The following is a 72,089-nucleotide window of genomic DNA, read 5'->3' on the forward strand; positions in this document are numbered from 1 at the left end:
GGTGTCAATTGTCATTGGAACTCAATCTTAGTTTTTAAAACATTGAAGTTAAAATCAGTTAGAAATATGTAATATTTCATTAATTAACAAACTATTTACTATTTCTTGTTGACCAGCGGTGACAAAATTCACTTATCTCAATAAAAGTGACAAAAATGAATCCGTATCCGGTATGAATCATACTATGTCATATTCACTATCACTATCAAATGGTGATGAAACCAGGTGTGCGCGTAAATTTTAGCATACCCTGCCACACCAGTGGTAACTGTCACAGGCAAGTCATTTGTTTGGACATTTTGTCACTGAAGCGTCAAATGTGGAAATGCTGTTCACATGATAAACCTACGATAGGCTTTTTCGAGGCATTGAATCTTGCTCCCCTGGTGGCAGACTTCCTAAACCGGGTAATTGAAGGTGGGCTTACAGTCATGACATCACCTGGTTTTTCAGTTTAGAACTGCACCAAAACATGACAATTTAGTCTCTCACATTTTTTTTTTTTCATTTGATACTTGACGATGTTGTCGCAGATTGTGGATGTTTCTTAGATGGAACAGAATGCTCGGTGTATTGGCGTGTATCATCGCAAAATCAGATGTAAGTTCCTGAAAAATATCAGAAAATATCTAAAAAATTAATAAATCCTTTCCCAATTTCAGAAGCAAACGGTGACATGCATAAAGTTTGCCAAAAGTTGTAATATAAATATAGGCAACAGGTACTTGTACCTGCCCTGTAAGTAACATGTACATATCCTGAAAATGGATGTCTGTACACGTATTTTGTTTGCGGAACTTTCGGAAGGACAATTATGATTTGTTAAGGATTGCTTACCATGATTTTTTATTCAGAACATACGGTCTTTTTTGTTGTGGACATGGTGGAAATCTTACTTTATTTAATTTATTAATTTTCTTTTTTTCAACAGTGTGAAGTTTAACTATATTTTTCAAGCTTTTCCTGGGTCAAAGGGGCCGAAGCGACCAGTCCTTGGTTTCTTCCCTTCATGCCAAGTGCCAGACATATACCTCTTTTGTCGTCTTTTTGGTTTGCCGCGACAGATGTCCAGGCAGACACTTCATCGACTAGACGACGGAAGATCAGTATCCATACATTTTCAGGTAATTAGAATGCTCTTGTAACTGTCACTATGGATAAGTGAACTGGTTAATGCGACAGTCAGCCACATGATTAAAATGGATAAGAAAAACATAGCAAAATATCTTTATTCATATATTAGACATCAGTGTTTAATTAGCTCATTTGAAATGCCGTTATAAGAACGTAAACACGTTCACAGACATAGATGGGTTATGAATGTATTAATATGCGTAGTTGTTTCCGAGGCCAAACTTAGAGATCCAGCAGTGTTGCGGGTCTGCTCCACAAAGCTACAACTTCCTTATCCGTAACCAGAATACCCGTTTTTCAGATCACCAGGAGACCCTCGTAAATCTGCAAATAATCAATAGCTACTGGATGTATTTTGATACGAGGATTCTAAAAATCGTCTTTTTAGCGTCGTAGCTTCTGACAACTATTACTTCCTTCTCCCTAATATTTTTGCTTCTGAAGGACTTATCCATAATCAGAATCCAGAATATTCATTATAAAGTCCCTAAGAATGCGATCACTGAATTTTAAACAGTCATATTTGCACTTACGCCAAAGTTGTTATCATTACATGAGAGAAGCCTAGTGAATTTTGCTAAGTTAATTTGTAACAGCGGCCAGAGAGTTAGTGAAAAGCGAATTTACTATCCTGTCTGGTATATAGCACGAATATGCGGAAGATGATTAAATATCACTTATCAAATTAGTATAATTGAGTACTTAAATCACAATTTAAAAATGTTTATGCAAACACATACAAGACATGTTTTGGAATGTATTTCAGTACCAAAAGGGTGTGAACAATTATATCTGTCAATCTTATTTTCGTTCTGCTTGTCATATGGTTGATTCATTCATTGTTTATAAACTAGGGATGCGGCTTCTGCAGCGGAGCGCCCACGGCATGCTGGAAACTTACATAAGTCAACGTGCAGTGTTTCACAGTCTATGATTAGCAGACTATGGAACAGCTTCCAACAACCCACAATGTTCACAGTCGACCCCGTTCAGGTCAAACAACAAGAGTACAGAATCGATTGATTGGAAAACAGGCACAAGAAATCGAGCGCAATATGGCGGTGCTACTGGAGTACGAGTTAGGCTTCAGGTGATTTCTAATCGTCTTACCCCTATCTCCATTTTTCACGACCACATGTTCTTCATGGACGTCCTTGATATTAATCTTATGCAACTTCATTTGATAAATTCTCAGTTAAATGTCACACTATTTTATTGCAAAGCAAAATTTTCCTAATGTGAAGTCTTGACGTTAAATCATACATCAACGCCTGCTACATGAAACCTTCAGCAAAGCTCTTACGTAATGTTATCAATGCTTGGACACCCTTTCTGTCATGAGGTGTGACTGTCGTCAATCTTGGCATCCTTGTTATGAACATTACGAAATTCAAACTGTATGTTCTATTTACAGATTTTGCCATCTGTTAATTTATTATAAATGTACTTAATATACTGCATAGCAGTGATTACCATCTGAATTCACTTCAAGCTCTTCACATCTTCCTGGTGATCTAGGAATATTTGAACCCTGCCTGCGGCCCTGTGGGCCATCTCCTGCTCCACAAGTTCATCTGATTCTTCTCGGAGCTGAACATCAACACCTCAATACAACCTGAAGGCTCTATGTGATAACTTAACCTCATCAACGGCACTGTAACGAAGCGCGATTACAAGTTAAGTTATGTGTTTACACTGTCCCATGCAATAACAGATGGAAAACTAGCTGCTCAGTCGGGAGTACAATACAAAGCGCGAAGCAGAATATAGATAGTTCATCCAGTTTGCAAATACGAGAGATTTTGTGAATTTTGTGAATCAGTATTGCATCCCATCTCAATGTACTTACTCATTACACAGAAGATGTTCTAGTAGTGTGTATAATTCAGTCTACTGTGTTGAACCTCTCATGTGTCACAAATTTTCGTTCGTGAGTTCGAATCCCAGATGTTCCATGATTTTGATGTTTCCGCCAGGGAGCCTCTCACCTGTGTTCGTGGGTTTTATCAAAATTGTAAATATGTAAGACCTTCATTGATTTGGGATTTACTTCCACTGTGAGCTGACACACTGTGATGTGACTGAGAGAAGTTACATATACATTTACCATCAAACAAGAACACCTTTTGATAAGACCCGTGAAGAATCCGGGTAGAATAGGTCTTCAGCAACCCATGCTTGCCGTAAAAGCCGACCATGCTTGTCGTAAAAGGCGACTAACGGGATCGGGTGGTCAGGCTCGTTGACTCGGTTGATGCATGTCATCGATCCCAATTGCGTGGATCGATGCTCATGATATCAATTACTGGATTGTCTGGTCCAGACTCGATTATTTACAGACCGCCGTCATATAGCTGGAATATTGCTGAGTACGGCGTTAAACAACAAACCTACCAACCAACCAACCTTTTGATTAAACTGGAAGGTAAGGTATTGTTTCGCACCACCTAGATGACGCATTTCGCAGTTCCCTGTGTCAAAAGGGTGAATAACATGACTACCAAAGAAAACAATGGTTGGAAAATGTTAGTCATGCAAACATTAAATATTATCATTATAGTGTTCAAAAACACAGGTTCACATTCGGACCTATATTTGATATAAAATTGTAACCTGGTGTTATTACAGGATCATTATTTGGACGCATGCATATATAGAGGTTATCACGCGAGTGTGTTTGGGGATGGTAAATATCCTGCATTAGGAATAAACATTGTATTTAGTGAGCCTTGTCATTCATTAATTATGTGCTTCAAAATCCCTTTCTCACAAACATTACCGAAACACAGCGACTTTTCCTGTAATGCGCGCATTAATATTTATTACGTCACAGGGTAAGCGATGTGTCAGTCGGACAGTGACAGTAGCCAATATAGATCCCACTGAAATTTGTTTCGTATACAGTGGCTAAGCAACATATACGCAAAACAACAATTGTTTTTAATTGCCTTTCGCGGCAATCCATCGGCCCGTCCGCTAGAGTAACTGCCCTTTGTCAAAGGAAAGCTACTCTAACCCTAGTCTACGAGACGTCATGGCCACGGTCAGATGTTGTTGACAGTCGGTCTGTCCTGTGATAACGTCAGAAGTGTAGTCAAATGTACACACAGCAAAAAAACGAAACAAGGTAACAATTCAAACATATTTCGGCCAAATCAGCTGATAGTGACGTGCGCCGTACACATGACCATTGCCAAGACTAAGAAATATACTGATCGGTAGGTAGTTTCTAATCTTCAAAAGCAAATACATATAACACGTCCCATTTTAATTCTGGAAACCCATATCTCCAGAAACTCTCCACTTTATGGAAATTCTTGGTCAAAGATAATTAAAAATTGCAACATACTGTTTTCATGTGTCCATACTAAGGAAGAAAACTCAAAAGTTAAACTAACTATAATCTCCTTTGCTCAAAATGTGTGATGTGTCTACAAGTATGATGACAACTAATTCAACTTCATTTTAACTTCATTCAGGTACTTTATGGTTTAAAGCCACTCGACTTATCATAACAGGTGTCACCAAACATAAACGTCCTGTTAAAGTACAATCTGAGTATAGATTGCGAGGGCACGTACATAACCTCTATCCTTTTTGTCAGATCATAAAGATTAATTTCATATTATTTAACTTCATATCCTCATGTGAATTTGTTTAAATCACCTACAACACGATATTCAATAATCACATGCAAAATGCCTTTATTACTGAGACATGGGAGTATTGCATACAATGAACGCAGTCTCGTACCTTAGTGCATAAGGTATTCTATACATACCTCTAAATTAATAATCCTCAAACGGATTTGCAATGTCAAATTCTATCTTAAAATTATCTGTCTCTCCCGGAGAATGCCCTCGTTATAAATCATAACAAGCTCACACAAAGAAGTAACGTGTCAGGAGGCCATCTCACGTTTAAGAGTAGATGATTTGATAAAATTACAAGTAACATATTTGCACACTTCAGACAGGACCGTGATTTTAAAATGAATCAATATCATTATCTGCGCAAGAGTCTTAAACCCCGGTTACCCCTCAATCTGTAAACATTTCATATCGCATTGTTATCTTTTAGCAGGACGTCAACGTTCGTCGGGTTGAGATAAGGGTCCGGTGTCACAAGCTCACATCTGAGCTATTGCCAGCATATGTTGATGTGTAAGTGTTACAAGTATCATAACACTTAGATCATATGGAATTTTATACAAACTAAATTCAGTAGGAGCAAATTGATCAGCTGTAGCACAATACCACCAATATTTACTGTTTGCAATGTCAGGCTGCTTTCTCTTCAAGAAGAGAGGCAACCTTACAAACCTCAAATCACTGTCTCGACGTTTATGAGATACGGGTTGATTGTTTTACTCTTGATTTTCTGCTGCCAAATGCCATTTGGAGAAGGCAAAGACAACACACCAATTGCTCAGTAATATTTTATGTTGTCAATCCTGATAAAATGCATACACTCTTGTCCATTTCAGCATGTCAACACACTTCATGCGAGAGGGAAAAATGAAATGAAAAATCAATTCATTTTGCGGTACAAGTGGTTTGAACGTGTGAGGCCCTTTTGTATGTACCCAGCTGATATAGTTTTGAATCACTAATCACCAAAGTACAGTGTAAATATATAAGACTTTTCGGCAAATTGTCCTGTGTTAGGGCTATCATAGTACTTTTAATCTTTTAAATCTACTTCAAACTCCGAGTGTCTGCGAGTAACCCACATCCAGAAAAGTGTCACTTGTGTACCTCTTTGTCACTTGCTTTGCACCTCGTGAAAATCCAGGTTAGAACTAGTCTTCAGCAACCCATGCTTGACGTAAAAGGCGACTATGCTTGTCGTAAGTGGCGACTAAAGGGATCAGATGGTCAGGTTCACTGACTTGTTTGATGCATGTCATCGTATCCCAATTTCATAGATCGATTGCTCATCACTGGGTTATCTGGTCTCGTCTGGGCTTGCCTACAAGTCGGACCGAGCCGGGCCAAGACGAGCCAAAGTTGTATTGGCTAATTACTCCATTATCGGCGACCATACCTACATATTACTGATGCAACATACACACATGACATTAATGAACAATCACCAACCAAACACGTGCACGCTAATTAGGTGATTCGGAGTAAATTGCTTGAAAAAACAGAAAGTGAAGTCGTGTGTAAGCTGATCTAGCTAAGATGTAAAAGAACAATCGTTAAACGAAATAGGATTTGAAACAACTACTCATCTATCGTTAGTCCAGCCAAAATGTAACTCCATAATACCAGCCTAGTTCGGCAAGGGTGGAAACTGGACTTTTATAGTCAGTAACTCCCTTGCCTTGGGAAGATGACATATTCTATATGTTTGCGCCAAGTGAGATGTTGATCATGGATCACCCCAAGAAATATTGCAGAATTTTCGAATTTGATTGGTTTGCCTTTTATGGAGACACGGGGAGCATCTTTCCCCCGGCGTTTGAATAGAACTCCAACAGTTTTTTCACTTGAAAGGGAGAATCACCATTTATTGTACCATTGATCTCCGCCGTCCTGGGCTGACTGGAGTTTTTGCTGATTTGTGAAATATATCTGTGCTTTACCCATATTGCTCCGTCATCAGCGAATTTAGAAGTTTGGGTAAGGGAGTTGATCATGATGTTAAACAGGGTTTGGCTTATAATGCTGCCTTGTTTCGTGCCATTTTCCACTGCCATAGGATCAGATCGATTGTTCCCTATTCTAACTGATAGCGACCTGTCTTGCAGGAAGCTGTCTGTGAAGTTTGCCATGTTCCCTTATACTCAATTTTGTGCTAGTTTTGTGAGGAGTCTGTCGTGCCATACCATGTGGAAGGCTTTGCTGAAGTCCAGAAATACTGCGGCTAGGTATTGTCTGTTTAATTGAGCTTTTGTCATTCCATTTTCCAGTTTTAGAATATGATCAAGACACGAGTGTCCCTTTCCTGAAACCACTGTGGTCAGGTTTCATGTGGTTGCCAGTTTCAAGGTGATGCATGAGCCTTTTCGTAACCATGGCTTCCATAGCTTTGCACTTGTTTGAGGTGAGTGACATCGGTCGATATGAGTTTGGTAGGGTTTCGTCTTTCACTTACTTCAAAGGATAACTGCAACATGTTTCCATCATTTGTTTGATAGGCATTACTTAGAAGTTGACGGATGACAAAGTAGACACAATTTTATGGATGACAACTTCTTTAATACTGTGAAAAGCGACGTTTCGGTATAGATCATTATACCGTTGTCAAGCAAGACTGAATGAGGGACATAGTACAGAATATATATAGTAGGTGGAGGATTAACAGTAACAACAATTGCAAACTGGGGTGATACTGTCACTACACGATGGACAGAGAACACATAGGTGGAAGCCAATAGGGACATGAAGCCAATAAACAGGATACGTGATTATTGCTTGATGAGTTCATAGTGGGCGGATGGGATGAAACAGCCTTGATCTCTGTTGATAGATGGCTTGTGGCGGCGAATATGGACTGCTTCTGTTAGTTTTCTTTTAGTGAAATCATGGAGGTTGTTGGCGAGAATTTGGACGTTGTCCAAGTTATGATTGGGACAGTTGCTGATATGGTCCGAGCTGGCTGATTTGCTGTCGGATTTAATGGTGGAGGTTTTGTGCTCTTTAATTCTGGTTTTGATTGGGCAGGATGTTTCACCTAAGTAAGATTGTCCACAGTTGCAGTCATAAACTACACCTTTAGGCTCTTGGGGTTTGGTTGTGTTCCTGCCGTTGGCTCTTAGCAGGGTGTTGAGGGAGTTGGAGCACTTGAAGTCGGTGTCGATGTTGGCTTGCTGTTTGAGGAGGCGGCTGATGATGTGGTAGGCTTTTCTTATGAACGGGAGGGCGATGCGGAAGGATGATACATCTGTGTGTTTGAAGTTGATTTTGACAGCCCGGGCCAAGTCGGACACTTTTGAAAGAGACTATATTGAGAATGTAGAGGGAAAAGGGCTTCACTTTGGGACACCATGTTAATACAAATCTATACATGTAAACACATTTGAAGATACATCTGTGAGGTTTAAGATGATCTTGACAGCCCGGGCCATGTCAGACCGAACACTTTTGACGGAGATATTGTTGAGAAAATACAGTAAAAGTGCTTGACTTTAACGGACCAGTTTTCTTTAAATGCGGTGTACTGTGACATTAAAAAGTGATATGTAGGTAAACATAAAACTAGTCTATAGATTAAATACATTTGATGATACATCTGTGAGTTTAAAGTTGATGTTGACAGCCCGGGCCAAGTTGGACCAAGCACAGACCAATCACTTCTAATATAGAGCGTTGAGAATGTAGAGGGGAAAGGGCTTCAGTTTGAGCACCGTGTTTTCTTCAACTACCGCAATATGAGACACTAAAGTGGTATATAGGTAGACATAATACTAGTCCATATGTTCATTGCAAATTTATATTTGTCTTCTTAACGATTACATCGATCAAATACTTGTTTGTACGTGTGATATGCTGGTATGCTGTTTATTTATGTATCGATATATGTTTGTGTGTATTTGTGTGTGACTTATATATCATCATAATATTTGCAACAGTAGGTACAATTAATTGTAATAAAGAAGTTGTTCATCTACAATTAGTGCGACGTTTCGGTGTAGATTCTAACACCTTTATCGAGGCTTGATAAAGGTGTTAGAATCTACACCAAAACGTCGCACTAATTGTAATAAAGAAGTTGTTCATCCATAGAACTCGTCTTACTACTTATTAAGAAGTTAGATTCAGCAGGAAGGAAGACATGGGCACCCTGTGTAAGATTGTTGTTATACACATATGGTTTTGGATATGCATGGGTTAGTCAAGATATTGGAGATATTCCATATTTTCTGTCGATGTTCAGACAGAGATTAGATGATTGTGGAAAACAAAACATTTTTAGTATTATCAATGATTCAAAACGACTTGCACATTATAAGAATATTAAGTCATCGCTGACTGTTGAATATCATGTTACAAACATAAATGTCAGGGAATTAAGAAGATATATGTGTTTGTTGAGATTGCATGAACCGCCGTTGCGTTGTAATATTCGATGTAAAGAAGCTATAACTGTTAACCGAATTTGTAGGATGTGTAATACTAATAGCATTGAAGATGAACTCCATTTCATATTTGATTGCGAGGCATATGTATTGTTGAGAAATCCGTACATACCGAAATGGCATATTTCATCAAACATTTGTAAATTTCATAAATTACTCACTTCTAATGATGTGTCAATCCTGAACAAATGTGCTAAGTTCGTTAAAGAAGATCTGAAATGTAAATATGCTCTTGATAATAAGTATATTGTGTCATCTACCACCTAATTGCCATATCTGTATGATATTGTTGTGTCATTTGTGTACATGGGCCGAAGGCATATAAAACAGAAAATAAACTTCCAGTAGTCTAAACACTGTCATTTCCTGCCCAGGACATCACACCTCTACACGCTTAGGTCGGAGAGAAACATTCACATCAAAGATAACTCATAGTCAAGACACTGACTTTTCTACGAGGACTCACGTATGTAGTCATAATTATCAGTTTATTACATTGTTGAAGATGCATTTTGATTCAAACTCAATTAAATGAGCACAACTTGACGTTTGTCGACATTTGAGGTCTGCCGAGCACGTTTCGCTTTATTATTCTGCAATCCATTTTCAGTATTACCCGCTGGCCAGGCCGGGCGCGACTTTTCTTGGCCCGACTTTTATCCAATCCCGTCTAGTCTCTATTATTTACAGACCGCCCTCATACAGCCAGAATACTGCTTAGTGCAGCTTTAAACAACGAACAGACAAACACTTGCTTTGCACCTAACTTTTAACTTCCAATCTAACGTAATGCTCATTTCTAGATTGAACTGGATTCCAAAGCTCCATAAACATCCACACGAAGAGATTATTGCTGGGCCCAGCAAATGTACCACAAAATCCAGATCTCACAGTTTAATCATTATCCTAAATACAATAATATCCTAGATCGCCTGGTATGAATGCTGTACATGTACAGACTTCTGATAGTTACACAACAGTCAATGGTCATTAATATTTAGCATTCATGAATACGAGGATCACGAAAAATGCATAATTTGATTAATTGTTTTCTCATATCAACGTCAACAGACAAACTTCGATGTTACCCAATCTACAGAATTTGCAAATCCTGTATTCTCTTCACATTCGTGCATGTCTCTCATTTCAGTGAAGAGATTGTGGGAGATGCATCTAAGCCGATCGGGGTCTTTCCGAAATCTATTTAAACTAAATGTATTGCATTTCAAAGCATTTCTTGGAAATGTCATAAACATGTAAACATCAGGTTCGTTTCTCTGCGTCTCCAGCAGAACATACTGAGTAACAATGAAGAAACGGGAGAGGATATACCTGCCAGCTAAAAACTTTATATCTAATGTAATTAAAAAGAGGAATAAACCAGCTGCTGCACAATTTAGTGTTTAATCATAATGAAATTATGTAAAACATAATTCAAAGATTTGAAATACGCACACATATTTGATAAACGCACATACATAAAAAGTAATACAGATTCTTATACTGTTGAAAGAATCAATCAACTAAATATTACCTTCTTGAAAATCACATGCACTTTCTATATTTATCAGATGAGACACTCTTCTGAGCCGATTCACACACACTAACATCAATAACAATAAGCGTTTCTTCACTGATCAACAGGATATTTTTACAACATATGTTAACTAAATACAATCGTTAAAACAGTGCATCGTAGTGTGGCGCAATATACTATGAACAGCAACCATATTAAAATAAAACAACAACTACAGGATAATATAATCTATGTAATATTACTGGTGCTGGCACGCGTCGTTAGAATATATGTTAAATATAAATCAACTATTCACTGAAATAACTCGGTTAGTACTTCCTTGTGAAAGTACCAATATAGGTTTCGTATGTGCCAACAGGTGCTTGGGCTGTTATTGTGGCATGAATCTCTGATGTGGTGCCCGGCACGTTGACTGTGACGTCAGTGTGACGTGTAGTGTACAGATGCATGTAGTCGCTGTAGCCCATGCTGGAGCCCACACTGATGGTGTAGGTGACGTGTTTTTTCCTGGGATAAAACACATCTCCAAAGGATACCGTCACACTGTCCGAGCTCCAATGAACTAATGCGTTCCTTCCTGTGTGTATAAACATGAATGAAACTGATAGAGATGAATGTTATCATGTCTTCATCGTGTATAATGTGTAAATTCAAAATATTGTAAATTCATTCCATATTTTATTGTAATATTCTATTGTAAATGTATGTATGGTAATTTTCTTCAGTCAGAATACTTGTAAATTCTAAAAATGGAACCTGACAAGCTACTATCCCACGATTAGTGTTGGCACTCTGTGTAGTGACAGTTCAACAGTACCTGTCAGTTTTGGTGCTGAACTGTCTGTAGCCACTGAAGCTGATATTTCTTCACTGATTTGCTGGCGCATGTTTACAGCTCGAACCATAGCCGTATAGTTCTCCCCATCCTTCAGCTGCATGCTTGACATCTCACAGTGCCTCAAGGTGGTGTTCGTCCATACCTCAATGCCTGTTACCCGACACTGGTAGTGACTGACGGACTCCCGGTCTGGCCATGTCCACTGAAAAGCAAGAGAGGACATAATAGATTGTGGCACATCTTTCCCATGCTCGCTGTAGCTGTTCTGCACCACAAAGCCAACACTGCTACCAGCAGCCGATGGTGGTCTGAGGAGAATTTGTAGTTCGTCTGATGCGTCAAGCGAGCCCAATTCCACGTTGTTGGTGCACTGAATGTTCATGTACAGTCTGAGCCCATGGGATGGATGTGGAACAGGTATCTGGCATGATGTACCACTCTTGGAAGTAACCCAGCTATGGAGATCAGATGCCAGTCTCGTGTGACCTAAAAACACATATCACGTTTTCAGAACAATATGTTGTCATGACACATCTAGATAACATGGAATACTATGCACAGTGTTGGCATACACAAGTATATACATGGAATATATTACAACAAAAACTTTACCTAGAGCACACCAGCATGTATCAATTCCTGATTCATTGTCTTCAGCTGACCAGGATCCAGATGCGTGTGTTGTTTCAGAAGGTTTGCTACCAGAATAAACAAGTTGGACTTTTACATCTGATATTTTGGGTGGAGTATGGTCGAGCACAATAGGGTCAGAAAGATACTGCGTCCTCAGTCCTGCACCATTCTCAGCTATGACTGTTGTGTAAACTGGCGTCCCATGGGGTGCGGTGACCTCCACCAACTGGTGGAATCCAGCTTCTGCATGGCGAAGGGTCTGTAGCTGAAACCCTCCTGGTGTTGTACCAACTCCAATCTGTATGTTCTTTAAGCCGCTTTCAGGGTCCATCAACCTTGTGCAGATGCCTAGTAGTGAGGGCGTAAGTTGTCGTGTTGTTATTGCATCTGACCCTTGTGTTCTCTCTTTGTCTGTGCATAGCTCCATTTCTATATTTGCATCCTGGAAGGTTTCTACACTCTGAATAGTAACTTCTAAAACAGCTGAGACGGGCATAGTTTCTGCATCAAGTAGAAACTGGTATTCAGCACAGTGCAATGTGTGATTATATCTCAGAACAAATGGGATCTGGATGTGGATGCCACCCACTGAAAACAGAGCCTCTTCATGATTAAGATGATCACGCTGAATGGAAACCCTCACCCGATAATGTGAACCAGAGTCTCGAGGTAGAGCAACTTTAAATACATTCAGGAAACCAGATGGAAGATCATTGTTCTCATAGGTCAAGTTGGTGATTGTGATATTTGTGAAGTTATTACACACAAATCCATATGGAGGAGTCGCATCAGTTAACACTGGAAGGGATGTTACTTCGTTACTGAGATGTCCTGCAAAATCCTCTGCTACTACAGACGCTGTGTAATATTGTCCATGTTCGAGATTCAAGGCATCAAAGACAATGGAGTTCCTGAGTGTCACTGTGGTGTTAGTTACAGGTTTTGATGACTTGTCCTCCTTCAGGTGAACATGATACTGCTTCACACTTGAGTGATGGTCATGAAATCCATGCCATGAAACACCGAAGGATGAGTTCTCAGACTGTGTCAGTCTACTTCGATGATTTTCAGTGTTGAAGACGTGGCCACCAACTGGAATGTCTGCATCCACCACAAAACCATCTGAGATGACAGTGGCAGACATGTTTAGAGAGTTGATGGCGCGAATGCCCACGTAGTACTTGGTACCATGAGTCATATTTACCACCGGTAAGGAGATAACTGTGGTCAGGCCTACACTCTGATATGGCAACAGGTCTGTACCTGGATAAAATAAAAGCTGTTATAGAGATTACGAAAATAAACACGCATTTGATAATAAGAACGAAACTGCTATATTTCTCCAAAACGACCAGTATTTATTATTTACCAATCACATATTGAACTTACCATATTTAGTAACACCAGCCCAGACGCTGTATTCCTCGATGTTTGTTTGCGTTTCCTGGAACAATCCTTGCCAACAGGCAGTTATGTCACTTTGATTGCTGTGGAAGATGTCAAAGTCTCTGTTGCACGATGAATCTGAATCCTTTAGCGCTCTGCCTCTTTTCACAGAAGGAGGAGTGTGGTCGACTCTTATACTTGGGGATGTGAAGACTCTGTATTCCGAATCTGAGTACCAGGCCCTAATGTAGATTACATAGTCTTCTCCATGTTCAAGAGCTCGACCATATGGCAGACAGTGAACAGTTTCAGTCCTCTTTCCAACATCATACCAGGTACTTTCACCAGCTGTAAATATTCCAGCCCCAAATGGTTCGTTGAGCAGCCCCATACTCAATTCATATCGTTGTATGTCAAATGTTGTCTCCCAATGTCCAGCAATACAAGACAGAGAAGGTATAGCATAGAAGCCAGATTGGTTATGGGCTCCAGGATATATTCGGACATCCGGATGCTTGTGTGATGTACTATTAGACATATCGTGACAGTCTAGGGGTGTAGAAGGTGGATTACATTTCCGCCCAACCACAGCACATGTACAGTCGTCAGTGCAGTAGTGTGTGTCACATGAGTGGCGCTGTAGTTCAAGTATTCCTTCACGTCTAGTCTTGGTATTTGTTGCTACGACTGATACTGTAACTTTACCAACTGGACTCAGTAGAAGAGCAGAATTCTCAGCCCAAATAGATAAAACGATTTTCCCGCCATGAAGTGTCTGTGTTAGCTGGATTGTGCTTGACTGCTCTTTCACTGATGGGTCATGGTTGACTGTGATTGTATCATGTGTTAGTTCGGCGCCTTCATACGATGTTCCCACATTTATATGGTAGCATGAAATGTCTGATTCTGCATCTGAAAAGCCATACCAGGTCAGATTAACAAACGTTACTTCGGATCCATTGATGCTCATGGTTTGCCACGTTAGTGGTGGCTTAAAGCCTCCCAGTATAGGAGAAGTAGAATCAATCAGAATGTCTTTGCTGTGTGACGTTGTACACAACCCTGCCCCGTTACAGGAAGTCACCGACAGTTGATATTTATCTCCATTTCTAAGTCTCTTATCTTTCTGTAGAATAAGTAGGTGATTTGTCTGTGGTCCTAACGTAATCTGTTCTACTGCTACTGCTGACTCGTGGTATGTTTTAAAGGTAAGTATATGCTTATGTATCGGACTGCCATCGTCAATGAACTTCCACTTCGAATACAGGAGACTGTTGTCCCATTGTATAGTGATATTGTCGGGTCCATCTGGTGCTGTTGACATGAACACTGGTCTGTCGATGGCTTTTGGTGCAGTGTCATCAACTTCAAAACTGGGTGAGACAGCCTCGACAAACAGACCCACGGGATTGTATGCTCTTACTGTGACAAACAGAGGGACAGAAACCGGCAGGTGCAGCCCACTTGCCAAGTAGGAATCGGAGAGGGCTGTGTTGGTGAAATTCATAATGTCACAAGAATGTAATGTCTGTCCAATACAACACTCAAAGTGATGGATTCCTGTCTCTGCATCTTCAAAACCAACCCATTTACTGTGGACATATGATCTGCAATTAAATGATGTCATTTAAATATATAAATATATAATTTTAGTGTTGTGTCGGTCATAAGAATTCCAATAACGCTTGCCCCTGTGCATAAACGTGACTAATATGGGAAGACAACCAAACTGTCTTCTTTTATTCTAAAACATTCAAAGAATTTGCTTAAGTTTTTGCAATGTCAGAGAAGAACCAAGTTCAACTCGGTCAAAACATGTCATTTTTCAACTTTGTTCACCACAATCCAACCTCAACGAAAAACACAATTCCTTGATATATGGAACCATAGCTATATTTACATGTCTATCTTCAGAGATATCAATATCTATTTTTAGGACAATTTGTCAAAAATAAGAAAGCAAATGCCCTCTGAATTTCCGTGAAAAAACAATATGTGAAATCTATGTAACATTTGGGTGTAAGCCGCAAAGTCAAAAAGTAGACTTTGCCATGGGCACCAGTAGTGTCCTCATCCTTGCTGATCTGTTTTTTTATGCATAGGAATCGGAATTTTTACTCAGATCGTCAAAACAAGGTAATTTGGCCAAGAAGTATTACTGAATCCGGTTTCTGTTTACCAATGATCTGAAATCCTTAAATAACCATCAACCTCCCTGGACTAGAAATAAAGTAGTCAAGTGAGGCCTCCTCGTCCAGTTCATATTTACATCTATGTGTAGAGATTCAGAGTGACAAACACTCCCCAAGACTTTATGAGAGGAAGGATGATTTAAGCTTTCCATCATTCAACTTTTACTTTATGTGGAGCAATTTCGCAGCAGCTCCTCCAGCCTTTTACTTTTCATGTTCAATCGGGCATGCTCTTCCTACATTTAATCCAAATAGTGCCATACGTCCCTTTCTCAGAAGTTGTTTGATCAAGGTTACAACATTCAAGGACTCGGTAAAGCTTTTAAAAGGTGAACAATTAACTTGCCTTTGCATGTGTTTATGACAGTGCCATTCGTTTGGCTGGATACGTTCACCTTTTCGCAAATACCCGATACCATCACTTTTTGATAGTGATTTATGAACACATGCTCATGATATAGTCGGAAACGTACAATGGACTCTGCTTTTATAAGAACCTTCATAAATATATGCAAAGGGTTTTGTCACTTTTATTAACATTTGCAAATTGCGTTTGTAAAAAGATGTTTAGATAAGGAGGCTGATGCATCAGCCTTTGATGATATCCATGAGTGAATATATAGTTGACACAATACTTATTTTACTTGATACACTATAAATGTTTTCGAATCAATTCACCTGTGACCGTGATATTTGTTATTGGTGTCAGTGTGACCGACAATAACAACACCAGCTGCAGGAGAGGATCCATCCATAACAACGCCATCAGAAGATACAGTAACACAGATCCCTGCATTGTTACACGCCTCTACTGTGCTGTAATACTTCACTCCAGGGATGAAGGCATGTGTCCAGTTATAATCTGAAACACATTTCTATACATTTTACTTTCAACCTTTGATATGTCATGTGTTTTTACATGTAAACAGAAGCTATGTAATACAATAACAGTTAATTAGAACAACGTTGATGCTCTGTACTTACTTGTCCGAAGCCCAACAGACAGAAGAGGCTGGATATCCAAAACCCCAGGTGAAGTTCCTAGTCCTATTCTGTAGCCCTGGATCCCTGAGTGAGGGTCGTCAAATCCAGTCCAGTGGCAGCCTAATTCTGTTGTGCTTGTTTGATAGTCTACTTCGTCCTAAGAGAAATGACACATGACGAATTTTATTGACATGGTAAGAAACTGCATAAACAAACCAAGTGATGTTCCAGTCTCTGTCAAACGGAAAGGACAAAAGTAGAAACAAAAGGGAAGTGGCAATAAATCTACGTATCTGAATGTAATGCAGAATGTACCTCAATAGCATGTGGTGAAGTGAATGAAGTAAACGCCTATTCAATTTATCATTGGAGATGGGCTATAGTTTTCTTATTGACATGTGACACACTTAAACAGACAATCACCTCAATGCCATCATAGCCATCTCGAAGAACACCAGCATGTGGTTGGGAGTTGTCAATGATGAATGCCTTGGATGTGCAGAGAGATTGAAGCTGGGCATTGTTGGTGGCCTATAATTTATAGAAAGACAAAGAGAAATGTGCAGCAACAACGACCATGTTCAAGCTTCAACAATATGCTTTATAAAACTATTCTTACTGTTACCTTGATTCTAATTTCATAAAGAGTTCCCTCAATAAAGGTATCATCAATATGAATAATTGTAGATTTTGTTCCAGTGCCAAAATGTAGATGTAGCGTCTCTGTGTTGACTGGGGTGAACATATTTAGATGGAAGGACTCGATGCCACTTTCAGGGTCGTGGATATTTCTCCAGTGGATGTGAAGTGTCTTGGTCCCCAAAAACGTCTTGTGCGGGAACAGTCCTTCAACATGGATCTCACCACATACAGGAGGAGTAAGGTCGGCTATTATTTCAGGAGAAATACTCTCTGTCATATGACCGACATGATCTTCAGCTGAAAAAATCAGTTTGATGGATTAGTAGTTCTGCGTATACATGCACAAATGGTATAATGTTCCTGACTAAAGCTTATTCTAAAGTGACCTCTTATACAGTTTTATGAATTTCTGCATGATTGTCGAACTGTCAAATTTATTTTATTGTCGTATTGTTTCGCGAACATCTTTTATCATTACTATTAGATTGTGATTCATAAACACATACTTATGATAAAGGCATTATCATACAATGGGACCCGTAAAGATCCGGGGTAGAATGGGTCTTCAGCAACCCATGCATGCTGTGAAAGGTGACTATGCTTGTCGTACGAGGTGACGAACGGGATCGGGTTGTCAGGCTCGCTGACTTGGTTGATGCATGTCATCGATCCCAATCACTGGATATTTTGGTCGAGACTCGATAATTTACAGACCGCCGTAATATAGCTGGAATGTTGCTGAGTGCGGCGTTAAACAACAAACAAACAAACAAATCAAGGTATATGGCTATTATTTCCTTCAGTATAATCACCTTTGATGGTCACATAGTACACTTCCCCAGTTTTGATGGAAAGCCCCTCTGCTTGAAATGATGTGCGTTCACCAATCTTTGTCCATGGCTTGACATTTTGACCATGAGGATGGTTCCCTTCAAAGATAAGTTCAATTTTAAACTTTATTCAAATGCAAACAGACAACATAGAATAGAACTTTATTACACCACTATCATTCCCATTCATTGCATTCTCCCTTAGATGAAATATAAAACTGAGTATGTTTAAAATATTGCAACAGCTTCATACCTATTGCAATTGAATATGATTTTATGGCGTGGGCGTAGAAAACTCCATCTGGCTGCATGTCAGAGAATCCGGACCATGTGATGGACATATGTGAAGAATCTGTGACAAAGCCTGATACTGTGTTGGTTACACTGACAGAACCTGCTACAGGAGGAGTCCTGTCCATCACAAATCCATTTCCACAAATGGTAAAAGCCAATCTTGATTCCTTTTCCTTATTTCCACTGACATTGGCACAGATGTAATAGAATTCAGCATCGTCAAAGTCTATCCAGCCGAACCTGACAAATCCAGTTTGTGTAAATTTCCATGCCAGGCATGATTCATCCGAGTCACAGTCATACACTGGAACATGTTGAATTCCTCTCATGATGAACCATGTGATATTACGCCTAGCTGTATTGGTGATGACAGAACTCACTCTGTTGCTGCTGTTTATGAAGTCAACATCCAGCTCATGCAGCAGTTTTAACCTTGTGCCAAGACGTTCACTGTGGAGAATATCCTCGACATTAGCCAGACGTTGATCATCGGCTGGTAGTTCAAACAGTGCATGCTCACTGTAAGACTGAGCGTATGGGTTCAGTGTCAGCTCCACACATTTAGAACCAAACTGCCCAGATGGGCAGAACACTCGTACACAAGTAAACAGCTTTTGATATGAGTGGATTGGTAGCTTCAGGCATCTTGATGTCTGAAATCAGAAGAAATACTAAGTCAACAATTCAATATTAGCTTTTTCATAATGAGATATGACTTATGATTTATTGAATAGTCACAGATTGTTAAGATATGTCACGTGCATATGCATTGTGCACTGTTTGTTTGTAACTGAAATATCAATTATATATAATCAGACTTAATGCATATCTACCTTGACATTGAAAGAGGCAGGGTCGACTTGCATCCACGTTGTAACTGGACTGGAATCAGATTCTGACTTGACGATTGCCCACTGCAAGACGCAGCTCCGTGATATCTTTCGAGACTCTCTACACTCAAAACTTGCTACCTCAACAGATATGTTTGTACAATCTCCAGTTTCATCCTGTATTACAGATACAATATTCCCAATCTCTGGAATTCCAGATATCATCAAGCCATCAGACAACTCACCTGAGAGACAGATGAGTCCATAGCAAGGTGATATAGAAGCTAAATAATGCTGTCCAGTTTTCAGATTCAGATGAGTGAAATGTGCCGTACCCCTTCCTGCTTTAACCGTTGTTTCTCTGATGATGTTGACACAGGTTTCTGAAGTTTCATTGTTACATGTCCTTTGCAGTAGATGGAGATGGTAATGGGTGGCAAAATTCATGTATTCACCATTGACCCCCCAATGCAGTGTGTAGGATGCAGTTGAGACCTGGTAGTCAACATCTTGAACACATCTGTACACACGAATGTTTAAACTGCTTTCATTTGATAAACTCAGTTTGAAATTTGGATTTGTTGTAAGAGGAAAAAACTGTACTTGATAAGTTGAATTATCTATCACGTTGCTTCCAGTGGTGAATACATCGTCGGACAGAAATGTGAATCCTTTTAAGGTAGTGATATTTTTAACTACAGTGCTATAGTGAAGTCCAAGATGCAGTGGCTTGTCGAATGTAACGTTAACGATCATATGGTGAGGAAGGTTATGTAAATCAAGATCGTTAACCAACATCTCTTCATTCAGTTCACATGTCGGACCATCAAAAACAGAGATGGAATTTGGGGCATCTGCCACAATCATAAATCCATCTGACGATGAAACAGTCTCTCCACCTGAACATTTAGCTCTTATTGATGTGAAGTACCTTGCAAACAACTTGAGAGAGGATGAGTTAATGCAAGCAGTGAGGGTATCCATCCCAGTGACACCTGTAAACGATACCACATCATCCATACCAGCTGCTGACCCGATGCCGATCTCAAAGGTAACGTTCCTGTGATGCTTGAATCCAGACCAGTGAGCACAAGGAGAATACTGCTGGTGGAAGTCCACGTCTATCGAGGAGTCTACATCCGAAGGATCTACATCAACGACCACAGCTGGACCAGGAGGGAACAGCGATGGAAGACGGATTGAGTCAGTTCTTACAGTTGTGAAGTGGCCTGCTGAGTTGTAAACATACAACTCAAAGAGAAAAGGCTTACCGAGTTCTGAATCCTGGTGTTGCAGGGGAACCAGTGGATACTGAATACAGCCAGCATGTCCCTCAGCTTTACACATCTTACTTGCCCCAGAAGGACTCTGCAGTATTGATGTGACATAGTCCTGATCCATAACTGTAAAAAAAATCATACAACCTCTGTACTATGCAGTTATCAAATGACATATGACACATTTCACGGTTAGACACGGTTTCTTGCAGGTACATTCGATTTTTCAGTGCAACCAGAGAAGAACATTATATACACATATATGAATAGTAACTTGGAACATTTTGAAATTGAAACAGTATTCTTAAAACATTGCCAACAATGGTCAACATAGTGTATACTAAAAAACACTTATTAAAGTACTTAGTTAAATTTGATTTCTTCTAAAATGTTCTTGAAATTACTTATTGATGTTGTACATAGCCTCCTACCGTTTCAGTTCTCTTGGAACATGATCATAATCACTTTTGATGGTTTAAAGGAAAGTGCATTTGGTGGGTTTTTTCAAAACAGTGCAAAAATGATAGTCTGATCCTTTCTATTACTAAATCCAAATCACATTGTAGTCCTGAGCTAGTTACCTCAGCTTTTCAAAAGTTGAGTTTCTTCATTGTTTTCAATATTAAAACACAATGTGACCAAAGTGATATAAGTCATATGATGTTGCTAAATATTTCTCCAGATGTTTTTAGGTTAAAGCCAAAGTTAATGGACAGACAAACCATTGCAACAACACTGAAGCAATGTTGTGGCCATGTATGGGGGACAAATATAGTTAAGTCAAACTCTGCCCATATTTTGAGGTGTTGTTTGTTTGTTTGTTGTTTAACGCCACACTAAGTAATATTCAAGCTATATGACGACCATCTATAAATAATTGGGACTGGACCAGACAATCTAGTGATTGACATCATGAGCATCGATCCACGCAATAGGGATATGATGATATGCATCAACCTATTTTAAGATGTACATCCAAACCTGCACCTGATGCTTACCTGCTCGATATGTAACTGTGAATTGCTGATGTAGTTCTTCAGGATCAGAGAATGTGTCATTAGTCCAGGTGACTCTGACATGATCCCCAACTATCTCTGGTACAAGTGTCTTGTGTACATCTGGAGGGGTGTCATCTATCATCACAGGACCGAGTGTCGCCACTGACGAGACACCAGCCTTGTTTTCAGTCTTGATAAATATGTAAAACTCTGTCCCACTGTCAAAACCAGTTTCATGACTGTGGAAACTTGTTTTCCTATGGGTAGGTTTATAGTCGGCCAGATCTGGTTTGCTGTATGTGGACACATCATACCCAAACCCTATGAAGGAATCGCGAATCTGGCTTTCACTTTCAATTATGCTCCAGTTCAGAACAAGCTTGTGAAACGGCACATACATTACACTCTCATTCAGATATGGTAGATCCCTACACAGATTATCGGCTGTCTCATTGTTTATGTAACCTGCATGTACTATAGGAAAACACAAGTTCCTATCTGTGTTGTAATCATGACATCGTTCAAGGCACCGTGTCACCATTGGAAGCTTAGCCATTGTCATGTTAGAGTTGATTAGCCATATGTGATTACCAATACAATGGAGACTTGAAAGAGAAGCTGCCTGGTGGAGACTGATGTTTTCAATGATCGGGGGAGAGAGATCAAACGTGATGCCATCTGAGCACATAACAACAGATGGATCTAGAGCATTGTTAACGGCAACAAGTGAAGTAAAATATCTACCTTCTGTTGGGAAAACTAGGGATACACTTTCAGTTGTTGCTTTTTGAATGAGGTTATGACTGGCATTTGTTTGCTTCAATTCATGAATTGTAAGACATCTGTCTGCTAACCCTACGATGTAATACCGTATACCACTTTCATGATCTATGAAACCTTGCCAACTGATCAGTACATGTCTCTGACTGGTGTAATCTATGTCTGGACCGTCAATGCTTCCCTCTTGAACAACGCCAACCGCAGGAGGAGATTCATCAACCAGCACATCCAGGTGAGCAAAACTCTTTAGCATGGCCCCATTAGTTATGAAGAGGGTGAAGTAATACTCTCTGTTGTGTTGTCCTGTGTTGGTATTGTTGGCTTTAAGACTAGTGCTGCCTAAGTTCAGTGTATAATTCTGGAATTCACAAGGCCCAACAGATGGGCAGTAACAATCTGGCCCTCGTGGACAGTCATCCTGAAACCAAAAATACTAAGGGTAGCTTAGACGTGATACCAATTGTGTATTTTCGGATAAGCTGGATTAATAAACTATTTTGAAAATCGTGATATATATATTTGCTGGGCATTGAATAATCATTATACCGTATATTTAGGCAAGTTAACACAAATGTAATGACAGTGTTGTGTTGTACATTGTCTTCACTAACACCATTCTAAATCAGAAACAAATCAGTGTGTCCTGGCTACCAGGTTGATCAAACGTCGTCTGGTACGATGTATGAACATTGAGAATAATGAAAGGACAGTTATGTTTGTCCATTTGCATTAACACTTCTGATCTGCCTGCTTAAGAAAAGGCATGTACCATCCAAATAAGGCAATGTCGTTTTCATAAATATCAAACAAACTCAAGATAAAATGAATCCCAATAAAAAATTATGTTTGACAATATATTCCAGTTTGTTTCCAATTTCAATGACAAATATGTGTTACCTGATCATCTAGTTTCCTGACAGGAAGCGCCCCATTTCCGAGATCCGTTGCCGCATTAATTGTCCCAAGTGCCCATAGCACAGATGTGATCCCACTGTGGACATCCCATGCTCGAAACTGAAGAACCATCATCGAAAGATCTGTGTTGTTGTGGACGTATATCTGACTCGTTCCATCTCTCACCAGCCAGGTATCAGCAATATCAGCCACACTCCTGTCTATGTGCACCACAACAGACTCCACTATGGTGTTCAGCATAATGTCCTGAGCCTCAATCCAGACTTCATATGTCTCACCATCCATCAGATTCAGACTGAGACTCAAAGACTGGTTGGTAAAATCAGGAACGGATTCCCACGACGTGTTTGAACCATTGTTGAGACACCATTGGTACTTAAAACTGGTGATACCGTGGATATTCACTGTACCCATGACAGGTAAAATGCCTGTTACTTGATCATATACACCTGATATTGCATTGCTTGTGTCTGGTTTCACATGGCAAAAATAATCATTCGTTATGTAATGATCATTATGATAACGTTCGTTCCAATCTAACTGAATGTTCCCATGGTGAATTTGCCAAGTATATCTAGTGTCCATTGACGCAGACGTGACCCTCAATACTCTAGTTGTCCTAACCTCAAGTTTAGATGAATTATCATACAACACAAAACGTCGCGCAAATCTGATATTTCCAGCAACATCATGAACTTCCAAATATGCAACATACATGGCAGGTTCTATTGGGAGTGGGACTGTAATACTGACATTGTTTCCTGTCAGCTTGTCTGATGTGAATACATGTGTAGCAAAGTCCACAACCTGTGTGTTCAGATCCAGGTGTTTCATACCATAAACGTCCACCTTGTGGTACTTCACTCCTGAGGCATGTTCTGGTGCCCCATATTCTGTGTAGGGGTCAACCCATCCTGAAATTCCTAAAGTGATGTTAGGAGATCTAGTGGTTCTGGTGGATAAAAAGAGGGGACTAGCAGAGTGACATGGGAACCTTGAATCTGTTTTACAGTGAACAGGAGAAATACTGTCATACCTGAAGCAAATAGCTTTTGTTTTGAGAATGGGTGTGAAGGACTCTGTGTCTTGATGATTCCATGTCGAGGCCTGGTAATAAAATGCTCCTCCAGAGTAAATATTCATCACTGCACATAACCTGAAAGTATATGAACTTTATACAATGCCATTTTCACAATATCTGTGTGTGTGTGTGCGTGCGTGCGTATGGCCCACATTCAAGAAATACAGTGCCAATAATACAATGTGAAGCACATTGCATCGATTTTACGACTTCATGTCTTTGTTTATACGCATAATATACATAATATTGCAGACGTTTTAATAACTCATCCTGAGTTGCACACAATAATTTTATGAATTTATATATTGTTGGAAACTTCCAATACAATTCTGGCCAATAACTTAAGAAATATAAGTTTCTCTTCCCCATTGTACAAGTTTTGCCCTGTACTATTACAATTAAGCCATGGGGACGTTTTGACGTCATAATAATTCAGGGCAAACTTTATTGCTTTTCTAAGATGTCGAATTTAAGACTGACCTCGGGTTTTATTCAAGATGGTGTTAAAACGAAACCTGTAATGAGTGGTGCCCTAAATTTAAACTCCACGAGCAGGGCTAACTGATGGACCCTGTGCCTAATTGTATCTTTACGTTAAGAGACATATTTACGTTTTAAACACAATACAACATCACTAAAATTGTATGTTTTTTACTTAAATAGGTCAATTTCATTATGTAGTAAGAAGAATTTATAAATGGCTGTTTATATCTATTGTTTATATTTAAATGCTTCAATTTTACCATGTGATTCAAAACGTGCATTGTGGGGCCAAGCTAACACGTAAACATGGCCGAAGTTAGTTGTCGTTCATTATTGTGACTTTCTGCTGAAGAATGCACATTTGTTTCCGCCACTAATGTTATCAGACTGCAGCAACTGAGTTAGTGTGCGTCCCGGCGTGAAACGACGACCTAGGGCGTGATATGGCGTTTTGTTTTGTTTGACTGCTGTATAGTGTTGAATGCATTAAACGGAGCAACAGGCGTGCATGTGGTTATGACACTTTTCATGAAAGATAGCTCACTCCATTGTCCTGAGTGACATACATAATTCGTTGGGCACGTACCCCCGCCTAGGACAAAGAGTGTACAGTACAGACAGCGCCTTTGATCTTTTAGCGAAGTATTTTAGAAGTTAGCATCAAAATTAAGTGACGCGGCTTTTTGAGCATGTATAAGGAGGACACGTCTCTTTCAGTCACATGAATGTGACTCTTTCAGAGGTATTCACGCACACACGTCATATACAAGGACGATCGTGATTGAACACAAAGAAGCTAATGCATAGATTTTTCTGTTTCTTAATTTCAATTCCACAATGATGGCCCATAACAACCTTTAATAGTACATACTTAACACGCACACATTCAATGCATGTTGTCAAATTACTGTGATTATGTTCATATAACACCGCCACCGCTGATTTGTTCGGAATAACCAGACTGCGGGCAATACTGAATATGAGTTTTTTGTGGAATTGATAAGGATGTTATTTCTCAAAAGTATCATAAGTTACAATCGTCCCCCATGCACCAGCATGGTAGTGACACGTCAGTGACATATGAATCTGGCTATAAAGATTATCACATGTGTATTTTCTTTTTACCAATTGCATTTATAATGCTATTGCATCAGTAAGTAAGTCTAAGCCTAAGATAAACATTTAAGTAGTACCTGGTACCTTATCATTTCTAAAGAAAACTAACCGTTCTCCATTCTGTAGGGAAGAGCTTCCACTCAATACTCTTATGCAAGACATATGTGTTGAAGGTTCAGTTGATGAGAGGACCTTGGTACAGTCACCACCCCCTCTCAATGTGTTTGATGATAGAGTATGTTCCAAACCTTTGACAAATGCAAAAAAAGAGAAAAGGGTTATTAGGCAGGTAAAAGGATTCAAGTATTGGAGCAGACATTCTGTAAATCCAGTTAGGTCTTGAATGAACACACAATGCCATTGGAAAGTAGGCAAATGTAACAAATGTTATATTTGGGATAACACTGTCTTAGTTAAGTACATATTCTCGTTCTTTTTTAGGTTGAGTCCCGTTTGGGATTCGAACCCACACTGCCAGAGTGAGGCACCTAAGAAAGTGTTATCCCTTGGATGCATCCAACAGCCAATCGTTCACAACCGCATCCTACTATCACATGGAACAAGTTCAACCTGCTTTCGTTGTTGTATCCTTGACCAATCACGTTGCTGCCATTGTCTCACAGTTTGAGACCACTGACATCTATGTCACCATTCTACAACTGGTTCTGTGTGTCCGAATGTCTGCTGCATGTAACAACGCAAACACGAAAGTGGGCACTGATATGGGCACTGAACGGAAAAACGACGGATTTTGGGTGCATTCTAACCAGAGATAATGATGTTATATAGCTCCTCTCTTTTCTTAATTGGCATTGTCAGCCGAGTTACAGTAGCAGCCAACATTTCTTTTTCTCGAGCTTTAATGGCTAAGCTCTCGCGTGTCAGATTATATGCATTTTTACCGCGTGCTCGTAGCTTTTAGCGGATGTGCGGAATTCTACAATTCTGGGCACATCTTTAACTTCCTTTTCCTCGATTTTACCATTCTATGCGTACTCGATTTCTTGGATGGTTTGCGGCACATACTTGATGTAACACTGATAACGGTCATAATTTTTGTCTAAATCATTAGGAAGAGGAAAGACTGAATGAATTTTACTTTTGAGGACAAATATGTAAACAAATATGAAACAGCAACTGGATATCTTGCTGGCCATCTTTGTTCAATCGATTTTGTGGATGTGCTTAACTTCAACATATCTACAAACAGAAACTCTTTTCAACTGTTTATTCAGTTACAATAAGTGTAAGTATATTGTAAAAGAAATATTTTCATTTTCCAAGAGAACTTCAGCTGACATAAAGCTGCAGTTATCATGTCACTGTTTTAATTCAGTAAATAATATATATTATTTGTTCATCGATAACAGTTAAGATGAACATTGACTTGCGAATAACAGTAAGTGAGTGAGTGTGTTATACGCCACAGTCAGGCAAAGACTAACGCTGTCCGGTTAGATGACACACAATCTACCAGGTTGCCGATCCTCATTTAAGTTCCCTGGGGATATTCATGGTGACGAAAAGGTCAATGGATCTGAAAATTTTGTTATTACATTCATAGTTAATATGCTTTTTATGCCTCCAATCACCGTCCAGCTCAAGATCATTTTTTAAATCAATCCCCTACTCACACACTAATAACAAAATTCAAATGGATACCAGAACACTGCTCAGTTTAATGCTTTAATTATATATCTCTACTTGCCAAATCATTCTAGACTTTAGTTGGATTCTTTTTATTTAATTTATTCTCTTGTGTCGGGAAGACAGACATGTTGTCCATGCAAAATGTCTATGTAGTGGTCGCTTTTAATAGATTTGCGTGAGTTTGTAGCCATATTTGATTTTAGTCAAAGCGCTTCTATCAAGTTCCGTGTTTATGCCCATATAAACACAGTGTATAGCAAATACGTTCTTATGGACCCCATTCATCTAAAGACGCCTGCTTTGAAAGATCAAATCCCACGGGACTGACTTTAATTATGCAACATGGGTAACATGAAGCTCTGGTGCCATGGTGTCAGTATTAAACTCTGATGTATGTTGTTGGAAACTGGTGAAACCGAATGAAATGAGCCGTGAAACACTTGATGCACAATATCAGCTTACCAAACAGACTGTATTATATGTTCAGTTTTACTATGATATATATATATATATGTAATAATTTCGTTATAATTTTCATTATGTCTTGATTTCATTTACTTCATCAATATTCAGTTTTCCATTACAAAGCGCACCCGTGTTCTCGCGTTCACGTTGTTATGTTGGTTGTTTTTTTCTTTTTGTGCCAGGAAAATAACTTTCTGTTAACCGTATTCACTGGTGTGCAAGTGATTCTTCGTTGTTGGGATATTATGACTTTATTCATTACGTTTACTTGACATTGTGGTTGTCAGCATTCGGCTTTGTTCTTGCCTGCAAAGTGTGAAGATTTCATTGGTGAATGTTTATTCTTGATTATGATGAACCTAACATTGTCATTTGAAATTGTTGTTGTTCGATTTTGTAATTTTGTGACCATGTGAATTCGGTTTTTGGGATCACTTTGTGTGACTTTTGGTTTGAGTACTATAGAGTACTGGGCGTTTGAAACAAATTCAGGTAGAAATTTACTGTGAGTGTAAAGCAGCAAAGAATGAAGTTTGACTCTGTATAGAAGTTTAATCTGCACATCAATTCACAATATCCCTTCACAAACATTGCAGTAATACTCACTGAGACATTTTAAATCGTCTGATTCAAATTGATGTCATTAATAAAGACTTGTTGGTTTTTACACAACAGTCTTTTCCAGCATTGATACATATGTTTACTTCATGTGTTTATTTTCGTTTCTGATGCCTGAGAAAGTATTTGTTGATTTATTCTACTTGTTTATCACCCTTTCAGCTATGGCTACTGGCGGCAAAGCGGACTGGAAGGCTCGAAGGAGGAAGAGGGGCAAATTGGCAGTGGGGATCTCCAGAAAATGATCAGGTTTATGGAAACATATGGCTACCATGTGCTTCCACCAAGTCATTCCTTTTCTTCTTCCCCTCCTCGTGCACATTACATGCAGCTGGAGATATTGTGATCCATACACAGGATGGAATATGTTCCCCTGAAAAGTGCTGCGTCATCACCATGCGCAGTGTATCGAAATCCCATCTCTTGGAGGGCAATAGTTAGTGTAGTTAATATTATTTGTATCTTTAATTCCTCCCAAATTCTACTAAAAGTCAGAGTTATCTTCTGCTCATAAAGCTTGTATACTATACGCCTAATCAACCTGTATCAAAGCTGTCTTAATATCCTTTTACATCCCAGTTTTGTTTTTGAGACCACCCCTTTACCTGTTTTGTTTTATTTATCATACAGTAGACTTGATGGTATGAACTGAAAACCATATAGCTTGGGCAGTTTGGTAAATCTAAATTAATAAATGTTTTCCCTCTACCTCTCTAAAGTGTAAAGAACTTGTATACATTTCCCAATACAGAATCCATATCGTGTACCATAGTTATGGCGATGCAAGTGTAATGTAACATGCATCATGGGAGCAATGTTAACAAACCAAACGCAGCGTCATTTTGTCATTTCAGAAAATGCACATATAGAATTTTCTCAAAATGATTTTTGTGTGGATGTTTTATTAAGACTACATTATTATCATTATAACGGAGCCACGTGCACATATTTCTGTTGTCAGTTTCAGATTGCCATCTTTGGACTTAGAATGAATGTAAACTTCCTGTTTTTGTTCGAATTTGTCTCCTGTAAACTTGTCGATATGACTCCTTGTGACTGAAATACTTAAAAACCACAGGTAGGTCGATAGGAGGTTACTGGATATTTCAATAACAACAGTCTGTGAAAAATTATATCTTTTTTTAACAGGCAAAAAGAAGTTTTCTTGCATTTCCGACAGTACTTTAGGATGGTTGGTCCACGTGTAGAGGCTAATGTCTTTGTTAATGGCAGGGAATAATTGATCATGCTTGATACTTTTGCAGAAACGTTCTGTCATGAGCACATGAATGGGTGGTCATCTTGGGGTCAACAGGACACTCGGTAAAATTCAGCAATCCTAATTTTTAAACTAATCCTATCTCACACTATGCATTTCTCTTTCTTCTTTCGATTCTGAGTGGAAACGTATCTGAAATAAAAGTTTCGAGCTTCAAAAATTTATTAACCCTGTCATACCTCACATCGCCATGGTCACCTCCCAGATCTGGGTCATGTGTGCTATGCATGCTGGTTGACCTTCTTGCACTGATCACGTGTCTATCCCAGTCAACTCATTCTCTTTCAAATCGCCATGCAGTGGTGACGTGTTGTTATTACAGGAATCCATTTTGGGGTTTTCTTTTTCGCTTGCAAGCGATCTTCATTTTTTGTCGTCTAATTGCCTGCAAATTTACTTATATCCCTGTTTGGGATAGTTATTCTTCATAATGGACGAGCAGTCCACACGGAGACCTGTCTGCACTTTGTGCCGACGTGTTTTCTCTCCGTCTGACCCTCATCCCCAATGTTCAGATTGTCGTGGATTATGCAGCTTTTAGAGCGTTGTGAGCTCTGCTCCGATCTACCAGATGAATCCTTCAAACTGTACCTGCATAAATGTCGGCGTCGGGTGTCAGATTGTCTCTCTAAGACCGCAGAAAAATCCACGAAAGTCAAGAAAACACCGATCAAGAAAGCGAGATCGGCCCGATCACCCTCACCTGTGGGCCAGAATACTAGGGATCAAACTGGTCCCATGATCTCGTTAGACGATGAGGAAGTCTCTGACTCTTTGCTCACAGACGACATGTCTAAGGTATCCAAGAATCCACATTCAAAGCCGAACCTACCGTCCACATCCCGAGACTCGGACATTCGACGAGTCCTCCCGTTAGACACGAGTGTGGATGACGGGCTTACGTCAGCCAACGTATCGAACCCGACCAAGGTTCGTACTTTCGACTCATCATGTTCTACGACTAACATGGAGCTCGCTCATGTTTTACCTTCGGAGAGAACACATAGTACTGGTACCTCGGTCAACCCTATAAGTTCGGTCCGTTCGAAATCTCCCATACGACGATTTTTGCAGGATTGATCCTCTTAAGACCGACTCATCGGATGAAGGCTCACGAACCTCCCATTCCTGAGATGATTCACAAGACGATAGACATTCGTCCCATGATCGACTAGCATCGACAGTCAGTGCACTATATTCAGTGCAATCATCGGGGGATCGCAATTCAGACTGGGACAAATGGACTTCTCACTCTTGACACCGAGATGATTCACCGAACATTCCACCATCGAAGGTTCCTCGTACTTCCGAACCTCGAACCTCCGAACCTCGAACCTACGAACATTGGGCCTCCGAACCTCGAACCTTGAACCCTGAACCTCGATCCTCGACCCATCACGTCTAGGCTCGGAGGTTGAACACTACAACTAGTTTATTAGCCATCTATCCTACATGTCTCGATCTTCTCCTTCACTCATCCATCCGCAGTTTCAACCAAGAGATTACCCTCACACTTTTGATTTTCATCAACGTGGAACACTACTTCATAAAGTGCCTACGCACATGAGTGTCATTACATTACATCCATCCCTATTTATTATAAACACTTGTCATGATTGTTGGTGTTTATTGTATTCATTCGGGCTTCCCAGACTGAGTATCCGGTTGGAGGGTATAATCACTCGTCTATAGAGACCTTGGTCTTCAACTTGAAGTCGTCCTTAGACGCGGCCGATTTTGGTGTCCCGATCCCTTATTTCAAACACCTCTACTTTAGGTATGTGGGTTGAGTAACGGATTGATAATCCTTTTGTGGATTTTTTTTATCGTTTCCTCTTCTCGTTGTTTACCCATCGATTCAATCACAGAGATGATTGAGGGTTTGACGAAGCGATAAAAGAGATGCCGAGCGGGTCCAACCTATCGTCCTCTGGAGATAGGAATACCCCGTCTTGTAGATTCGACGACTGGATGTATACTCTATACTAGCGATTAGGCTTCCTTACGTTTGAACATGTTACACATATTGTACCCGACTTATTGTGTTTCAGTTGTTCGTGTATTAGGATCTCAACATTCTTTGAGAGTGTTCTTCTTATCCTGTCTACAAGTTGTTGGTTTTTTTTGGTTTTTTGTCTTACGACACTTAACTGTGTTACTGTATTAAGTATTGTACCACTGTTAAGTTCCAGCTTCCTCGTAAATATCCTACGGTTGTGATCTATAGACAAGGGAGTTGCGCCCCACCATCCAACCGTGGAATAAAATGCATAGTGTGAGATAGGATAAGTTTAAAAATTTGAAAATTTCATTATAAATTGTATATTTATATACTTATCCTATCTCACACGTTATATGCCCACCCGTCCATCACCACATCGCAATTCCTTAGTCTATATGCTCTTGAAAGAGAATGAGTTGACTGGGATAGACACGTGATCAGTGCAAGAAGGTCAACCGGCATGCATAGCGCGCATGACCCAGATCTGGGAGGTGACCATGGCGATGTGAGGTATGACAGGGTTAATTAACTTTAGAAGCTGGAAACTTTTATTTCAGATACGTTTCCACTCAGAATCGAAAGAAGAAAGAGAAATGCATAGTGTGAGATAGGATAAGTATATAAAAATACAATTTATAATAAAATTTTCAATTACTGGATGGGTTTGAAACAAGATGTCCGAAAGTACTACAGTCAATGTAACAAATGTGTTGCGCGTAAACGACCTGGGAAGCGTCGAGCGCACATGGAGTATGTCACTGGCTCTCCAATGGAGCAACTCAAGACCAACATAATGGGTCCAACAGATCACACCCAGTCAGGCAATTGGTTTATCCTAGTCGTTTCCGATGCCTTCACAAAATGGACTGAAGCATATGCAGTGCCTAATACAGAGGCTAAGACAATTGCAAAGAAAATTGTAGAAGAATGGGTGTGCCGCTTTGGTGCTCCGGCAATCTTGCAGTGACCAGGGGAGACAGTATGAAGCCAATCTGTTTCAGCAAATATGCAAACTTCTGGGATTGGTGAAAACCAGAACAACAGCTCTCCGCCCACAAGCAAATGGCCATGTAGAGCAGTTCAACCGTACGTTGAGCGCTATGCTCTGCCCTACGTCATGGCTGCTTATAGATCCGCTAGGCATGAGTCTATGGGATATACACCAAATAAGTTGGTCTTGGGCAGAGAGGTTCGACTCTCAGTTCATTTGATGACAGATAATCCAAACTCTGTTGCTATGGAAACAGAGGAATACTACAAGAATTGCAAGATCACTTTGTGCAAGGTTTCTCAAACGCTCGCTGTCAAATGAGGCAATTCTTCCTAGATACGGAAAAAATGCTATGACATTAGATCAAAACAATCAGACTTAAAAGTTGGTCAACCTTTTTGGTTGTACAACCCACATAGAAAGCTACCTGGCAATTCAAGTCGTAAATTTGTTTCTTGCTGGATGAAAGGTTTAGTCATCATGAAGAAAATTGATGATGTGACCTTCTGGATCCAAGACGGACCAAATAATTCTCCCTGTCAGGTACATGTAGATCGGCTCCTACTCTATGACGGTTTAGATCTACCAACATTGTGGGACATCTCAGTGAACTTTATAACACTATCTTCTTTGTAGATTGCGTGGATCTGAAACATAAAACAGTTATTACTATGGGATTCTGGGACCTTGTTATCCCACAGACGGTCGCAAATTGCTGCTGACCTATCTCCCATCTCCTCTCTGTCAAGAATTTCAATATGATCATCAGGTGTAGTGAAATCTTTTAGATACTTTTGGAGACAGATTTAAAATCAGTGCTTGTTAGAAGCTTTCTGCATCATTTGTGGCAAAGGTGGTATACTATTAGCTAGTGAATCGGATGGTGACAATAGAATCAATTGGTGATGGACCAACCTCTGGGTCACTGGAAGTTACATATTGTTGAGGAATCAATGGGTTTTTCACAGGATCTAATCGTTATGGTCAACCTACAGATTACGGTCAAAGAGGAGGAGTTTCGTCCGGGAATGGCTTGCCCTGTTGGTCGATGAAGAGGACACTCGAGGAGCACTGGAGGAGTTAACCACAGGGTGCAGAGAAGGTGTTTTCCTGCCCTCTACCCGGATGCCACACATCAAAGACAAGCCCTCAAATTTCATCACTTTCCAATCTAACGTCATTACGGCGGAAGTGGAGAAGCGCAGCTCTGAGGCCAAGGTCACCATTGTCAAAAATCATGACTTCATTGACCCAGGAAACTCTATTATAAATATAGATAGATGTAATGTAATGAAAATCTGGTTATACATCTCCCTATCTGCGCAGGTGTGTCTTGGAGATCTGTTGTGCAAGTACCAAGGGTCCAAACTGGTGAAGGCTTTGAACGTCCGTCACTGAGATGTCTCGGAGGTAATGGGATGCGAACATGGTATCGGATTTCCAAAACCATCCCTCCATAATTGCGGTCAAGGAGAAATTACTATGAAGTGCCATGGCGAAAGCGACAGCACAGGTTTCGTGAGGATAAGATGTGACTGGAGCAGGTAGGCCAGCGAAGGTGTAGGCTCGAAGGATCACTGAGCGTATCCAAAATGAGATCTTGGTACGGGATACTTCCATAGCAGCTGCCGCAGAGAGCGGGATGAATTAACTCTTATGTAATTGACAAAGTGGTTTGCCCCCAAGTTTAGATCCCAAGTTGGTGGTCGTAAACGTGATATTTGGTCTGCCAACTTGTACGATCTGATCAATGATTGTAGAAATCTTAGTGCCCGTTGTAGTTACGATGACAGAATTGACAACAGCTAAATAGGTAGCTAGAGTCAAAACCTTTTAGTTTATGAGATGATGAAAGATAGTGAAGGTATTCAGCAATTTGTTGTGGGGATGCTGTGGCAGTTGTGGAAATGTCATGTGAATTACAAAACGATTCAAATGCCTTCCATTTATGGTCATAAAGTGCTTTAGTAGATGACCTGTGCGCCCCCGCAATGGTCTTGGCCACTCGTTCAGAATAACCCTTAGCTATCAATGATTTCTGTAAATGCGCCAAACGCATAGATTGAGGGTTTTTAGCGATGGATGACGGAGCTGAGAGTGTGGTTGATCCTGAAGATCGTCCCTTAGAGGTAGATGATAAAACTTTCTGTCTGCAAGACGAGTGAGCGTTATGAACCAACTGCATGCAAGTGTTGGCCAAAGGTAGAGTGAGGCGATAAGGTCGTTGATATCTTCTGTAGAACCCAATGCAGAATGCCGGTTGGGGGAAAGCCGAAAGCGTGTAGTCCTTCCCATGGGATTGCTAACGCATCGTGGTCCCAGGCTAGGGGGTCTGGGATAGGAGATACGAATCAGGATAGCTGAGTATTGAGGCAGGTTGCGAAGAGGTCGACGTCTGGGCACGGAAATAACTGGCAAATCCACTGAAAAATCACGCCATTCCGTGGGAGATGGTTTGTCGGGTTGGGAGAGGGAGTCGGCTATATGACGTTGGCGACTGCGGGAATATGTCTTGCTCGAACTTGAATGTTGAGTGAGCCGATCAGTTTGAAGAAGTCGAGTGCTAGAGATAGAAGTGACACTGACTTGGTGCATCCCATCTTGTTTATGTACCACACGACTGATAGGTTGTCTGACTGAATCATTAGTGTGGAGGACTGAAGGAGTCTTGACCAATGAGACACTGCCAGAATCGCTGCTTTGAATTCCAGATCGTTGATGTGAAGCTGTCTTTCTTCTAATGACCACCGCCCTGCTACGTGTAGGTCTGGGCAATGAGCTCCCCATCCGACGGTTGAGGCGTTGACGAAAAGGTGGAGGGTCGGGGTGAATGGTTTCAAGGAGACTTCTTCACAGACATTTGATGGAGTTAACCACCATTTGAGGTGTGGGTGTAGATGGTTCGGAAGAGATATTAGGACCTGACAATCGTCGTTCTGAAGGAAGGGCTTGAGGAAGCACTGGATTGGCCGTAAGTGAAGTTGACCTCTCTTATTGAGGGCTTGTGCTTGATGTAAGGAGACCGAGAAGTTGTTGCCATTGACTTAAGGAAAGTGGCTTTTTGAGTGCGAATGGAACAAGGCATTGGATTTTCTCCCAACGATCTTGGGGTACAAACATCTTGACTCGTGTCAAAGAGGGCTCCGATGAACTGGAGACGTTGTGTTGGAATGGTTTTGGCCTTTTTTGGTTTGATGATCCAACCTAGTTGATGAAGTAGGCATTGAGAGAAATCGAGATGATGAAGTAGAGTGTTCAAATCCTTGTTGGCTTGAATGCAGTCGTCGATGTACGTTTCGAAGACGATGGCTCGAGTGTGTAGGAACTTGACGATTTGTTTTGTGAGGCGAGTAAATAGCCACGGGGCTGAAGAAATTCCAAATGGGAGCACATTAGTAGTGTTGGCCTAGGAACACAAACTGAAGAAAATGGCGGTGCTCTGGCAAGATAGGGACGTGTAAGTACGCGTCTTGTATATCTAGGCTGATCATGAAGTCTCCGGGATGAATAAACGTTCGTAGTAGAGTGATTGATGTGATGCGAAAGTGTGGAGGAGTCTCTAGGTATAGTTTGTTGAAGGTTTTCATGTTGAAGATGGACGCAGTGGAGGACTGTTTTTCTTGGTAACCAGAAAAATTGGAGAATAGAACCCTGGTGTCATTGGCCGAGTGCCCAGACACTCTATTGCGTTCTTTACAAGTAACGTGTTTATGGCGTCTATGAGAACTGGAAGTTGTTTGGCTGGATACAGATGTTGAGGCGGTTTGCATGTCATCGGAGGTGTGGTGGCAAGAGGTAGAGGATAGCCTGTTTGTAGGAGACGAGACACATATGGGTCGTCTAGGATGGTCAAGTTTAAAGCAAACGTGCCTAGTCTTCCGCCGGGAGACAAGAAAATCGGAATGGCTGGAGTCGGAAGGTCCCAGTCGTTCTCCTGTTGTGAGTCATTTGGGGTTAGTGTCTTCTGACTTAGGAGAGGTATTGTTTCCCTGAAAAGGAAACTGTGCGTCCGCCTGATTTCCCTCCTCGCTGATTTCCCTCCTCGCAGACCTATTACTCAAAACTTCTCTAAGGTCTTGTTCAGAAGGAGTAAAGGCTGGTATTCTTCGGTCTTTCCTTTGTTCTTCAAGTTGATTTCTCTGGAGACGAAGTAAGTCAACAGTGACTTGCAGGGAAGTGTCCTTTTGGACTTCATGGGCGACCTCCTGTATGCGCCCAGCAAAAAGGGAGGGTGTTGACCATGGCATTTGGTACAGCCTGTTCTTAAATTGATCATCCAATGAGCAATGTTGTAACACCCCCAGTCTACGAAGAGTAGTGATACGTCCCGCATGGTGAGCAAGGAGGTCTAGTATAGCTTTCGTTTTATGCTGGATGAGGGTCACATCACCTCGAATACAGGATTCTTCCGAGGTAGTTGCATGAGCTAGAGCCGATGAAAGTGCTTCAGTTGCTGATAAAATAGTGGAGACCAACGGGAGGGTCCTTCGAGGTGAACGAGATCCCTATCATCCACTGAAGAAGCTGAGTACGGACGCTTAGGAGCTAATGTTGCGATGTCACCATCTAGTTCAGGAGCAATCAAAGACAAGCCATGAGTCCCTGCATCCGCCAATACAAAGCGTGGAGATTGAAGCTAATCACGTGGACGGCGAAAGGATCCAAATGCTTTGTCTAATTGGTGGCCATATCCTGTAGGATTGGTCTCGGAGGGAGTGTGATGTTCGGCGACGAGGCTGAAGGCACAACAAACGATGATAAAGTGTCCTCCGTTGAAGTGCTTTTTAACAATTGTAACTTATATGCTATCCAGATAAGTACAGTGATCGTATCCACTATGTCGAACCTCCCAGAAGACGAAGCTGAGGAGGTATAGTGGTCTGATGACTCTGATTCTGGTGATTGATCCACTGAAAGGGATGTAGTGGATGTCGATGCAGATGTTGGTACAGCAGGTGCCGGTTGAGGAAGACATGCTGCTGTTACAGACGGTAACAGAGAACGAATCTGTTCTGCTGGAATAGCAGAAAGTTCGCTAGGGATCCATGATGTATAGATAGCTTGAGATGGAGCTTGTGATGTTGCAGGAGTCTGTGATTTAGAGGAAGCAGGTGGGCGTCGAACCGGAGGTGGCGATGAGTAGGTGAAGTAGAACTCTGCCTATCTTTAGGTGAAGGACAACGGTAGCTGATCTGTGTGGTCTATTTCTCTCGTCGAGGAGAATCCTCATGACGATAAGAGGAAACGTAGCTTGACCGATAAGGTCTGTAATCCAGATCATTAGGATACCCATGCCATGGAGGGTGTGGATCCCTGTAGTGTGGGTATCGTTCCAACTCATGAGCGTAGGCACTATATAAAGTAGTGTTTCAAGGGTAATCACAACGTTGATGAAAATCAAAAGTGTGAAGGTAATCTCTTGGTCGAAACTCCGGATGGATGAGTGAAGGAGAAGATCGAGACATGTAGGATGAATGGCTAATAGACTCGTTGTAGCGTTCATCCTCCGAGCCTAGACGTTATGGGTCTGAATAGTCTCTGCGTGAGACATGATAAGGGGATGAGCGATAATCCCCTCGCCTGTCATAAGACGAGTAACGATCTGTAGGTGAACATTGCTTATCTCTCGAATGTCTCCGTTTCTTGGAGGTTTTATGATCTCTCGTGTCCTGTTGAACCTCATTTGAAGTTTGTCGATACTTAGGAGTCTGTTTGTCCTTCGAAGTTCAGTTCGATGACGTTCGTTAAACCTCAGTGGTTCGACGAGGCTCGAATCTCTTTTGTTTGTCCGAAGATGTATGATTCGAACGCGACTATGGCACCTCTGGAGTACAGTAATTTTCGAATGTTCGACGAGGTTCGGATGGTTGACGAGGTTCAGAGGATCGAAGTTCGGGGTTCAAGATTCGAGGTTCAAGATTCGAGGTCTGGAGGCCCGATATTCGTAGGTTCGGAGGTTCGTAAGTACGAGGAACCTTTGATGGTGGGATGTTCGGTGAATCATCTCAGTGTCGAGAGTGAGAAGTCCCAGTCCCTGTTGGTCCCAGTCTGAATGCTGATCCCCCGATGATTGCACTGAATAAAGTGCACTGAGTGTTGATGCTAGTCGATCCCGGGATGAATGTCTATCGCCTTGTGAATCCTCTCAGGAATGGGAGGTTCGTTAGCCTTGAACCGATGAGTCGTCATACGACTCCTGGTCCTGCGAAGATCGTCATATGGGAGATTTCGAACGACGGACCGAGCTCCATGTTAGTCGTTGAACACGAGGAGTTGAAAGTACGAACCTCGGTCGTGTTCGATACGTTGCCTGACGTAAGCCCGTCATCCACACTCGTGTCTTACGAGAGGACTCGTCGAATGTCCGAGTCTCGGGATGTGGACGGTAGGTTCGGCTTTGAAGGTGGATTCGTGGATACCTTAGACATGTCGTCTGTGAGAAAAGGGTCAGAGACTCCCTCAACGTCTAACGAGATCATGGGACCATTTTGATCCCTAGTAATCTGGCCCGCCGGTGAGGGTGATCGGGCCGATCTCACTTTCTTGATCGGTGTTTTTTTTGGCTTTCATGGATTTTTCTGCAGTCTTAGAGAGACGATCTGACACCCAACGCCAACATTTATGCAGGTACAGTTTGAAGGATTCATCTGGTAGATCGGAGCAGAGCTCGCAACACTCTAAAAAAACTGCATAATCCATGACAATCCGAACATTGGGGATGAGGGTCAGACGGAGAGAAAACACGTCGGCACAAAGTGCAGACAGGTCTCCGTGTAGACTGCTCGTCCATAATGAAGAATAACTTTCCGAAACAGGGATATAAGCAATTAGACGACAAAACATGAAGATCGCTTGCAAGCGAAAAAGAAAAACCCAAAATGGATTCCTGTAATAACAACACGTCACCACTGCGTGGCCATTTGAAAGAGAATGAGTTGCCTAGGAAAGACACGTGATCAGCGCAAGATGGTAAACCAGCATGCATAGCGCGCATGACCCAGTTCTGGGAGGTGACCGTGGCAATGTGAAGTATGACAGGGTTAATTAACTTTAGAAGCAGGAAACTTTTATTTCAGATACGTTTCCACTCAGAATCGAAAGAAGAAAGAGAAATGCATAGTCTGAGACAGGATAAGTTCAAAAATTGTTTAATTACTTTGTGACGCAGCGGTTTTGCACAGTAATATGATTGCCGTTATCCATGTTCAATATCAACGATCTCGATCCTCTCTGCAGCTACCTTGCCACCCCAGCCAATAATATGATACCTACTGCTTCCGAAAAGAAGCCTGGGGCATCATGTGCGTCAGGGAACCGCGCAATGTGATTGGTCGTGAACATTAGTAAAGGGGAGCAAAAAGCATCGTTTGGGGGGTTTTCACACGTGAAAAACTCCTGACATTTCCTGACACTTTCTGGACGCTCACAAAGTTTAATGTAGTTTTCGTTGACGAAAAGTGAACCCATAATGTACTGTTAATTTAATATCCCGCATCATTTTCTTGTGTCGCAACTTTTGTTGCTGAGTATATGTTACAGAATGGGAACACGTTTTCAGATTATGTGAAAGAGAGGGAACGAATGATATTGAGCTTTATTGAGATCTACAGATTTTGCCTGGCCCCATCGTTCTCGCAACTGTTCTGGCGGCCTGCAGATACTCGATTTCGGCCCAGATAACTTAATCAGGGGTTGATTTAATGAGCAACTTCTCAGGCTGTTGGATATGATGACAAGGCAATCAACCAATTGATTTAATCAATTTCGAGTCTTTTCGTTTACAATGATTTTACTATAAATTTACATAATTTTGTATGCTTCTATATAAATCTGTGAACATTTTGTGAACGTATCATGAACGAAGCTTTATGACAATAATCTAACTCCTGAGCTTTGGCTACGCGCTTTCACAGAGATGTGAATATGAAACAATGGAACAATTGGCGTATTGATTGTATAAGTACTATCTTATGAATATCAAGTAAATTATATTTACTTTAAACTCGCTTAGTGAGACTATTTCTCTCGGGATTTGGATTGTTCTCGCGGTTGTTGGACATGTCGAGATCACACGATTGTGTGATTTGATCACAATGTCCCATTGTCGACTTTATAGAACAGTACAAGCTTCTAAAAATACATGTAGATTACACTGAAGAGAACTTCTAAAACAGGATGGTTGTAACATTTGTACATACAAATTGTGGTATCTACCTGACAGGCTCCTCTTTGTAACGATCACCCTGCCATCCACGATGCCGATTAGGGTCCGGATGATATACGGAGGCTGACGGGAAGATATTTCCCTTTGAAATTCAGATGTAAGGCTGAAGGACACTGTCGAAGGCTGTATGTTGGTGAAGACGCCTGACATGGAGTCACAGGCAGTGCTGTTGTCACTGCTGGTGCTGTTCCCCACGTTCCCGTGACTGTCCTCTATTCCAACATTGCAGCTTAGCAGGTCTGCCGTTGCGTTAACTAGAACATAATTGCAAGTGGGCTCTATGCATTGTGCACAAGTGAGGTGACTGGCTAGGCCTATATACAGTTACCGCTAAATCAATCACTTATGTCTAGGAAAGGCAGAAATTAAATTTCTTTTCTTTTTTGGACTGATTACTAAGCATACACGAATACCAAGACGTCCGGTGCTAACGTAAACCAAAAATGTCGAGTTCTCCAGAATGCCCCCTTACTGTCACACTTGGACTTTCCTGACTTCTTGAATCCACTCTCGCAGGCGCAAGACGTCGTTAGATCGTCGTTACAGTGACCTGGCCAGCACCATCTATTGCTGATATAGGAGCAGGTTGCTGAAGTGTAATACGAAATGCTTAATTAAATGCGACAAAACCATTTCCATTATCTATACTTAAAGCAGAATCCATTGTACGAGTCCGACTGTATCTAACAATGTGTTTATCAATCAGTATAGAATAGTGATGATATCATGTCACAGAAACGGTGAGCGTATCCTGCCCGATCGGTGATAACCGTCACAAACACATAAGGGCGCTTAATTGTTCACCTGAAAAAACACGGGAATTACTAAGTAAGATAATAAAGTTGTTACATACAAACAAACATTTTCTAAGGTGAGGTTAAATGGGGTTAAACGTCGTGTTCAAGATTATTATTCAGTTTATATAGTTATGTGTGTCTCTTTGTGGCTTCTGCTACTTGTCAGTATAAATGCCGATGTTATAGAAGTGGCCACTGAGATGCTATGCCGCAATTTAACATGAATATCCCACTCAGACATAATATACTGACTCTGAGCCAACCAGTCATTGTTCAAACCCTGTCATTCCGAGAGTCAGGCAAGTACAAACTTTTAACGTTTTTTGCCATGACGCAACCGGGAATCGAGCCCCCGACCTTCTGCTCTTCGGGCGGACGCTCTACCACTTGACCATGGGGATGGTAGACAATTTCTGAATGGTAATGCAAAGAATTGTATAGCGATGATTAAACAGACATCATAGCACAACAACCATGAGACCCTCCTCATCCACTCACTGGTGTTCATTTAACGGGGACCACCTCCGTGGTCTAGTGGTAGCGTGTCCGCCTGGAGAGTGGAAGGTTGGGGGTTCGATCCACGGCTGTGTCATACCAAAAGACTTTAAAAGATGGTACTTGTTTTTACCTTGTCTAGCGCTCGACATTAAGCGGCTAAAACAAGGACTCGTTGGCTCAGAGTCAGTATCCTGTATCTGAGTGTGGTATTCATGTTAGACTGCGGCATGGTATCTCAGTGTGGTAGCACTATAAATCGGCATCAGTCCGGACTAGTACCAGCAGCCACACACACATACACTTCGTTATATAAGTGCAATAATCTTGGACGCGACGTTAAACCCAATTTCACCTTACCTCATTTAACAGATGAAGAAATGTAATTGCCAGTGCTCTTAGATTCCCTTGTGGCTATTCGTGTGCGGGGAACGGGTGGCCCAGTCGTCTAAGGCGCCGCGATTCTTTGTGCAGAGTTGCGTCCCTTGGGCACGCCTGAAACCTATGATTGTGGGTTCGAATCCCGGTTCGCCAAGATTATGTCTCTAAGTTTGTCAGCACCATACCCGTGGGTTTTACCGAAGTGGTTAAGGTCTGAGACCTGCATCACTTCGGGCTTTCCCCTCATATTAAGCTGGCACGCCACGATATAACTGGAATACTGTTGAAAGTGGCGTTTAACCCAACTCACTCACTCAAAATTCGTGTGCCTTACCACTGTCTTCTGCAGTGTCACACTGATTAAAGTAGTAATGTACACTTTAGTGGTTAATGTATTCGTTGAAATATGCTATAATATCATTATTCATAGCAGTTCGAAAGTACATACATGTACCATAAACTAAACAATTTCACTTTTTCTCTTCTCTTTGGTTGTTTATCCCCTTTAACGTCCCTTATGTTTCATCCATAAGTCGCCGTCGTATGGCAGGAGTACTGCTCCGCGGCTTTAGGCAACAAACATTTACTCTTTATGTAAAGTGTGTGGGTGAATGATTGCTACTGGTAGAGCAGTACATTACCCTTTACGCCAACACCTGGATTCATCACTAATTTTCATTGATCTATTCATCGAATTTTCACCAACTGTTTGATTGGCATTCTAGAAGTTGGCAAAATAAGCTGATGTTCTATATTTATTGAATTAATAACATGTCAGCATTGAACCAATATTACACATAGAATCAATTGGTCAAACACATTTCAGCACAGCCGAAATATAATATACTTAAAACAAGCAATTTATTTATGGAAATGTATTTTAAAGTTTTGAAATGAGATGACAGCTCATCTCGAGATCGAGAATCTTTCGTTACTGCGACTGTCAGTGTGTTTTCATTTTTTATTTGCCTAGAAGTCTGAAAAAGAACATTAGTAATTTTGGGAATGTTTTCTTTTGTGCAGAAACTGGAATGAAAATTGATTTCACTAAAACTAAAATTATAGTCTTTCGAATACGCGCTACTCTCAGAGAAATAAACAAAAATGCTCCTGAATGGAGAAGCAATAGAAGTTTTCAACATGTACAGATATCTTGGTATTGTTTTCACCTGAGTTGTCATGGGCAAAGGCGCAAACAGGTTTAGTAGCTCAAGCGTGAAAAGGAGTATTCTACCAGACAACTACCAGAAATATTTTGGATATATTGGTCTTTATGGTGTTTTGACAACATGTATTCTGTGCTATTGATATTGGGAACCACTTATTGTAACACACTTGAGTGTGCACACTAGCTTCTGCAAATCATTTCTGAGAGATCACAAATATACTATTAACAACATGGTCCTGGGAGAGTCGCCAGGCAAAGCAATGGAGTACTGGTGCAAACTCCCTACACACACATCATATATGGTGATAAAAGATTCTGGATGATAATGATAATAATACATGGGCAAACGGTTAATCTGGGTTGGAAATGACTAAATGGGATTACATTACATTCTCTGAGAACCATGCCTTGAAAGAAAACGTTCTTAAATGAATACAAACCTTAGCGGAACTAACGTTAGTATAACATAGGCATTGTACAGCAGATGCTTCATGACTAATTGTACTGATTGTACAACAGTATAAAATGTCGTCTTACCTTCCTGACAGCATGTACCTCTCCATCCCTCTGTACACCTGCACCACCCATCAAATGTACCACCATTGTAGCATATTTGGTTGCAGGCACTGGTCGTGTGTGGGGCTTTTGCATAAGAACCGCTGTGGCACCGCTGTAGACAGCTGTCAAAAGACTCGTCATGATGGCAGCAAAGAGACCTGCTCCTACTTTGATACCCACCGCCACAAGTCCGGCTGCATTCGCCCCACTCACCTGGTGTTAACCAGGCACATTCTGGATCACAGGTACAGGATGAGGTGATCAAAAGAGTTGAAATAATAAATATTATCAATAATGGAGACATTCTAGTAATGACAGAAACATATGCTACGTCAAAATCAGCAATATTCGTGTGAATGCTGCTGTTCCCTACATGTTAACTGTTGCTGTTGTACACAAGTGCCTCTGGCCGCCTCAGCACACGTGATCGCTGGGTGTGACTGATATCTGTCTGTTTCGGGAAGTAACTCTAGAGTACGCGCACCAAATCAAGGGACAGCCTCAAACAGAAAATGTGGACGTTGTTGTCGATTTCAAATGTATTAGCCATGCCGGTCAGAATTTGTTCCTTGTATTTGGAACTATTATTGATTTTGGGATGGGTTCACGTAGGATCATGATACCCTGTGAACTACCGAGCATCGAATTATTGAATATGATGTCACCTACATCCTGTCAAGATCATGGATAAATGTGTTTATATTAATAAGATGTTATTACTTCAAATAGAGGTATTATAGTGTGGTTAATACGTTGAGCTGGGGAGGTGGATGTTAGATACTGTCAGGTAATAACATGGGAACAGGTTAGAGTTAGGGAAGCGTGATTATGTATTTTTGACAGCTGGGGAGTTAATGGTATAACAATAGGGAGGTCAGGGGTAACTTAGGTAATGAATGTCTGTTAAAATATATTAGTTTCGTGTATGATTGTGTATACAGAGGATAGGACTTTTTAAGTTGTGTATTATTTGTTTTAGATAAAATTAAATGCATATAACATTATATTTGATGAGTAGCCACTTTCCAAAAGTGAAAGAACAAACAAAGTTACACTCAGTAAAACGTAAATCGGATGTATAGCTGTTATTAGCGTATGGACAGCAAATGGGCATTACATTGTATTGGAAGATAATGACATGTACCTTTAGTAGCTATAATTGCTAGTGTGTCGGAACTTGCTGGTCATTCTTGTAGTGACATGAGGAGGGAAGTATTTCCGTTTGAGTCTCATACAGCATACATTTCCGGGAGTGCGTATGGTGTAGGATGTAAATAGCCATGACAGTTTTGGAACACGTTGGTCACAGGTCTTGTCCCACCTATTCCAACTAAAACTGCTCAACTGATCAGACAAAGATAAATTGACAGGCACATTACAGTTTTGCAACATTGTTAAGCAGCTTTGTTAAAGCAAGCTGAGTGTTCTAATTATCATATTAATTAGAATGCTCTCCTTTGAATTATAATTACCCAATTTTGTCTGAAACAAACAACAAAAGTGTGACATCTCTGTTTGGTAATCCTAACGTTTATTATCAGACTTAAAAGTTTCGAATGCGGAAATGGTTAACCATTAAATCATTACAACTTAAATGACGGTTCTCTTCAAATCGAATTTCATTGTCGTTTCAAATTTGAATTGGTGAGGTGAAATGAAGTTTAATTGCTCGTTCAAGATTAATGATTGGGCTTGTTGATATTACCAACTTGTGATTTGCGTAAGACATGCTATAAATGTTAAATATGACATTCGCCATTTGAACGTCCAATTTTCAAGTATAATCGCCAAAAATATAGTGGATAATAAAATACACATGTTATGATCGACTGTTAACGTTAGAAGAAAGATCAGCTTTAAAAAATGACTGCCAGAGATAGATCGGTTTCGGAATGAAAACCTAACGCCCCAATACCCCACGAAACCTTGCACAAAGGAATCTGTTTAGCCAGGTTATTGAGACTGATTATTCTCTGGCGTCGAAGTTTATATATATCATATAATCCAATTCCGCAAGATAAGTGTAGTCAAGGACATGGCAAGTGAATTCCTGTCTTAAAGAGGGAGTTGTTACTCGCTTTCAATTTAACACCTTTTATGGTCACTGTTACTTGTATTTTAGAATGTTACTGTATACTCCGCCACATTTACCATAACATAGCTACGCCACCATAACCCTCGGGCTCGCAAGGTTATCCAGAGAATAATTTCTACACACTGTTACGTGTCAATTTTCAAAATGCAACAATACATAAACACAGAATTCTATACCCAAAAGAATTCAGTGTGAAACCAACAAACAACAAAGAATTCTTTTACATTAACATTGTATCATATAATGAACTGGTTGTACAAATCAATACAAATGTCTGCAGAGTAATTACAATAGCAGTACACATTGAGTGACAGTACAAATTTCAATGGCAGTACACTTACAATGGCAAAAGGTCAGTGATAATAATATTCATCTACAGTTGCGCCGTTTCGTTGAACAAATTTGCACTTTGTGGTTTTAATGAATGACTGGGCCAGTATTTGAACAAGAATTGATGATGCACGCAGAGACTCATTCAGTAAGAAAGGTAGATCAATTGATCTGGAGTCTTCCCACAACTGAGAGAGATGGGTAATATCAGTACCAAATGGCTGTGTGCTTTTGTGGACTACACTACCACAAGCCAAAAGCTTCTGAAATGTAGTTGTAATTTTCGGAGAGGGTGCAGAGCAAGGTGTGACTGTGTTGTTGCACATTTAATTGGTACACCACTTTGAAAATGTTGTGGCAACTGTGATCACATTTAATTGTCCCCAACAAACCCAGGCTATTAGCCATTTACAATAAATACAAAATTAAATATTCTGTTGTTGTCATTGTATTCACCATATGAGTACACAATATAAGTATAGTTTATTGGCCTTTATGATGTATGTCTTAAAGATATGCCGAAGGAGTTAAAAATGCAAAATGTTTATTTTTTACACTTTAGATTACCTAAATCAACATATAAACATTCTATTGTGATAAAATTATTTATTTATTTAGATGTAGTGTTGGGTTAATATACTCCAAAATTTTCATTTTTCTTTATATTTAGGTTATGGGTCATGCTCACATGAGATATACTAGAATTTCATTCCTCCATGGCGGCCATATTGGATTTTTGGGGGGTAACCCCATATATTAGCATGAAATATTTGGAATGTCATCACCTACAACTGTGTCAAGATTCATGCTTTAATAACAAAGTGCACAATTGACCCCGTATCTGCAACGACACTAGCAGCAGCAGTGGTCAAGCTACCTAAATAGGCCTAGGCTGGCTATCCAGAGTGAAATGATCTTCACACATCCACTGGTCTTGAAGTAATGTGAGATGAAATCTGAGATGAGATGTGCATGCCCTTGCACCACTAATATAGTCTAAATGCCTTCTGGGAGGTTCTATCCAATGCTGGATTAGTCTAGCTGTTTCTCGAACATTCCAGATTACACTTGACTCTAAAAGCATCTAGTAATACATTGTACAACCAAACCTTTCAAACCTTCATAAAAACCCAAGCAAAGTGAGACACATTGTACATGTACCTACACGCCCTGTCTTAAAGATTAAACGTAGCCCATAATATTATCACGGATGGACTTTCTTTATATTCATTGAATGTATTTGAGTCACGTGGAATTAATATCATGTAGAATCACAAAAAAACATCATAGAATGTGCTTGAATCTTGCAAGTTCAATTATGTCAAAACATTTGATTTTTTTAACTTTGTACATAACTATCCCTCTCAATAAACGTCGTACTTTTGACCACATATGTAGGTGCATCTTTATCTTCAGAGATTCATGACAATTTGTCAAAAATGAAGCAAATGTCATCTTAAGTGTACTGAGTAAACACTATGTGAAATGCTGGACTTCCGCATAGATTGTATCTATGTGATATTTGGGATAAAGATTCGCCAAGAAGAAGGGATCTTGTTGATCTGTTTCTTTATGCATGTAAATCGGAATTTGTTTCCGCTTGGCAAAGTCAAAACAAGGTTATTCGGACAAAAAGTTCAACTTAAACTTCAAGGGTAGCGATGATCTGATATCGTTCAATAACAGTAAAAAAGCCAATTCACTTCCACCAATTTACGCACCGGAACTAGAAATATAAGGAAAACCACTTCTTCTGTTTCATATTTAGATCTGTGCATAAAGATAAGAGGGATGACTTCAACTCTCCAATACTCACCTTTCCCTTTAATATTCCAACAGCTCCAGCTTTTAAAAGTTGAAAATATTGTACATATTTTCGCTCATGTATGTAAATAAATATATAACACACTTAATGCCAATACGTTATAAGGATATCTCCATGATATATCACAAATGACTCAAATGGGGTACAATCCATGCGTTAAGCAAACAAGCCTTTCAATTAAATGGGCTCTTAAAAGCTGCTTGAACTGGATGGATAAAGATTAAACCGTGTTTCACTCTCCCCTTTGAATTACATATACGGGATTGCATGAGATTTCTACGAAAATGTCATTGAGCATCATACGACTTGTTGCAAAGTTATTTGATAAGAGTTACAATATTCAATGCTTCAGTTAAGCTTTCAGAAAGTTGTCTGTTGGAGGATTTTTCAGTCCTGCGCAATTTGATAGTGATTCATAAACCATTGCTTTAGATATAGTCGAAATCGTAAAGTGGACTTCTTGAAATTCCTTAGGATTATGGAATGGGTTTTTTTGTAGATTTTATGTAGTAGAGTGATCTTGTTGATAGTTTCATCTGAGCCTTCAATTTTCTATCCCAGTTGTGATTAAATGATTTTATAATTGACAAAACAAATCCTTCAAATATAATTAAAGAATTTCGGCAGCCATATTGAAAAAGCTATTTATGTCCATTACTCAGTCATTTTTGTTCAAAATGTTGGTACATGGAAGTTGAGTGGTAGGGCTCAACATATACCGTTGTCAACAATATTTTACATTTTGAATTTGTTTTGACCATGCTCTTAAATTATTCAAAATTCATATTTGGTTGTGAGGGAGCTCAACTTCGGCATGCAAGTTTATTCAATAGTTTATTCAAATCGTCAGTTCAGTATTCATACAGAAAGTAATTCAATTTCTACGCTGGGACTTATTTGTTGACTATATATCCAGGTGAGCTATACTGCCGTTGCACTATTTTTCTTTGAAACCGATCCTCCATTACACAAACTAATGCTATACAGCATTAACCTTTTAACTTCTTTGATAGGCATTTAGAAGTTGGAGTACTGAGTAGGGATAAGAATTTATGGCTGAACAACTTCTTTATTACAATACTTTGACTATTAAAAGTCAAAGCCCTCACCACCAACCTCAAAGACTTCAAAATCAGAAAACTACAAGAAGCCATCACCATCAAAGGACTCCAGCCGTCAGTCAACCGTGACCAAGGTTATTACATTCCCCCGTCGTACAATCAACTCATCAAAGACCCCAATCAGCCATAATCCTGCTGTTTATATTACTGGTTTCATTCGTTGTTTATTATGTAGCTGATTCACCGATGATTGTCGTGACTACCCTTGTGTGTACATAACAGGCTTCTCAACTCCAGAATAACTACATCTGACATCTACTCTACTGTATAAACATTGCCTCCTACCTGTATATATACTTGTCAACCATGCCCTAGCAAAGCACATCACAAAAATACTATATTGTTAGGAGATTTAAACGCGCACCACCATAGCTGGACTACTAGAGACCACACAGACAAATTTGGTAATCTACTATACGCGTGGGCAGAACAAAATGATCTCATTATCTTAAATGACAAATCCCCTACCAGATACAGCCCACAGGAAAACCAAAACTTCCTCACTGCAATAGATCTGACAATAAGTACCCCAAATCTGGCAAGTAAAACTACATGGGAAGTATTTGACGACCCATGGGGTAGTGATCACTTCCCAATCTCCATAAATATTAAAACTGGTTCAAGTTATATATCAGAACAAACTTCACGAGATCCAAAATTTAACTACAAAAAAGCAGACTGGGAGAAATACAAAACCTTAACCTACCAAACTGACAACCTACAAATTATAGATTCAGACCCTGAAATCTTTTCCAAAAAATTAACAAAAGAAATTATCACTATAGCCACTAAGTGTGTCCCCAAAACAAACCCCAACCCCCAACGAAATAAAGTTCCCTGGTGGACCCCAGAAATAAAAGAGGCTAAAAGACAAAGAAAACGAGCATTTAGACGCGCAAAAACCCATCCACATGAACTCCCACACGCAAAACAACTACGAAACAGTACACACATGTTAATAAAAAACACGAGAAAAGAACACTGGGAAAAATTCTGCAGTACCTTAAACACAACAAAAAACAATTCAAAGGCCATGTGGAGCAAACTAAAGGCAATAAACGGTACCAAAAAATCATCACACATCCACAAAATAGACAACCTTACTGATAACAAATTAAAAGCGCAAACATTAGCTCAACACTACCAACATGTAAGTAGTAACACAAATCACCCCACTTCACTCCAACAGAAACTACTCACTATACCTGATTACATCACACAACCACCCAAAGCCCATATACCCTACAACGCACCCTTAACAATACACGAGCTGACATGCTCTCCAAAGCAAAACCACGTCGTCTCCTCCAGGAGCAGATGACTTAACTTATATATTACTAAAAAACCTCAGCATGCACGGAAAACTTCTTCTACTGAAACTCCTCAATGCAGTCTGGAATACCGCTCAAATACCTACGACATGAAAACAAGCACTGGTAATCCCAATCAAAAAACCAAACAAACCCCCACAGAGCCCAGAATCATATAGACCCATATCACTCACATCAAATATGTGCAAAATCATGGAAACAATAATAAAAAAAAGACTTCAACACCACATAGACTCAAACAATCTCTTGCATGCAGACCAAAGCGGGTTCACGCCAAACAGAACCACCCTAGATCACATCATTCGAATTGAACACGACATCAGAGTAGCCCAGGCTAACAAACACTATCTCCTAGCTGTATTCATCGACTTCTCAAAAGCCTTTGACATGATCTGGAATGACGGCCTAATCACTAAATTGTCAAACAAAAATATTAAAGGACGTATGCTAAACTTCATACACAACTTTCTCAAAAATCGTACCATAACTGTAAAAGTAAACAACACACTTTCTGACGCACATCCCATCCAAAAGGGTACACCTCAAGGCAGTGTCCTTTCTCCAACACTTTTCAATCTTATGATCGATGACATATTCACAGACATCCGCTCAACAATCAAACCAGCTAAATTTGCAGACGACGCATCACTTTGGACTTCACACAAAACACTAGGTACAGCACAGGAACACATCCAACAAGCACTCAATGATATTGACACATGGGCAAATACATGGGGTTTTAAAATCAAAACTAACAAAACAGTAGCCATACTCTTCAAAACACCTAACATGCAAAACTACTCCCCGCCTTTAACTCTAAATAACTCCCAAATCAACTACAGCTCACAAACAAAATTTCTAGGCCTAATACTCGACCAACACCTAACATACACACCCCATATCAAACACCTCATCACAAAATGCAACCATGATCTTAACTTAATGCGCAGCATACGGGGAACAAGCTGGGGAGCAGACCAGGACACGCTACTTACTGTCTACAAAACACTCATCCGACCCAAGTTAGAATACGCCGCACCCGCATACGACGCACTCACACAAACAGACTCAAAGAAACTAGATTCAATACAATACAAAGCACTTTCAATCTCACTAGGTAAAATATCAGGCACCGCACTCACATCTCTCTTAAAGCTCACTGGGGAAATAGCTCTCCCCCTTAAACGCAAACAAATCACACTAAACTACTGGGCTACAGCATGCACAAACCCATTGTTAAGCAGCCTGATAACAACAACAGAAAATCTACCACTAAGACAGAAAGTCAAACTAATCAAAAAAAGACGAAGACTCACATTCACCATTCGGCTAAACCACCTTCTCAAAACATACAAACTTAAAAACATAAAACTCACCCCTGTCATTCATGACTACTCATACTGACACTGGTCTAACAAACATCACAAAATAACATCAAACAAGCACCAACAAAAAATAATGGCAATGGATTACATACAACAACACTGGCCAGACTGGACATACATCTACACAGACGGGTCACACAAAAAGACGGACCACACAACAGCCTCCGCAATACACACAATCAAACCAAACATAACCACCACATCAGCACGCATCCCAAACCACCTATCCATACATACCGCCGAAAAAACAGCAATCTATATGGCCTTCAAAATGGCAGAGACAATAACACAAAACAAACTTCTAATCCTCACAGATTCACTTAGCTCAATACAATCAATTAAAAACAGAAATTACACAAACAGGCCACATCTACCAAACCGAATACTACACTTAACGGAAACATTAACAGAACAGAATAAACAAATCAATATTGTATGGGTACCCTCACATATTGGGATCACGGGAAACGAAAACGCAGATCAAGCGGCCAAACAAGCAGCAAAAAATAAACATATTAATTACCCACTGAAATACAGCAAACAGGAATATAAATCCATCATAAATAAACTAATAACCCAAGAAAACTTCAAACAACTGCACACCTCCCCCGCCACATGGACATACAAAACAATAAATAAACAAATCAATGAAGTAAATCTTTCTAGCAACTCACGTAATATACAATCCGCACTAAACAGGCTATATGTAGGCATCACAAAATTAAATTTTCGCCATTCCACTGGGCTCTGCCCCACATGTCAAGTTCCCCAAACAATACAACACCTATTCTACACGTGCACACTCTACTTACCACACAGAATACAGTACATCAACACACTAGATGCAAATACACAAAAACTATCCACACACTCCTATCCCCCCACAATCCCCAACAAATACAAAAAACAATCATAAATTATATCACAAAAACAGATATCATAAAACTAATCTAACACCACCCACAAAAGCGACACAATCATCCATCCAACTTCCTAACGGATATAAACCAAATGCACTTCCCCCAAGACATTTAAAAAACCCCACAAAAAACAACAACAAAACAAACAAACAAAAAACCAAAAACAAACAAAAACACCCTGAAATCCCAAATCGTTATTTACTCACTGCCCACTATCCTTCCTAACAAAACCCACGTGAGACAAAAACAACTTAAGAAAACTATCAAATAATTTCTAATTCTTCCACAAACCACACAAAACATAACCAACTATAAATACTCCAAATAAATCATACTATAGCTAGGCCCCGTCCCAACACACCAACCACCCAGCCCTCCACCCCATTCCCCTGCCCCATAAAACCTTACATTTTTTTGGGTGGCTACCTTAGCATATCTCCACTATTCACGTCATTATCAGGACTTTATTTTTCAAATTCTCCCTATCTACTAGTACGGGGCCACCCCGACCCCGAAATTAGCTATGCTAGAAGGGGTCGTTAAAACTAAGAAACTGACTGACTGACCTGTATATCACTTGCTTGATAACGGTTTAGAACATACACCGAAACGTCGCTCTTAATTATAATAAAAAAGTTGTTCATCCATAAATTCTTATCCTTACTTAGCATTTACCTTGTCATGTCAATGTGATTCATTCGGGTGTAATAACACGTCTAGACATTTAGACATTTACATAATAGGGTAGGGTCTCTTAGTATTGCACCTTTATGTTGACAAATGGGAAAAAACACAAAGGGTGTCATATTTCTCGTCATTATACTTGAGTATAAGGAGTTTACAGCACGAAGTATGCGATCAGCATAATAGACCACCGCACACAACGGAGCAATGTATCATTGTCTGTCACTTGGGTGATTAATAACGTCAGGTGCCCAACACAAGGTAAATAGATTGCTGTGAATTCCAAAGCGTTTGATGTGTCACAATAGAATAATCGGATGAGTATTTTGTTACATACGTGAAGCCAGACTGTTGAAAAAAGATAATACTCGTGAAGTATAATGTAATTTATAATGAGTAATGATAAGTTGCCTTTGCATATGCTTGTGACGGGTACCACCGGTGGGGCAGGTTTTAAAATACAGATGAGTAAAATGGCATTATATATCCGTATCCGCTATGATTAAATGCCACTTCATAACAACAGACCTCCTATCCTCAAGTGGATGTGTTTATATTATCTACAATAGGATCAGTAATCACCTTACAAAATATTTTTATAACTAAACAGTGGTGGAATTGATTATAGCCGTCTGACACCTACGTGGGAGATTACTCACACGCAGACACTGCTCTATTTAGAATACTTCATAAGCTTACCTATGTCTGGACACCAACATTTATTATGCAATGGTGTAGTGTTGTCAAATTTCATAAACGTTTGTGTAATATAGACCGTGATCGGATAACATCAAAAATATTTGTATGGGGCTATAACAAAGCACTTTTTAATAAAAGAAATTGTTTTTTTAGAGTAATAAAAAACCTATCCGATCTTGGCCTGAATCATTTTGCTAATATCGCCAATAATGATTGTCCCAAATATGTAGTTGCATCTGTCAAGAGTAAAATGTATGATATATTTCGTACTAAGTGGAGTGAGGATGTGTGTCAGCCTCAAAGTGTCAGTGGTACAGGAGGAAACAAATTAAGAATGTATTGTAATTTCAAGTATTTTCCAAATTTTGAGTTTTATGTTAGTAATTTTAGGCCTCGTTCTTATAGACGAGCAACTGCTAGTTTTAGAAGTGGAACAGCCCCTTTTAAGGATTGAGACGGGACCATACGATGGCACAGTTTTAAATGAGAGATATTGTTTTTCATGTCAGAATATTTTAGAAGATGAATGCCATGTTTTACTGAAATGTCCTTTATACAATGTTGAGAGATCCCAGTTACTTGGTCTATGTTTTAACACTTGTCCAAATTTTGATATTTAACCTGATATTGAAAAGTTATGTTTTATATTGTCCAGCCATGATGCTTGCTATGTTGCGGCCAAAGCCTGCTATTATATTTTAAAGCAAAGAAAAGACATTTTATATCGTTCTTAAACACGTTGTTTATATACCTTTTTTAACATATATCTGTATAAATGTGTAAATAATACATATAGTCTCTCATAACTCCATGTGGAGTGGCTCAGTTTTTAATAAGATGCTGTATTTTATGCTGTACAATTATGAGGTGTGTCTGTCTGTCTGTCCGTCCGTCCGTGTCACAGTCTGCAAAGACAAAGATCCTGGTCCGTCCGTCCGTCCGTCCGTCTGTGTAACAGTCTGCAAAGACAAAGACCCTGGCTCTCACAGGAGGTCGAAGCATTCTCTGCTGGAACTTGTCAGGGCATCTCACATTTCGGGTTCTATTCAGCAGGAGAATGACATGTTTTTGTAGCAACGTTGATAGTCGACACCCTTGCAAGAATGACAATTAACATGCTTTCACACTTCAGTCAAGACGTGAATCAATAATATAGCGATGTGACCTCTTAACTGTGTAAAGTGGACGACACATCTATTTTGTTTCTGACATAGGTTTCTATGATTATTGGGCAAGGAAGCACGTTGATGTTTGTTTCTCAAAAAACACATATCCATCTGAGTGGATGAGTGAGTGAGTATAGTTTTACGCCGATTTTAGCAATATTCCAGCCATATCACGTCGGGGGACACCAGAAATGTTATGTATATGTATAAAATTTCTTTTTTTTCAAAAGTGTGAAGCTTAACTACATTTGCGAAGTGCTCGTTTCTCGTCTTTTTGTTTGCCGCGACAGCTGTCCGGGCAGAGGCTTCATCCACTAGACTACGGAGGATCGGTATCCATACATCTCCATTTAATTAGAATGCTCATGTAACTGTCACTATGGATAAGTGAACCAGTTAACGCGACAGCTAGCCACATGAGTTATTACGTAAAATGGATAAGATAAAAGAGCAAAACATATAATATTTTTATCCATATACTAGTATTAGACATCAATGTTTAATTAGCTCATATGAAATGCCGTTATAAGAACCTAAATGCTTTCACAGACACAGAGGAGTTATGGATGTATTAATATGCGTAGTTGTTTCCGAGGCCGAACTTACCTAGCGAACTTACCTTGAACTAGACCTCTGCTCTGCTCCTCCAAGCCACAACTTCCTCATCCATAACCAGAATGGCCATTTTTTAGATTACCAGGAGACCCACGTAAATACCCTTATGGAAAAAAACTATTAATTACTGGATGTGTTTTGGTACGAGGATTCGAAATCGAATACAACTATTGTTTCCTTCTCTCTAATCATTTTGCTTCTGAGAGACTTATCAGAATCCTGAATATTCATAAGAAAGCCCCTATGAATGCGATCGTTTTATAAAATGAACATCATCAGGCTAGAAGTCAAATATGGATGAAATGTAAAATATATATTGACATTAGATGTTCAAATCAGATCCACAGGCATTTGCATAACACATGGGGACTTACAATGAACTTGGACTTACAATGAACTTGGTAAACTATTAACATAATATTTGCAAATAAACCTAGCCAGTGTTGACCATGAAAATTGACAGTTATGACAACTGTCTCCGTAGCACAGGTGGTAGCGTGACAGACTACAAAACACAGAGGTTGCAGGTTCGAATCCTACCGAGGCTTAAACTTCTTTATTTTCGTCAATATGTTGAATGACATTATTTCTTATATTCTTTCATAATCTGATTGTTACTTTACCTTCTCTTAGTTTGTGATAATAGGCAGGCAAACTTGTAAAACGAATACCCACTGATTAGTAAAGCCAACGAACATGTCAGTGTCCGAGTAGACAGTTAAATTCACTAACTAATTTAGTAAACGTTACAGACTATTTTGTAAGTGAAGGTTATTGATATCGACAATTTACTCTTTTATAAAGCATAATGCAGCTTCCCTATCCATAATCAGAATCCATATTTGCTTACATCATAGGAAATCCCTTAGTATTTAACTTATATAGCGACGTGCATGTGTGTGCATCACCACATGACCTTCTTGTAACGTCGTATGGTATGACGCGGCAGGGAATCGAACACCCGACCTTTCGACCTTCCATGTGGCTGTGTTATCGTGGGATAAGATATGATGCCGATATTAGGCATTTTCTGCATAATTCACTAACATGGCATCTATGTTAACCTAATTAAAAACTCATGTCTAATGGAAGAAGATTTATAATATTGTAAGTTTATGCAAAAGACAAGATAAAAGGGTCCCACTGAATATTCAACAAAATATTTATTTAAAAAGTATACTTTGAAAATAAAGTAGAGGATCATGAAATATAATGTTAACACCAATTATAAGGAAACAATGATAGGTGTTGACGAAAAACATCATATGCAACAACTTTACATAATTCCTGATTTTCACACTTTCTTGGAAGGTAGATAGCACAGCAGTGATTACCTTCAGAATTCCTTTCAAGCTCTCCACATCTTCTTGTGAGTGTAAGACTACACATGCACAATAAATTACCTGGTGCTGTCGCCTTGAGGTTCTGCAAAATATCAATGATATTAAAGTAAAGCAAACAACCAAAATCGATAAATCAACACTGCATTTGTATCACGATTCAGATCAATGTATACTAGCCACATACAGAAACTGTGCATTGTTAAAATTCTTTCTAAATTTGAAAATATAACAACAATGAAAATAACTTCATTATTATTCTGAAAACGTTTCAACAGTGCTGAAATAGTGTTTCGATGGCAATGGACGTTGAGACATTGCCTCCTACATTGCCTCCTACTTGTATATATACTTGCCAACCACACTCTGTAAATAACTTGCTTGATAACGATGTTAGAACCTACACCGAAACGACACTTTTAATTATAATAACGAAGTTGCTCATCCATGAATTCTTACCCTTACTTAGTACTCCAACTTCTAAATGCCTATCAAAGAAGTTAATTGGACAGCGTTTAAAACAGTTCAAAATATATGTTTGACAAACTGCCTTTGTACTATTTGTCGTGTTGATGATGTGTTTTACTTCGTTCATGGTCGCTATGGGCTGAAACAATGCATTTGAACTCATTCAGTTTGTGTACAGGAAACATAAAACAGTAAAACAGATAATTATATGTACAGCTAAGTCTTTGCTGTATAATTTTATGATTGGTTGACATGTACTCGTACTTATCAATTTGCATGACAAACAACACAGTATCATATCCGTGTATGACACTAAGCTTAGTGCCCAGTTACATAGGTATGTTATGTTGCCCTTCTTTGTTTCGTAATGGTGAAAATTAGGAAGTTGGAAATAGAGAAATGGTTTTCTTTCTCTTTGGAATATATACAGCAGTCATGAAATTGAAATGCATTTGTGATTTTATCTAAATAACTTTCCTCACGACAGTAGTTATTAACAGATTGGCATTATTACTCAAGTAAGAGAATTATTGGAAACTTCATATGCACATACTATAGCATTTTGTAGATAGAGCCTCAGTAATGGCGCGCCGTTAAAGCATATTTTTTGTGTTTATATCAAACCTACTTCATCATTTTTATATCAAAGCCAGTTACTTTGGGATACTTTCATTGAAATGATTAATACGTATTCGCGATAAAGTTTCACTTGTTCAGTGGTTTCTAGAGAGGAGACAAACAGGCGTGAGCTAAAAATGCCGAGTACAAGATTAAAGTGTCTAGTGGTCAGCAACGAACCATATTCATTCTTATAATATAGGTGTAGTCAGGGAGTGTTTATGTTATTTCTACTGTCTCGTGAAACGAAAACGTGTTGGTCGTCATTTGAAATTTCCAGTGGCGTGCGTATGTGTTATACATTGTACAGGATCCTACCGTCTGTTTGAAAACGTATCTTAACCATAGGCCACTCAAAATGTCGAGCAATATACCTGCAGCTCCAGACACTTTTTAGGTACAATTGAACATGGTCTTTCTACCATATTTTCTCAGAAGTTGTTTGATCAAGGTTACAACATTCCAGGCCTCAGTAAGGCTTTCCAAAGGTTTTATGGTAGACATGTGGAAGACATTTCCAACTTTGAACTCGTATGTTCACGTGTTCTTTTAGGTGAAGAATTTACTTGCCTTTGCATGTGTTTGTGATGGGTACCAGCTGTGGGGCAGGATACGCTCACCTTTTCGCGAACACCTGGTATTATGCCTATTTGACAGTGATTCATTAACACATGCTCATCATGATATAGACGGAATCGCACAGTCGACTCAGTTATTGGCAGAGATTTCTTGTGAATACGGAAAGGGTTTTGTGGCTTTTATTTATGAATTGTGGTTTAGACAATTCGCAATCAAAGATGCAATTAAAATTGAACAACATCAAGACAACTAGAGGTAGTTTTCTTCATAAAGATTGTTGTTTGTACATGATATGTCAATCAACAAGAGTATATATGATTTTTATCTTAAGAATATTATATCAAGAAACTGTAGATAGTTCCCATGAAAATTCTAAACCTGTCTCTAAGTAGGAGCCGAGTGGGTGAGTATGGATTTACGCCGCTTTTCGCAATATCCCAGCAAGATCACGGCTTGGGACACCAGAGATTGACTTTACACATTGTACCTATGTGGAGAATCGAACTCGGGCCTTCGGCGTAACGAGCGGACACTTTAAAAAACGAGACTACGCCCCGCCCCGGGTAGGAGCCGAATGCACCAGGGAAAGACTTAGACATCCTGAAGGGATGGCAAACACGGTATATTCTGGTTGGCATATACGTTTTGAAGTGGTCATCAAAATAATGTTCAATGCTTTCAGCTGAGGTTCTATGATTGATATCCTTTGTTTCGAGAGTAGTAATGTGCGCAGCGTATGGACATCTTACACTACGATCTTTGTCTTTTGTCAGTGTAAGCTATAGTTTATGTGTTTGCTCGTGCTATATCACGAAAGAGTATAAACCTGTGGACACCCAAGATGATAGTTTTGGTGAAAATTGTGTGTAATAATGAAACAAAACGGTACGTGACTGAAGTATGGAGCTGCAGGGTACCCTATTTATTGTGGTGGCTGTAAACAATGACCATTATTGCCCCAACATAACTTCCTATGATTGTCAATAGCGTGTGTAGCCACCACATGCCCACATATACATTGTACCTCCATAATGCTGTTCCTCATGCCACCAGTTTCACGTTTGAAGCATTTCCGAGGGTAGATTTATGCATTCTCGGAACAATGATTGTGCCAGTTTTTGTAAATAGACACACTCCTGCTATAGAATGTCCCAGATATTACATCGGTTTGAGGTATGGATTCATGGCGAACCAAGCATTTCTCACCTTAATATAAACAACAAAAACTCTTTTCATAATGTTAATAAATCTCAGCTAAAAGCAGGGTCCATTGCACTCTGCCCACTGTATCGTAAGGCTGCGTATGTAACACAATATCAAATATCATTATGAAATCTGGCGTAATTTGCCAATAATACGTCTGTAAGTTTAAGTGCATGATATATTGGCTGATGCGTTAACCTTTGATCGGTAGATTTCATGAAGGTACGTGTCTTCTATATTTCTTCCTTATTTTCACGTGTCAGTCAGCAATATTCAAGCCATATCACGACAACCTGTAAATAATCAAGTCTTGTCCAGACAAACCGGTGGTTGTTGCTATTATGAGAAATACCCCACACCTTTAGGTGCCACCGGTGGGACGGGATACGCTCACCGTTTCGCCAACACCTGGTATTTGATTATGGTTCATAAACACATGCTTATGATACAGTGTGTTTCGTCAAATGGACTGTTCTTTTAGCAGAGATTTCATTCAAGTGTGGAATGCCATTTTTATTTACATTATTATTTAATATCGAGAGCATAGTGCATGGACACGACACTGCACAACATATGTGTGTGTAAATGTCTTTACGATGCATTTCTGATACGCACACATTCTATACACTTTACATTGCCAATTAACATGCACGATATAAATTTCCTGCAAATTGTTAAATAACTAAATCAATCATTCCATTGATTAATGCTTCCCAAGCTTGTCATTGTGATCTGACTCCCTGTATTCGTTTGGAAGATTCCCTTTTTTTCAGATGGAGATATGCTTGTAACTATTATTACTATTTATTGAAGGCTGGAATATGAAGATAATGACATCTAATTCAACTTTTATTTATTATATTACAAAACGATAATTTTAGTAGTGAGTGAGATAGTGAATATGGTTTTACGCCACTTTGGCACAATTCCAGCAATATCACTGTGGATGACACCAGACATCAATATATCAAAGTATGTCAATCGGTAGACTATATTTCTATCTATCTGAAGCTAGCCTGTTCAAATAAGATAATACTCGTCAATTACAATATGCAATGTACCTGAGAAACTATTGAGTATGAAGGACATGTTGTATTTTTATATAATCACATAATATGCTTGGATTATTTCAGAAACAAATAAGGGAATTATGTCTCTGAATTCAAAAAAATATGTAAACACAACTGAAAACGTCATCATCGTCATCTACTGCCAACACTAATTCAAACCGAAAGATCTCTCGTTTTCTCATTTATATTGTACATGAATTGAACTACACTTGCGTGAGAGTTTGTAATTTGATCCTCAATACATAGAATATATGTATGAACCGAGATTGTTTCATCGTTTGTGAAAAAGTTTATATCACTTTTCAAAATTAAAACTTCGATCATATACTAGTTTACGATCTGGCACAACGATGTCATTTTGATAGAACGTTACTTCAAGTTGAGGACATGCCTACCATTTTCGCGAACGCCGTGTTACATCATTGGCTTTTAGTGATCCATGCATATAAGTTTCAGAACTATTTTGCCTTATAAAGTCAAATGGAATTAGTCTCGGCAGATAATACAGACTATTTATTCTCCAGCCTTGACAGGTTTCTTTTCCTATAATAAGTATCAGGGGGCCGCGGGTGGCCCTGTCTTTTAGGGTGCCGCGATCCGCTGTGCAGAGTTGCGTCCCTTGGGCACGCCAGAAACCTATGATTGTGGGTTCGAATCCCGGCTCGCCCCGATTATGTTTCTATGTTTGTCAGCACCATGCCCGTGCTCGTGGGTTTCACCGATGTGGTAAACGTCTGAGACATGCACCACTTAGGGCTTTCCTCCAACATTAAGCTGACACGCTCTGATAAATGGAATAATGTTAAAAGTTACGCTAAACCCAATTCACTCACTCACTATAAGTATCATATACAACTAAAGCTATTTCTGATTCTGCCATATAAGGGCGACATTATATTTACTGTCACAATTATTTATTTAAATCTGATTTTAATTAAGATTTTTGGAATATGAAAAATCACAAGCGAACATTTGGTTTGACTATATATTTTAAATAGCTGTTCAGTCAAAAGTGTAAATCCGTATACATGCTCGCAAGTGAGTGAGTATGGTTTAAAGCCACTCGAAGTATCATTCACAGGCGACACAGAACGTCCTGATACAATTAGGGCTTAATCTGCCTATATATTACAATATCACGTACATATCCTCTATCCTTATTGTCAGATCATAAAGATTAATTTCATGTAATTTCACTTCATATCCTCACCTACAGAACGATAATCAATCAACATTCAACATATATGTCTCACTGATGAAAGGGGAAAATGCTTGCTTGTATCGTACCCAAGCGTTGAAGGTATTTCACGCTCACCGCTCAAGTAATTTCAAATTCTATCTTAAAAGACAATAGTAAACTCCTGTCTCTTCTGGAGAGGGTCGTCAAAATAAAGCATAGTAAGGTGGCACTAAGTGGAAACTTTGGAAGCTTTCTCGCATTTCGGTTATAACCAGAAGAAGTAATACGTGTATTGTCAGTTGTGCTGGGACTAGATGATTGGATAAAATTACACATAATATATTTGCACACTTCAGGCAAATAGCCAGGGCAAGTGCTTTGAGCACCAGTTGCCCCTCAATCTCTTAACATTTCATATAGCATTGTGATCTCTTAGCAGGACGTCAACGTTCATCGGGTTGAGATAAGGGTCCAGAGTCACAAGGCCATCTGAGCTATTGTCAGCATATGTCGCTGTGTAGGTGTTACAAGTATCATAACGCTTAGATCATATACAATTTCATACAAACTACTAAATTCAGTTGGAGCAAATTGATCAGCTATAGCACAATACTATGCATATTTCTAGAATTGTTTGCAACGTCAGACTAATTTCGCTTCCTCACAAGTATAAAGGCAAGCCAGTAACACTGTTTGGACGTTTACAAAATGAGGGTTGATTGACATACTCTTGAATTTCTGCAGTATGAAAACAAAGACAACATACCTATTTCTCAGTATTTTGTATTTTTGTCAATATTGATAAAATACTCTTCTTCCATTTCGCCATTTTTACACACTTCATGCGAGAAGTCAGTACATTTTGCTGTACAAGTATGAACGTGTAAGGCCTTTTATATGTAACCAGTTGATATAGTTTTGAAAGAAATCCTGATTTATGTAACTAAACAGAGAGATGAGCACAGACAATAACATAGCAACATAGATCTATGTTACATCTTCATAGTATCAGAGTTACCGAAATGTTACTGTCAATTTAGTTATGTCGTAGTCGCAGAATATATCGTTACGACAATAATGTGGACCATTCAGTTTGGATCTGGTATGTGCTTGTAATGTAATTCGTACATTGTACTGGATTCCAATGTAACATAAACATCAATAAATGAGAGAATTGCTGGCTCCATTTGAAAACATTTCATATACATGTAAACGTCAAGTTCATTCCTCCAGATCTCGAAGACGTTCTGTGTCTTCAGCAGAACACATTCAGTGAAATGAAGGGGAGAGGAGCAACATAGATCTATATTACATCTTCATAATATCAGAGTTACCGAAATGTTACTGTCAATTTAGTTATGTCGTAGTCGCAGAATATATCGTTACGACAATAATGTGGACCATTCAGTTTGGATCTGGTATGTGCTTGTAATGTAATGCCCATCCGTACATTGTACTGGATTCCAATGTACCATAAACATCAATACAATGAGAGAATTGCTGGCTCCATTTGAAAACATTTCATATACATGTAAACGTCAAATTCATTCCCCCAGATCTCGAAGACGTTCTGTGTCTTCAGCAGAACACATTCAGTGAAATGAGGAGAGGAGATGCAGGGTTTGTCTCGCATTATGATATACCTGCCAGCTAAGAAGCTTTATATCTAATGTAATTAAGAAAATGAAGAAACCAAGTGTTGCACAATTTAGATTTTAATCATGAATAAAATAATGTAAAACATTATTCGAAGATTTGATACACACACATATACTTTCTGAAATTACAAAGTGTGACAGGTTCTAATCCTGTTTATAGAATCAATCCACTAATTTTTTACCTTCTTGTAAATCACATGCTCTTTCTACATTCATCAGATTAGATACTTTTCCTAGGCGATTCACACACACTGACATCGATAACAATACGCGTTTTTTTCATTGATCAAGAGGATATTTTTACAAGATAGGTTATCTAAACATAAGCGAGAAGCCAGTACATGGTAGTGTGGCGCAATATACTATGAACATCAACCGTATTACAATAAAACAAGAACTACAGAACTATGTTATCTTACTGGTGCTAGGACGCGTCGTTAGAATATATGCATTTAAAAACTTTTCTCGGAAATGACATGTTGTCATATACATGTAAACGTGAAGTTTCTCCAGATTTCGAAGACGTGCTGTGTCTTCAGCAGAACACATTCGGTGAAATGAAGGAGAGAGGAGATGCAGGGTTTGTCTCGCATTATGATATACCTGCCAGCTAAGAAGCTTTATATCTAATGTAATTAAGAAAAGGAAGAGACCAACTGTTGCACAATTTAGATTTTAATCATGAATAAAATTATGTAAAACATTATTCGAAGATTTGATACACACACATATATTTTCTGAAATTACAAAGTATGACAGGTTCTAATCCTGTTTATAGAATCAATCCACTAAATATTTACCTTCTTGTAAATCACATCTACATTCAACAGATTAGATACTCTTCCTAGGCGATTCCGCATACTGACATCAATAACTATATGCGTTTCTTCATTGATCAAGAGGATATTTTTTACAACATATGTTATCTAAATATAAGCGAGTACATGGTACTGTGGCACAATATACTATGAACAGTAGCCATATTACAATAAAACAAGAACTACAGGATAATCAAATCTATGTTATATTACTGGTTCTAGAATATATGATTTATACAAAACAACTCGGTTATTACTTCCTTGTGAAAGTACCGGAATAGGATTCATATGTGCCAACAGGTGCTTGGGCTGTTATTGTGGCATGAATCTCTGATGTGGTGCCCGGTACGTTGACTGTGACGTCAGTGTGACGTGTAGTGTACAGATGCATGTAGTCGCTGTAGCCCATGCTGGAGCCCACACTGATGGTGTAGGTGAGGTGGTCTCTTCTCGGATAAAACACATCTCGAAAAGATACCGTCACACTGTCCGAGCTCCAATGAACTAATGCGTTCCTTCCTGTGTGTATAAACATGAATGAAACTGATAGAGACGAATGTTATTTTGTATGCAGCGTGTATAATGTGTAAATTCAAAATATTGTATTCATTGCATTGTAAATGTGTGAATGGTAATTTATCTACCCAAACTGGCTCCCACAGGAGATATCGCTTTGGTGAGATCAAGCGATATCTACATTGTAGATATCGCTGCAACCAAAATGCATCACAATGCTTTGCAGACCATTGTGATGTCATTGGTTACCATGACATCACAATCAAATGAAACCACGAATGGCTTTGCTAATGAAGCTGTTAGCAGTACGTGTTACACTTAAGACACTGCATATTACAAAGTTGGAAGAATGATGTTGGATGCTAAATATAATCTCAACCTCTTGTCCTTTGATATCAAATACATCAACATGAGTTGATAAACGTGGAAAAGCTCCGAGGCTTGCCGGACACTCGGACAAAAGCCACTCGGGTGAGATTTTCTTTTTACTTCACTCAGAATACTTGTAAATTCTAAACTTGGAACATCTGATAAGCTACTGTCGCACGATTAGTGTTGGCACCATATGTAGTGACAGTTCAACAGTACCTGTCAGTTTTGGTGCTGAACTGTCTGTAGCCACTGAAGCTGATATTACTTCACTTATTTGCTGGCGCATGTTTACAGCTCGAACCATAGCTGTATAGTTCTCCCCATCCTTCAGCTGCATGCTTGACATCTCACAGTACCTCAAGGTGGTGTTCGTCCATACCCCAATGCCTGTTACCCGACACTGGTAGTGACTGACGGACTCCCGGTCTGGCCATGTCCACTGAAATGCAAGAGAGGACATAATAGACTGCGGCACGTCTTTCCCATGCTGGCTGTAGCTGTTCTGCACCACAAAGTCAACACTGCTACCAGCAGCCGATGGTGGTCTGAAGAGAATTTGTAGTTCGTTTGATGTGACAAGCATGTCCAGTTCCACGCTGTTGGTGCACTGTATGTTCATGTAGAGTCTGAGCCCGTGGGATGGATGTGGAACAGGTATCTGGCATGATGTACCACTCTTGGAAATAACCCAGCTATGGAGATCAGATGCCAGTCTCGTGTGACCTAAAAACATATATTACGTTTTCAGAACGATATCTTGTCACGACACATATATGTAGCATGGAAAACTATGCATAATGTTGGCATACAAAAGTAAATACATGGAATATATTACAACACACATTTTACCTAAAGCACACCAGCATGTATCAATTCCTGATTCATCGTCTTCAGCTGACCAGGATCCCGATGCGTGTGTTGTTTCAGAAGGTTTGCTACCAGAATAAACAAGGTGGACATTTACATCTAATATTTTGGGTGGAGTATGGTCGAGCACAATGGGGTCAGAAAGATAATGTGTCCTCAGTCAGGCACCATTCTCAGCTATGACTGTTGTGTAAACTGGCGTCCTATGGGGGGCAGTCACCTCCACCAACTGGTGGAACCCAACCTCTGCATGGTGAAGGGTCTGTAGCTGAAACCCTCCTGGTGTTGTACCAACTCCAATCTGTATGTTCTTTAAGCCGCTTTCAGGGTCCATCAACCTTGTGCAGATACCTAGAAGTGAGGGCGTAAGTTGTCGTGTTGTTATTACATCTGACCCTTGTGTTCTCTCTTTGTCTGTGCATAGCTCCATTTCTATATTTGCATCCTGGAAGGTTTCTTTACTCTGAATAGTAACTTCTAAAACAGCTGAGCCAGGCATAGTTTCTGAACCAAGTGTAAACTGGTATTCAGCACAGTACAGTGTGTGGTTATATCTCAGAACAAATGGGATCTGGATGTGGATGCCACCAACTGAAAACAGAGCCTCTTCATGATTAAGATGATCTCGCTGAATGGAAACCCTCACACGATAATGTGAACCTGTGTCTCGAGGTAAATCAACTTTAAATACATTCAGGAAACCAGATGGAAGATTATTTTCCTCAAAGGATATGTTGGTGATGGAGACATTTGTGAAGTTCTTACACACAAATCCATATGGAGGAGTCGCATCAATTAACACGGGAAGGGATGTCACTTCGTCACTGAGATGTCCTGCAAAATCCTTTGCTACTACAGACGCTGTGTAATAGTGTCCATGTTTTAGATTCAAGGCATCAAAGATAATCGAGTTCCTGAGTGTCACTGTGGTGTGAGTTACAGTTTTTGATGAGTTGTCTTCCTTCAAGTGAACTTGATACTGCTTTACACTTGAGTGATGGTCTTGAAATCCATGCCACGAAACACCGAAGGATGAGTTATCAGACTGTGTCAGTCTACTTCGATGATATTCAGTGTTGAAGACGTGTCCACCAACTGGAATGTCTGCATCCACCACAAAACCATCAGAGATGACAGTGGCAGACATGTTTAGGGAGTTGATGGCGCGAATGCCCACATAGTACTTGGTACCATGAGTCATATTTACCACAGGTAAGGACATAACTGTGGTCAGGCCTACACTCTGATATGGCAACAGGTCTGTACCTGGATAAAAAAAAAGCTGTTATAGAGATTACGAAAATGAATACGCATGGGATAATATGATCGTAACTGCAATATTTCTCCAAAACTACCAGTATTTATTATTTACCAATCAAATATTAAGATATTGAATATTGAACTTACCATATTTTGTAACACCAGCCCAGACTATGTATTCCTCGATATTTGTTTGCGTTTCCTGGAACAATCCTTGCCAACAGGCAGTTATGTCACTGTGATTGCTGTGGAAGATGTCAAAGTCTCTGTTGCACGATGAATCTGAGTCCTTTAGCGCTCTGCCTCTCCTCACAGAGGGGGGTGTGTGGTCGACTCTTATGCTTGGGGATGTGAAGACTCTGTATTCCGAATCTGAGTACCAGGCCCTAATGTAGATTACATAGTCTTCTCCATGTTCAAGGGCTCGACCATATGGCAGACAGTGAACAGTCTCAGTCCTCTTTCCAACATCATACCAGGTACTTTCACCAGCTGTAAATATTCCAGCCCCAAATGGTTCGTTGAGCAGCCCCATACTCCATTCATATCGTTGTATGTCAAATGTTGTCTCCCAATGTCCAGCAATACAAGATAGAGAAGGTATAGCATAGAAGCCAGATTGGTTACGGGCTCCAGGATATATTCGGACATCCGGATGCTTGTATGATGTACTATTAGACATATCGTGACAGTCTACGGGTGTAGAAGGTGGATTACATTTCCGCCCAACCACAGCACATGTACAGTCGTCAGTGCAGTAGTGTTTGTCACAGGAGTGGCGCTGTAGTTCCAGTATTCCTTCACGTCTAGTCTTGATATTTGTTGCTACTACTGATACTGTAACTTTACCAACTGGACTCAGCAGAAGTGCAGAATTCTCAGCCCAAATAGATAAAACGATTTTCCCGCCATGAAGTGTCTGTGTTAGCTGGATTGTGCTTGACTGCTCTTTCACTGATGGGTCATGATTGACTGTGACTGTATCATGTGTTAGCTCGGCGCCTTCATACGATGTTCCCACATTTATATGGTAGCATAAAATGTTTGATTCTGCATCTGAAAAGCCATACCAGGTCAGATTGACAAATGTTACTTCGGATCCATTGACGCTCATGGTTTGCCACGTTAGTGGTGGCTTAAAGCCTCCCAGTATCGGAGAAGTAGAATCAATCAGAATGTCGTTGCTGTGTGACGTTGTACACAAACCTGCTCGGTTACAGGAAGTCACTGACAGTTTATATTTATCTCCATTCCTGAGTCTCTTATCTTTCTGTAGAATAAGTAGGTGATTGGTCTGTGGTCCTAACGTAATCTGTTCAACTGCTACTGCTGCCTCGTGGTATGTTTGAAAGGTAAGTATGTGCTTATGTATCGGACTGCCATCGTCAATGAACTTCCACTTCGAATACAGGAGACTGTTATCCCATTGTATAGTGATATTGTCGGGTCCATCTGGTGCTGTTGACATGAACACTGGTCTGTCGATGGCTTTTGGTGCAGTGTCATCAACTTCAAAACTGGGTGAGACAGCCTCGACAAACAGACCCACGGGGTTATACGCTCTTACTGTGACAAACAGAGGAACAGAAACCGGCAGGTGCAGCCCACTTGCCAAGTAGGAATCGGAGAGGGCTGTGTTGGTGAAATTCATAATGTCACAAGAATGTAATGTCTGTCCAATACAACACTCAAAGTGATTGATTCCTGTCTCTGCATCTTCAAAACCAACCCATTTACTGTGGACATATGATCTGCAATTAAATGATGTCATTAAAATATATAAATATGTATTTTTATTGTTGTGTCAGTCTTAAGAATTCCAATAACGCTTGCCCCTGTGCATAAACTTGACTAATATGGGAAGACAACGAAACTGTCTTCTTTTATTCTAAAACATTCAAAGGATTTGCTTGAGTTTTTGCAATGTCAGAAAAGAACTAAGTTCAACTCGGTCAAAACATTTCATTTTTCAACTTTGTTCACCACAATCCAACCTCAACGAAAAACAATTCCTTGATATATGGAACATTTATCACAAACATGGTGACTACAGCTATATTTACATGTCTATCTTCAGAGATATCCATAACTATCTTTAGAACAATTTGTCAATTAAGAAAGCAAATGCTCTCTGAATTTCCGTAAAAAAAACAATATGTGAAATCAATGTAACATTTGGGTGTAAGCCTCAAAGTCAAAAAGTAGACTTTGCCATGGGCACCAGTTGCGCCCTCATTCTTGCTGATCTGTTTTTTTAATGCACAGGAATCGGAATTTCTACTCAGATTGTCAAAACAAGGTAATTTGGCCAAGAAGTATTACTGAATCCTGTTTCTGTTTACCGATGATCTGAAATCCTTAAATAACAATCAAGCTCCCTGGACTAGAAATAAAGGAGTCAAGTGAGGCCTCCTCGTCCAGTTCATATTTATATCTATGTGCGAGATTCAGAGTGACAAACACTCCACAAGACTTTATGACAGGAAGGATGAATTAAGCTTTCCATTATTCAACTTTTACTTTATGTGGAGCAATTTTGCAGCAGCTCAAGCCTTTTACTTTTCATGTTCAATCGAGCATGCTCTTCCTCCAGTTAATCCAAATAGGGCCATACGTCCCTTTCTCAGAAGTTGTTTGATCGAGGTTACAACATTCAAGGACTTGGTAAAGCTTTTAAAAGGTGAACAATTGACTTGCCTTTGCATGTGTTTATGATGGTGCCACTCGTTGGGCTGGATACGTTGACCTTTTCGTGAATACCCGATATCATGACTTTTTGATAGTGATTTATGAACACATGCTCATGATATAGTCGGAAACGTACAATGGACTCTGCTTTTATAAGAGACTTCATATAAATATGCAAAGTCTTTTGTCACTTTTATTGTCATTTGCAAATTGCATTTGTAAAAGAATGTTCAGATAGGGAGGCTGATGCCTTTGATTATATCCGTGAGTGAATATATAGTTGACACAATAATTATCTTACTTGATACACTATAAATAATTCACCTGTGACCGTGATATTTGTTATGAGTGTCAGTGTGACCGACAATAACAACACCAGCTGCAGGAGAGGATCCATCCATAACAACGCCATCAGAAGATGCAGTAACACAGAGCCCTGCATTGTTACATGCCTCTACTGTGCTGTAATACTTCACTCCAGGGATGAAGGCATGTGTCCAGTTATAATCTGAAACACATTTCTATACATTTTACTTTCAACCTTTGATATGTCATGTGTTTTACATGTAAACAGAAGCTATGTAATACATTAACAGTTAATTAGAACAACGTTGATG

At 39.7% G+C, this 72,089-nt stretch overlaps 2 protein-coding genes across 2 annotated transcripts in view; both read right to left on the reverse strand.

Annotated features, from left to right (window-relative positions):
• Positions 1-11,065: 11,065 nt before the first annotated feature.
• LOC139443840 (uncharacterized) lies at positions 11,066-42,332 on the reverse strand. Its single transcript, XM_071224742.1, has 17 exons — positions 42,326-42,332; positions 41,738-41,854; positions 41,256-41,519; positions 26,146-26,284; positions 23,339-24,512; positions 21,662-22,859; positions 19,390-20,789; positions 18,516-19,209; positions 18,245-18,361; positions 17,416-17,729; positions 17,214-17,321; positions 16,791-16,947; positions 16,485-16,668; positions 13,618-15,221; positions 12,208-13,491; positions 11,575-12,081; positions 11,066-11,334 (listed from the first exon to the last, which is right to left on the reverse strand). The coding sequence occupies exons 1-17, from the start codon at positions 42,330-42,332 to the stop codon at positions 11,066-11,068; spliced, it is 9,537 nt and encodes a 3,178-aa protein (XP_071080843.1).
• Positions 42,333-66,022: 23,690 nt separating this feature from the next.
• The window catches only part of LOC139443206 (uncharacterized), a 37,865-nt gene continuing 31,798 nt past the window's right edge, over positions 66,023-72,089 (reverse strand). The window contains 5 exon segments of the mRNA XM_071224173.1: positions 66,023-66,288; positions 66,874-67,380; positions 67,507-68,790; positions 68,932-70,535; positions 71,797-71,980. Coding sequence (XP_071080274.1) covers positions 66,023-66,288; positions 66,874-67,380; positions 67,507-68,790; positions 68,932-70,535; positions 71,797-71,980 — 3,845 coding nt within the window.

The sequence above is a fragment of the Haliotis cracherodii genome, unplaced genomic scaffold (assembly GCF_022045235.1).
Source record: "Haliotis cracherodii isolate W230 unplaced genomic scaffold, xgHalCrac1.p SCAF_5, whole genome shotgun sequence".
Classification (NCBI taxonomy): domain Eukaryota; kingdom Metazoa; phylum Mollusca; class Gastropoda; order Lepetellida; family Haliotidae; genus Haliotis; species Haliotis cracherodii.

Coding starts and splice junctions, on each gene's coding strand:
- LOC139443840 (XM_071224742.1), bottom strand. Junction 20,790..21,661: donor CACAGTTACATATCGAGCAG/GTAAGCATCAGG, acceptor TTTTTTTTACAG/TTATGGATCAGGACTATGTC. Junction 16,948..17,213: donor ATGGCTATGATGGCATTGAG/GTGATTGTCTGT, acceptor CATTTCTCTTAG/GACGAAGTAGACTATCAAAC.